General features: G+C 40.0%; 3 protein-coding genes across 4 annotated transcripts; 1 reads left to right on the top strand and 2 right to left on the bottom strand.

Annotated features, from left to right (window-relative positions):
• Positions 1–7,001: 7,001 nt before the first annotated feature.
• Positions 7,002–10,436, bottom strand: LOC119916616 (gap junction delta-3 protein-like). The gene is made up of 2 exons (XM_038736675.1): positions 10,291–10,436; positions 7,002–9,968 (listed from the first exon to the last, which is right to left on the bottom strand). Exon 2 carries the CDS (start codon positions 9,797–9,799, stop codon positions 8,936–8,938), a length of 864 nt encoding a protein of 287 aa, XP_038592603.1. The 5' UTR covers positions 9,800–9,968; positions 10,291–10,436; the 3' UTR covers positions 7,002–8,935.
• A 701-nt stretch (positions 10,437–11,137) lies between these two features.
• top2a (DNA topoisomerase II alpha) lies at positions 11,138–23,963 on the bottom strand. Of its 2 annotated transcripts, none has more exons than XM_038735932.1 (35): positions 23,807–23,963; positions 22,315–22,461; positions 21,981–22,071; positions 21,802–21,865; positions 21,486–21,631; positions 21,062–21,159; positions 20,761–20,973; positions 20,421–20,594; positions 19,969–20,070; positions 19,685–19,822; positions 19,459–19,597; positions 19,182–19,339; positions 18,847–18,972; positions 18,528–18,638; positions 17,996–18,101; positions 17,744–17,853; positions 17,498–17,590; positions 17,283–17,397; positions 17,056–17,177; positions 16,573–16,721; positions 16,218–16,449; positions 15,982–16,116; positions 15,642–15,842; positions 15,318–15,513; positions 15,095–15,186; positions 14,851–15,000; positions 14,667–14,750; positions 14,231–14,437; positions 13,949–14,063; positions 13,068–13,232; positions 12,486–12,666; positions 12,343–12,398; positions 12,130–12,249; positions 11,598–11,830; positions 11,138–11,478 (listed from the first exon to the last, which is right to left on the bottom strand). In XM_038735932.1, exons 1-35 carry the CDS (start codon positions 23,822–23,824, stop codon positions 11,323–11,325), a joined length of 4,743 nt encoding a protein of 1,580 aa, XP_038591860.1. In that variant the 5' UTR covers positions 23,825–23,963; the 3' UTR covers positions 11,138–11,322. The 2 variants fall into 2 exon arrangements, with proteins under 2 accessions (XP_038591860.1, XP_038591861.1); XM_038735933.1 differs by having other exon boundaries at positions 13,068–13,229.
• A 10,293-nt stretch (positions 23,964–34,256) lies between these two features.
• On the top strand, positions 34,257–39,285 carry lrrc3ca (leucine rich repeat containing 3Ca). The gene is made up of 2 exons (XM_038734924.1): positions 34,257–34,786; positions 37,915–39,285. Exon 2 carries the CDS (start codon positions 37,998–38,000, stop codon positions 38,790–38,792), a length of 795 nt encoding a protein of 264 aa, XP_038590852.1. The 5' UTR covers positions 34,257–34,786; positions 37,915–37,997; the 3' UTR covers positions 38,793–39,285.
• Positions 39,286–52,425: the final 13,140 nt, after the last annotated feature.

Raw genomic sequence — 52,425 nt, 5'->3', positions numbered from 1 at the left:
TGGCAAGGGGAAGAGAGAGAGGGTACAGATGGATGGGTGAGGAGGAGGAGGAGATAGAGTGGTGAGGTGTGATGTGCGGTGACCCATGCTCTTCGGTGACGACATAAACTTGGCGGCACGCTTCAGCAGCTTTGGCGAGGAGAGAGATATAAGCTGTCGTTGGCCACCAGCTCTGTGGCTGGCTGTGTGGCAGGCCAGAGGTCAGCAAGTACACACAGAAATGCATAAGGCATCATCAGCGCTACAGAGGGTCATAAAGGTCACAGTTACATAACTGGCTCTGAATATCTAATACAGTAGTACATTTACAGACAATATATTCATAAAAGGTTTGTTGTGTGTTATCGCTAAAAGTGCACATTGACAGAGACATTCACACTAATTGCATTCTGGTGTTTGTGGTGTAATTTCTTTGCATTGGGTTCTGAAAGGAAAAGTTCAACATTTGGGAAATACGCTTATTCGCTATGCTAACCTTAGCTTAGCTTAGCATAAAGATCAGAAAGGGTGAAACAGCTAGCATTGTTCTGTTCAAAGGTAGCAAAATCTGCCTACCAGCAGCACTAAAGCTCACTAAACAAATGAGATATGATTTGTTTATTTGTGCTGGAACTTGGACTTTTGTCAGCCAAGCTAGCAGTTTCACCCTGTTTCCAGTCTTTTTGCAGAGGTAAGCAAACCAGAAGCTGGCTGTAGCCTCATACTGTATAGACATTATGTGACATGACATTATGAGTGCTATTGCTCTTTTCACCCAACTCAGAGTGGAAAAAATAATTAGCATATTTCCTATAACATTAAACTATTCTTTTAATCTGAACATTCTCCAGACAGTGCTAGAATATCGACAGGAAAGTGCCCCCAGGCGCGAGACCATAAGGATGCTCCAAAGTCCCCAAGGCTACTGTCTGGGAATTGATTTGTGGTCATTTAATCAATTGTTTTCTTCGGCAATATGCATCACTAAAACACAATATAAATTATACTGCTTTAAATGCAATAACTGATTTTATCGCTATTTGGGGCAGCAGAAACAAGTTGTGAAAAAAACCCATTGACATTTCATCACCTTTTAAGTTGATATTTCTATATTACCTTTTTTATTTACACATTTTTTTTATAAAGCTCAGTAAAGCCAAGGGGAGCTGCAGATTCAATTTTGTTATTCAATAAGATTCAGATTCAGATTAATTTTTTATTGTCCTCAGTGGAGGAAATTTGTTTTCACAGTCTGTACAAAGAGCATGTCCACACATCTACACACATAACACAGGAGTGACATCTTTAACTTGTCTGTGAGTTTAAGGCTCTTATAGCGCAGGGTACAAAATTTTTCCCAAAGCGTGCCTTTTTGTAGAGCAGCTGTCTGGATGTTTGGCCAGAGGGAGAAGGGTGAAGCACGAGTTGAGATGGTAGCTGGGATTTTATACTATGGCACTTGCTCTACGAGCAATGGCAGTATTAATGAGGACTGGCAGGTTGGGAGTGGGAAGAAATTCAATAACTAAAATAAAAATATTTATTGTAGTATATACTTTAAGGTGGTCCCTAAATCTTTACCTGAGCCATTTCTTTGTGGTAGTGTGGCATTATGTTTAACAACTCCAACAACTCCTTCCAAGAAAACTTTCTCTTCTGAACTCCCTCCCATCTCTTTCACTTCCTTTGCTTTGTTTGACAAACAGCCTTTGCTCACCTTGCTGCCTGCTCAACCACAAGACTTGACTTTGCCTGCTGTGGAGCTGCTGACGGGGTTCCAGGATGCCTTTTTCCATAGAGCCATTTGTTGCTAAAGTACCTGGGGTGACCTAGGCATTTTTTAGCTGCACTCCTCCCACCACACACCGTGATGTTCAGATGATGACCTCCATGGCCATGATGTTGACTGGCGAGGAGATGGTGTGTCCTGCCATGATGCCTACTTCCAGACGTTACCATGGAGGTACTATATCAATCCCTGTTGTTTTCTTTTAACTAAAATAAATGGGTACTTACCATGTGTACTATCGCAGGAAATTGTGTCTATTTTTCCCAACCATTAGTCACATATTAAACAGTTATTTCCAGGAAATTTCCTTGCAAAATTTTGAGAAATTACATTATATTAAAACGTGCCCTTTCACATTTTTAATTTTTGTTTTCAAAGTCTTTAAGCCCCTTTTTGGATGGAGTAGATCCTTAGCTCTAAGAAAAAATGTGCCATGCCATCTCAGGCTATCTTATTTTTTTTATTTTTTTCACATAATCAACTTGCATATAAGTGTGTTTCGTTAACCCTGTTACCGACATATAAGTTTCTGTTTGAAAAGGTTTTACATCCATATCTAGAACAAATATGACATGCTATGAAAGATGAGACACCATTTGGTACAATAAGAGTGATTGTGAAGTGGGAATATTAACTAGTTTACTTATATCCATAGATGAATACATTCATTTACAATTAATACTGTCACAACATATTCTGTTTTAAGAAAAAGTTATGAAAACTACATAATAATTTCCCAATTTCTTTGAGTGTATTACTGGTCTCTTCTACTTAACTTATACCATGTGTTGAATTCACAATTTTATTTTCATTTTTTAAAATTATATTAGAATATTATACAAGTAACAGGGTTGACAACAGTTACCATATTGGTTATACTGCTTGTTTAAGTTACAGTCATGGGTGTAATGGAGTATTAATGGGATAGTCATAAACTTTTAATTCAACATAACTAATTAGAGTATTTCGGAGACAGATTTGTTGAGAGGTTTTAGCCTTTACTGATGTAACTGTGAATCAATTGTTTAATTAAGTACTTTGCAAATAAATGTGAAAAATGAAATTGTTTGGCCTGTGGGTACATCAAAATATACTTTTCTTAGCCAAGAAGGGTTGAATCGAGGGCAACTAGACTTGGTTGAAGAAGCTTGAAGATTTTTCACCTCTCATCCAAGGGGCATCTTCAGTTCTAAATGACTGGTGGGGAGTTCCAGGCATTTTACCTCTAAGGGGTCGTAATCAAAATCATTGATACTAATTAGTGGTTGGTGATCCTGGCTATTATAACAATGGTCGTTGGGGTCCATGGTGTCAACTGAGGCGTGTAAACAATAGTCTTTCGAATTGTCACAAAGCCAAATATGACCGGTTGTTCAATCTTCTAGGAACATATGAAAAGACAGCATTATATATGGGGGATAAGTGGTGTCATATATCCTCCTCTGTTGAGAGATGGTTTATCTATTCTGGTGTAAATATCCTCCTTTACTCCTCTTTCAAACCATTTGTCTTAAGAACAACAACATACGAGTATACAGGACACCCACACACACAGACCAGTACTTAATACTACCACTAACCACTGGAGCATAAGCAAGGAGTTGTCAAAGCTCTGCACCACCGAGATGATAATGTACCAACAAGTGCCCAGGCCCCAGAGAAGGAGCACAGAAAACCTGAAGGATGCGCTTAATTGTGGATACTCTAACTGGACCCTTGTGAAAACAGCTACAAAATCCAGGAAGAACTCTAAAACTGTGGTTGGTGAAGAAAAGAAGGAAAAATGCAACATTGTCATTCCATACATGTCAGGAGTATCAGAGAAATCCACATCCCTGTGTTTTTCAAACCAAGCAACACACTAAGATAGAAACTGGTCCACATGAAAGACCCCACCCCCAAACACAAGAAAAGCAACATAGCGTATGCTGTCCAATGCAGTTTGGAATGCACAGATTTGTATATTGGGAAAACCAAACAAGTTTTATTCAAACACATGACTCAACACAGGAAGGGTAACTCCTCAGTTTAAGACTCAGCAGTTTACCCAAACCTGGAGAATAAGGAACACTCTTTTGAAGACAAAAGATAGAGAGGACAGATAGTTTGAAAGAGTTTGATAGAGTAGTGAAGGAGGCTTTCTACTTCAAAGTAGAGAAACCATCTCTCAAGAAAGGAGGATGTCTACCAAACTTATCCCCTACATATGATGTTGTCCTTCATCTCTTTGCCAGGAGATTGTTTGAGTGAAAGTTGTTTACATTTGGCCTCAACTGACAGACTGACTTCTTCAACCAAGTCCAGTTGCCCTCGATTAATGCATCTTGGGTAAGAAAAGTATATTTTCAAGTACAGTGTGATGAAAATTTCATGTTAGACTCACTGATATGATAAATTCCAGGACAAAACACAAAAGCATATACCTTTGTCAACCCTGTTACCCTGAAATAGTAACATGTACATGTATATTTAAAATTTCCAACAAATTACTTTTTAACATATGTTTTTGTGGTAACAGGGTTGACACAAAGAGACATTATTTAACTCAAAAAAGATCCATTAAAGGAGTTGAAAATTACTTGTCTTTTATCATAAACTTCATAAAATGGCAGATGATGTCACTTCCTCGAAATTATGCAGCTTTTGGAACAGTCCATTAGCTTTGAAGGGGTGTTTTCATTAAAAGTAACAGGGTTGACAACAACATGGGGACCTGACTAAATTGTTGTTTTTTGCAATATTTCACACATATTAAGAATAAAACCCATTCATGAGTAATGAAACAACATTTGAGGCTTTATACAGGTTAAAGTTTTTGTATGATAGTTTGACTTTTTTGGTCTCAATAGCTAGAAGTAGTAGAAAAATAATTTTGAGGGACAGGCCATTTTCAAAATTTCTGCAAGATGCTTTGCACAGAAATGTGATTAAAATCTTTTAAAAACAAAAGAAACAGAAATTAATTTCCTCTTATAATATGAGACATATTATGGAAACTAAATTATAAAATATTTTATTTGTTTTATGGTTTATTAAGATTTACAGAGCTTTTTTTCAGAGGGACACAAAATGGCACATTTTATAATGTATAATGACCCACCTATAAAAATGAGGTTGTTTTTCATCTCAGAATGTCAGTCAGGTTACAGGGACTGGAATCAACATTATTGTGTCAAAACAACATTAAGTTGTCAAAACACAGGCCAGTAAACAAGAAGCTTGATTTGCTAAGAACTGGGCACTGTGCCATAAATAAACCAAATGAAAGAGTAATGCAACAGAGTAAGCTGTCAATACCGTGTTTGGAGCAAAGAAAGCTAACTCTAGGAGTGATGTTACTTGAATCTCCCCTTGAAAAAGAAAGCTTCTTTTCAAGTGTTGTCGCCTCCATGACTTTGCAGTTTTTGAGAGGCTCAGAGACACTCCATGTGAAGTTGTCAGTCAGCCAGGTGTGTACTCAGGGACACAGGTAGAGCACAGGGAGCCCCTTAAGTGTCTCATTCAAGGTGGAGGGAGAAAGGAAGCTAGGGTGGAGGTGGGGGGCAGAGAAAGATGTTATCACTTCCATCTCCTCCTCCGTGTTGGTGTGAAGGGAGTCGCTGAAAACAGATGACCTACATTTTCTGTGAGGCAGACTCCAACAGCGAGGCCTCCCCGGATTCAGAAAAGACAGAGTGAAGTATGGAAAGGCACAGAAAGAAAGAAAAAAAGAGAGTCTGAGGAAGAGGTATAGAAAGATAGAAACAGGCAGACTTCCAGTTTGACAAGGCAGACATGAAAAGGTAGAGATGCAGGCAGACAAAAGGAAACGGGGAAAGTTTTGACGGTAATCCTCTTCGACTCTTCCTTCCTTCCCTCTCGAGTGGTTATATAAAACACATCTAAAATTCTGTTCCATGCACATCAAAGAGCCTGCACCGCTTTGCAATCTGCATATATGATGCGTCCAGGGAACAGCAGGAGCGGTGTGTGTATGTGTGTTTCTGGGAGGAATGTTTGAGTCAAAAATAAGCTTCTTTGTAGAATGTTTAGATTACTTTGTGGTTAGATGAGCCACTTGGATCTGTGACTGCAGTCTTCAAACCACATTTTCTTCATTTGAGCGTGCTCTCACAGCAAACACAGCAATGATCATTAGAAACAAATAACTAGTTAATTCAATTGACATGGAGTTATAAGCTATTTCAAGGTGGAATTGCTGAGTGAGACATTGTAATGTTTCAGTCTGAACTGAGGTAATGTACATGAATTAACATAGGAAAAAAATAATCCGACCCTGACTTGGAAGTGTGGATGTTGTCACTGAAGTAATTTGGCAGCAAATTAAGTCATCTAAGTGAAGAGGAGAGCTTAAACAGTCATGGTTTTCTGTTCCATTGCTGCCACCTAGTGTTGACAAAATGCACGTACAACAAGGAGGCTTCTAGTATCAAATGCATTAACTAAAGTAACAATAAGCGTAAACTTATTTTTGAGATGAAGAGAACTTTAATATTTATGTTCAGAAGGTGAAGAGGCAGCTTTGATTAGAATCCCTCACGCAACCCGAGTACTTTACGACACAATTTAGAGCAGAGTGGCACCACAGTGTAATCCCTGCAGAGACACTTGATGATGAACGAATACCAACAATAGCATGTTCAACATCTGTTGATGTTTACAGTAGCCATTGCATAACACCAGAGGTGGGGAGAGTAGCCAAAAATGGTATTCAATTAAAAGTACTGTTATTTTGCAAAAACAAGTACTCAAGTTGAAGTAAAAAAGTAAAAAAAACTTAAATATACAATCATATCTAATATTTATAATAATAAACAACAACACTGGACCTTGTGAAGCAGCAGAAGGAAACAAAAGTTTAAAAAAAAGTAAGTACAAAAGTATCTATATCCATATATAAAGGTCACTCAGCAAGGAAGAAACCACTGCTCCAAAACTGCAATAAAAAAAGCCAGGCTGCAGTTTGCACATGGGAACAACCTTGCTTTTTCTAGAATTGTCCTCTGATCTGATGAAACAAAAATCTAGCTGTTTGGCCATAATGACCATCGTTATGTTTGGAGGAAAAAGGTTGAAGCTTGCAAGACAAAGGACCCCATCCTAACAGTGAAGCAAGGGGCTGGAAGCATAATGTTGTGGGTGTGCTTTGCTGCAAGAGGGATTGGTACGCTTTACAAAATAGATTGCATCATGAGGAAGGACCTCAACCAAGAAGTTAAAGCTTCGGTGCAAATCAGAATCAGAAATACTTTATTGATCCCCGAGGGGAAATTCTTTGTTACAAATTGCTCACTTGCATGCCAAGGTATAAGGAATACAAATAATAATAAAAAGTAGGTAAGTAGAAAATATAACAAAATATAAAAATCTAAATGTAAAGGAGTGTGCATATGTACAGTATTTTACAGTATGATAAATTGTAGTATTGATATAAATACTGAGTACTGGTAGGGTTGATGTGGAATAGATATAATCCTTGAAAACTACGGTATTGAAATTGGTCTTTCAAATAGACAGTGACCCCACGGATACTTCCAAAGTTTTGTCCAAATCAGAAAATCATCAAAAACAAAACAAAAGCAGGTTTTGGAGTGGCCATCACAAAGCCCTGAACTCAATCCATCTGAAAATTTGTGGGCAGAACTGAAAAAGCGTGTGAGCAAGTAAGGCCCACAAAGTTGACTGAGCTACACCAGTTCTGTCAGGAAGAGTGAGGAAAAGTCCATCAACTTATTGTGAGAAGCTGGTAGAAGGCTGCCACATACACAAAAGCTGAAATAAATAATTCTCTCTACTGTTTTTCTGACATTTCACATTCTTAAAATAAAGTAGTGATCCTCACTGACTTGAGAAAGGGAATGCTTATTGGAAATAAATGTTAAGAAATGTGAAAAACTGATTTTAAATGTATTTGGCTAAGGTGTGTGTAAACATCTGACTTCAAGAGTCAAGCTCAGCAGCTTGCACAAGAAGGAATTTGAAAAATGCCACGTAGCTCGTTTCATTAGAAACATACTGTATGACCGGCAGGCCTATTTACAATGTGCACTTTAAAAAATAAGCATGACAAGCAGAACAATCTTTTACTGAAATGCCAACAAGAAAAGCCTAGCTTAGTAAAAAGTAAAAAATCAAGATGAAACATCATTGATCTCACAAAAGGTTCAGAAATAAGCTCAGCTTTTCATCCATTCATTCATGGTCATGTGACAGTGGAAGAAAAACCCCAGCAACCAGTCCTGCTTCCAGCTGCTCTTAGTGTACACCTTTTAATTATAGTCCCTTTAATAAAGCATCCTTTCTAATGGGTTTGTAAATTATAACTTTTAATGACATTATTAATGGTATAGAATTAATTTACTTATGCTTTATAGATCGGTTATGAGCCATTGACAGGAACAACTTTTGGTTTGCAAAATTATGAAAACCCCCTTTCGCCAGTGTCTATCACTTCTTTTGGGTAAAAATGCAATTATAAATACAATAAATTAATGATTAATTAAGTTTTTAGTAAATGGAGGTTTGGTTTGGCCCATATTCTCTGCAGCCCTTTACCAGAAGGTTAATAATGTGGTATTGGGTGCTGGTAAGCAGATTCCTTCAGCTTCGGACACGGTCAGGCCAGCTGTTTCCACCTGTTTCAAGTCTTTGTGCTAAGCTAAGTGATAGCTGGTAATAGCATTCTAGAGACATGATATGAGAGTAATCTTGAGCTTTCAGGAAGAAAGCAAATCTGGAACTGGAACAACACAGAGTGCACTAAATGTTGTTTTAAGGTGTTTTTTTCCATGATGGAGGGTGTGGCACACAGGGGTGTACAATCAGTTCTCTTTGAAACAAAGATGCAATCAGTGTATCAAGTCTGCTCCAAAAGCCCCCTCCCCAAACTGTTTGTACTGTAATGATTCATCAGACCAAACAAGTCAACAGTGCATCCGCCCCATCAAAGCCATCAGCCTTGTCTTGTCTTTACTCATTTCCTGATCTTCTGATTGTCTCCCAAGCATTTCCTTAAGACTATCCCTTCATTAAAACTCCTTCACTCATTAATATGTCACGACATGAGTAATTTCCTTAAAACCATGACACAGCATACAGGAATTACTAAGATTGTTATAACATTTAGATGAAAATGAGTGATTACAGCATGTTTGAATCAAGGTGCTCTCACACCACGTGTGTCCTGCTGCCCAAAGACCTGCCGCCCTTGTGCTTGTGGCCGACGCTGGAGACCTTCCTGTTTGCGCTGCTCCTCAGCGATCCTCCCTTCAGCCTCACACTGCTGGATGTGTTCTCTGACACCGTCCTTCCTCTGGGTTTCTCCTCTGCCACAACTCTCTCATGCTTGAAGTTGTGGAGGTTCTCGCAGACGCAGGAGTGTTCTGGTGTGAAGGGTTTCCTTGAACAAAACCACTTAAAGGAGCTGTAGAGAAGCTCCGCACAGCTGGAAATCGCTGCTATCACCCCTACAATGAAGTAGAAGCAGAGGAAGACTGTTTTCTCTGCAGGGCGGGAGGTGAAGCAGTCCACTGTGTAGGGGCAAGGAAAGCGGCTGCAGGGGAACTGGGCCTCCACCTTGAAGCCGTAGAGCAGCCACTGGCCCACTAGAAAGCCAACTTCTGCCGCTAGGCGAAAAGCCACATTTATAAGGTAAAGCCTTCTGAAACGTATGTCTTCTCTGTAGTCCTGGCTGCATATCTGGCTGAATTTGGAGCCGCTGTTGCTCTTGTTATGGTGATGCATTGCATACATGAGAAAAAGCAGTGAAGGTGTGGCGATGAGGACAATGTGAAAAACCCAGAATCTGTACTGGGAGATAGGGAAGGCCTGGTCGTAGCAGACCTGTTTGCAGCCCGGCTGGAGGGTGTTGCAGGCAAACTCCTCTTGCTCATCCTCAAACAGGTCACTGGCTACAGTTCCCAGGATCAGTATCCTGAAGACAAGCATGAGTAAGAGCCAGAAACGACCAAGCATTGGCGAGTGGGCTTGGAGGTTATCAAAGAGTCCCCCGAGAAAGCTCCATTCACCCATGATTGCAGCAGCGACTTGGTTATGGCTCCTTGAAAGTGTGGAGAGTTATCCTCCTGTCTGTCTCAGAGCAAATGCCCTCTCTGGTTAAGAAAAGAAACTAAAACGTATCTCCAACTCATGACTCATTGTGACATGCCTAAAGTGGTGATAGGGTTCATGTTCAAGTGACCTGAAACAACAAGTAAAACATGATTGTACAATCTGCTATAACAGCAATTCCAGGAACACTGGCCTATATTAAACCCCAACGTATTTCTCTTTCTGTTTTACTTAACAATTGATCTTAAAGAGATCGTAAGAAATTTTCCATACAATTGAACTTCATTTTAAAAAGGCACAACAGTTATGAATACAGCCCCGACCAGCTGCAAGCTGCTACTGGTGAAAGTACACTGGCTGGTTGAGCAGCTTGCCGGTATGAAACTGTACTGTGACAGCATTTCAGACAAGCTAGTGACAAGATGCCAAGAGATTCAGCCTAAAGTATTTACCTAGTACTGCTTTCTTCTTTGTCTTCGCCCACACACATATGTCCTGAGATAAACCAAAGGAAGGTTTAAACAGATAAAAAAAAAAAAAAACTGGGTCCAATCAAAATGTCGTGCTCATGTCCATACAGACTTCTATTCTTCTCACTCTCTCTGCAAATGGCTCATGCCCTAGGTTTGCCGGTGCTTATAATTGAGAGGGCGGCAACAGTTTAGGAAATTCCTGCCCAGACAGAAGCACTGTTTACCCAAGAAAGGCAAAGTCTTGATGAGCGTTTCAAAGAACTTCCTAAATGGCAGGAAGGATCCATTTTAAGCTGTACAACTAGTTTTCCTGATTACATGGACAACATGATAACAACTTGCATAAAGCACCCTGATTAATTGTACATGCAATGTACAAAGCTAATCTGTCTAAACCCTCTAGATGTAGTATCACGAAGTAACTTACCCATCCAAGTTTTCCCAGTGACCTATTCCCCATTTCACCACAGTATATCTAGCACCTGTGTGGCTGATGCTCCTCTGTCCTTTAACAGGTCATGTGAATAGTCCTACTGAGAAGCTGACTTTTACGACGAAAAGACCACAGATTTCACAGGAAGTAAGCACAAAAGCAATGCTATGATGCAACTCACAATTCCAAACACACTGCACAATCACTACAATCAAGTTAACTTTATTTTTCAAAATATAAAATGAACAGCCATTGAAATATTTACAAGACAAGACAAAACATACAAGTGGACAGGTATAATCAAGATCCAGGCAATGATGCATCTAAAAGATTTTTTTTCCTCCAACAGGGTGAGAATTTTTTTTTTTTTTTTTTAACAATGAATACAATTTCTTTTTAAATTTATTTTAGGACTAGTTTTAAGGTCCATCTAAACCACAAGTGTAAATGTAACCTTGCTTCAAGTGATAAAAGTGAAGCCAGATTAATCACAAGGCACAAACTTTTTCTATAACTTACTAAAAAAACCTGCCTTTAAAATCTAAGAAAAATTACCACGGAGACTTTGAGACAATGATTTAAAAGTCTTCATCTGACTCGGAGTCCAGGTTGTAGGTTACAGGTTTCCGGGCACGTGAGGGTTTGTCCCGCGGGGCCACTGCTACAGGAGCTGCTGCTTCTTCTTGGTCTGAAACCTGGAAGCTGTCATCATCATCGAGCCACTTCTTGGTTTTCTACAATAAATATTCAGATATTTAAAACAAAGGTAATAGTGACTTACAAAAAAATTACGCATCATGCTCCATTAACCCCTAAAATATTTCTGAAATGAGAGTTCAGTGTAAAAACTGACCTTGCTACCGGCAGTTGTTTTGGCCTTGAGGCGTGACATGAGGTCATCTGAGCCGCTGTCTGATTCGTCGCTGACAGCCTGTTTCCTCTTGAGAATGGGCTTCGACTTTGCAACTGGAGCTTTAGCTTCACTTTCAGAGTCACTAGAATCAAATGAAGGCACCTTCTTGGCAGCCTTGTTGGAGGAAGGTTTGGGTTTAGTAAGAGCATCCAGGATGGATGGCTGCTTTACGTCTGTGAGAAACGAGGACGAAAAAGAGATCACGGTAACTATGCAGATTAGGGAATCATTTCTTTTCACCATTGTGCACTTGTGTCTAATCTACGTGTGCTTACAAGAATTGTGTTCAACTATTGTTACAATGTAGCTTTTGTAATTGTTACTACTGATTTGTACAATTTAATGATATAAATTTTTAAAAAAGCAATATAACAACTTTCAAACTTTAACCATGCATCTGCTCTTCAGTTTCTCTAAAATATAAACCACACTGAGCTGTCCCCAGTTAGGCTCAACAGGCCTGTCTTGATACCTGCAGCCTTTTTCTTGGACGCAGCTGGTTTCCTTGCAGCAACAGCTTTCTTGGGTGCCGCCTCTTTGGTTTTACGTTGAACAGGAGCCTTGGATGCAGGCACCTGATCATCCGACTGAGCTGCAAAGAACCACAGAGAGCAAATAACTAAACCGATGCTTGGCCCAACATTTCTCAAGCTCATCACAAAAATTCTCCCATGAAAATACTTACAGCTTGACTTGGATTCAGCTTGTTGTGTCGCCGATTTGCTCTTTGCCGCTTTCTTCCTGCAGAGGGATGATGGAATTTGAGTGTGAAAAGGCCTTGATTTTAAAGATGCTTTAAAATGAAGTTATCTGTTGTCTCATACTCACTTGGGTTCTGGAGCTTTGGGAGGCGGGACTGGAGAGTCCAAATCACTGTCGGCCATGGTGCTGGGCTCTGGGGCAAAGCTGGTGTCATCATCGCTGATAACAGCTTTCCGTTTTGGAGCATCCTTCTTTCCCCAATCATCAAATTCATTTTCACTGTCGGACATGCTATACTTCACCGCAGCTTAACAAACAGGCAAAAGAAGGGTGTGATTTAGCAATGCTGTTACGTATTGTAGGGTGGCGGCTGTTGCTTTTTTTTATTAGAAAGAAGAGTTTGTTTTGCTAGAATCCTCCCATAACAGATGACTAAGCAAACAGCTGATACAAAGATCGGGTATGGGTGAATTAAGATAAGAGCTAATTAGCCTCAGGAAATGCGCTGTATCAAGAGTCTTAATTCAAAATCCCAAACATTTCTGGGGAGATTAAATTTTGTGACAGTCTGGGTGAGGGAAGAGCTTAGAACAGCAATCTGCATTTGTATGTATGAGCAGTCTTTTCAGAGGACAATACAAGGGAAACATTACTATTGACACACTGCTCTAATTATCAGTGATGATCACGATCCTCTAGTAGATTCACCTTTAGTTTTGCGTTCAGCCCGCTCCCTGGGGGCAACCACTTCCTCTGCCTCCACCTCACCGTCTGACACGTCATCAGATTCATTGTCTGACCAGGGATTCTTCTTCGGTTTCTTGGCAACAGGCTTGAACTGAAGAGTGCTCTGCTTGCCGGTCTTTGATGCTGCTGCAGAGAAGTGTGTGCGTCAGTTATCATTGTGCTTAATTACAGTAGGTCTAGATACAGTATTTAAAAAACTATATAATTTACTGTAACCCATTGCTTATAAAAGGTAAAGGTTTTTGGTAATTTTTGTTCTTTTTAATACTGGTGCAGTCCGTTACTAGTGTCCAATCAACCAGCAGAAGTCACGCTAGGTATGTATACATTATATAAATTTTTGAGCTCAAGTAGTATGGCACTTCACCAGAGTCCATTTGTAATTATGATGGAGGTGTGATGCAATTGCTGCGGTAAAATTCAGAAACAGTGTGTAGCCATCATGATATTATGTAGCAACATATCTTATCTCTGAAGTACAAAATCTTTTACTGAACAGGTGGTATAGTTTGAAATATATAAACAAAATCTATACTTTGGCTTTTAAAGGTTATATTACTAAAGAGCCGTTGGTTATTGGTTGCTCCATTGAAAAGGACACTACATTTGTTGATGTAGACAGAATGGTAGTATTCTTAAGGTAAGTATGCTTAAAATGATTTAGAATGAAATTAGAATGATGGCTAGATTGTACTGCACTTTTTGCTCATTTGAATGAAACGTATGAGACATGAATTAAATTATACATCATAGAAATAATAACACTAATCAAAACAATACTCCAAAAATCAACTCAAAAGAGGTCAATGTATCACTATCATTATTAAAGCAGCCATTCTCACCCTTTGCCTGAGTTTTAGTTTTCTTGCTCAGTCGTGCAGCCAAGCCAGCCTCCTCATTTGGCTCTGCATTCTCAGCATCTTCTCCAAATTCCATCTTCATCACTACATCCTCACTCTAAAATGAGAAGTCAGGTCAAGCAAAATGTACCAAGAATTGTGAGAAAGATGCAGATATAAGACCTGACAGCTGACAACTGAGTAAACAGTTAACAAAATAATAATGTAGTTCAGGGCACACTATTACTTGTCAATTGTCATTTATTTAAATTTGAAAAGACATACCTTGATTTTCTTGCCCCTCTTGCCTTCTCCTTTCTTAAGATCAGCCTTCCTGTTAGCTTCAGCTTTCATGGTGCTGGTAACGCGTGGGACAACACGGCGACCCTGCGGTGTGGGCAGAGTCTCCTGCTTCACCTTCACCACTTTTCCTTTCCCAGTCCCCTTTTTAACAGGCATGTTGGCGTTCTCCTTCTCCTTTGCCTCAATATTCTGAGCACAAGGAGGAACAAGATTAGAAGATTATTCAGCAGGGGAACATTGGACAGTGGTAGCTCTGAATGTCAGAGTTTCCACGGTCTTGGATCAAGTCACAATATGCAAGCGTCCTCATATGGGATTGGCAATAGGACTGTCAACTAGGCAAGTTATATTGCCAATCCCTTTCTAAAAATATGGTGCACATACTGTAAAGTGTAGAAAAAGTATAAAAAGCCAATACCTCCAGTTCCTCTGAGAAAGCAGCAAGATCTTCCCTCCACAGGTCTGCAGGAGCCTTCTTCTTCAGGGTGTTCAGCTCTGTCATCTATAGAACAGCAGTTGGGTCAGAAATGTTTACACGAGATAGAAAGTTTCGAATTATGTGTCAGCCTTCTGCAAGATTGCAGCATAGCTAAACATCGTACCTTAGCATCCCTCTGTTTGCACAGCTCATCTTTCTTCTCTTTGGTCAAGTACCACATGGGCATGCTCAGCAGGTAGTTGTAGTCTGGCCCGCTGGTGTCCTCATTCTCTGTTCCTTCCTCCTCCCCTTCATCCTCTATCTCCTCCTCATTCTAAGAACATGAACACAAATATATGTTATTTGCTCAGTTGGAGGCTGATTATCGCATTCCTCATAAATGTAACTGAAAGCCACTGGATCCCTACCTTCTCTTGAGCCTCTTTCCAAGCCTTGACTGGGTCAGAGTCGTAGCCCATCTGCTGCAGCATGCGAATCAGTTCCTTCTTCGGCTTGTTCTCTTCAAGTAGATGGGACAGTATTAGTACATTTAATCAAGGGAATTTAAAACACATTCTAGGTTGGCACAACAATGGCAAAAATGATCATCTAAATTGTGACTGCAAATTGCAGCAATTACAAGCTACTAACCAATGACCAAGGTGCCCTGGATTTTCTCCAGGATGAAGCGAGCCTGGTTGGTGAGTTTAGCACTCTCTGCCCCCAGCATGCCAACCAACCAGTCTTTTCTCAGCAAATAGTACTTCATCCTCAACTCAAAGAAGTCCTTAAGAATATCCTGCACGGACTCATACTTTTTCAGGCTGCCTACGTGGTCAAACAGAACCTTAAAGGGGGAAGAAAAAGAAAAAAACATTAGGTTGTGGGTTTGAACAGTTTTAACTTTTCAGAAATGCATGAGCTTTTATTGTAAGGTACAAGAAAAATTCCTCTGCTGTCGCAGGTATCCATTACCATAGAATTGCAGGTGAGGGGGCTCTGAAGTTTGAAGACTTTGTGGAGGCCAGCAGCCTCAGCCTCATTCAGCTTCTCTGGTGTCATCTTGACCACAAAGCGCACAGTGGTGTCAGTGTGGTATTCCTTGTAGTCTGTGATCAGAGGAGGGACCTTCTCTGTGCCATTCAACATTGGCTCCAGCACGTTCTCCTTGTAGGTCTAGACCACAGAGAGTGATGTGAAATGATATATCAAATTAATTATAAAAAGGTATCCAAGTCTGTTAAAAACATCAACCGTAATGATTGAAAATCCTGAATAAATCCCTAAGAGGAAAGACAAAGCTTTAGTGACTAACCTGTGTCCAGGTTTTGACAGGCAATTCAGATATCTCAATGGTGGTGGAATCAATGATGGCCACCTCTCCACTGTTTATGTACTGGTTGTCCATCACATGCTCAATTGTGCCTTTAAAGCCTTTGTAGTTTGGAAACTATGGGAGAGAGAGAAAAAAACAAACAAAAAACACTCATCTGATTTGGACACTAGAAAACACAACAACAGGAAGCAGCAACAGTCATTTGCTGTCCTCACCATAGGCAGAGGTTCTTCACCATTGAGCATCCGGTGGATGTTGCTGATGATCTCTCGTATGTTGTAGTTGGGGATCTTGCTGGCCCATCCTGTGCCGATACCTTCAGCCCCGTTCACCAGCACAGTGGGGATGATGGGCATGTACCACTCCGGCTCTACGCGCTGGTTGTCGTCATAGTTGTACTTGAGCAGGTTGTCATCCACAGATGGGAAAACAAGGCGGGCCAGAGGGCTGGAAGGTCAGAATGTTGGGAGAAAGTTTTGATCATGAAATCTATTCCCCTACAAAGTTGTCAAATGTGTGCAGCAGGCCTAAAGCTTCAGATTATTTGAAGTTTGTAAGGAGGCTGCTGACCTGAGCATAGTGAAGATGTATCGAGGGCTGGCAGAGTCCTTGCCACCATGCAGCCTGGTTCCAAACTGACCCAGAGGCTGCAACAGGTTCATGTTGTTGCTTCCCACAAAGTTCTGAGCCAAACCGACAATGGTCATCATCAGAGAGACCTGAAAAATAAAAAGCATTGAGGAGATCAAATCAAAAGTATTGAAAACTGCTAAATATAGCTGGTGTTGCTTACCAGCACTATTTCATTAATTAATTAGATAGAAGTGTTATGAATCGGGCCATGTCTTGCAGAAGACTAGGCTTAATAAGAACCAAGAACTCTTCCCCCCCCATTTATAAATGCTACAATTGGGAGCAATCTAACATGAAACAAAGAGGCAACTATAGAAACTGAAAAGATAAACAGAGAAAGCTTCTTAGCAAGTTTACAAAAAATAAACAAAATAGTCAGCATTGTAATTAAATTTTGGAGAAAGTGAAATGTCATGTCACCTCTCCATGGTGGTAAGCTGACATCTCAGCCACAGAGCCAGCCAACTGGGCCACCTTCACCTCCCGCTTGTCATTCCTCTTGAAGCAACAGAACAGCACCTTCCTCTGGCCTGGTTTCAGACCTGATATACACGCAAATACAGACGCACATTAGAGTACTCTCACTCCTTACAAACCAGTGTTTAAGTTACGAATGTGCTCTTGGTGATCATAATCATTTCACACACCGTCCACCAGGCAGGGGATTGACCTCTCGTTGTCAGAGTTGGAGAAAAGTACCAGCTCCTTGTTGACAAAGTCGTTGTAGGAGAGGGACTTGGTGGCCTGACCATACAGGTAGTCCTGATGAAGAGACAGTAAAAGATGCAGTGAAACCTAACAGAAACCAGGAAAAAAAGGGAAAAAAAGAATGCACATAGTTCACTAATTGTTGGGATGTTACCTCAGGCAGGTTGTGCTCCCTACGCTGGCGCCTGTTGATCATGAAGTTGGTTAGCCACACTTTCCGCTCTTCCACTTTCTTCTTGCTAAAGGCCTGGGCAAAACAAAGAAAGATGCAAGAATCAGATATAAATATTCCTAAATACTGGTTATATCCCACCCAGAAAGTCTGAGAAAACTTAATATATCCTGTAATGGATTTACACCATGGCAAAGCAATTAGCCAAACAGACGGGTAAAATCTTACAAGGGTGATAGCTTCATCATCTTCAGGTCCAGCGTACTTGAATGGGATACGGTGTCTCTGCATATCAGAGAAGTACTCCTTGGCTTCCTGTGATGTGCTGGTTCCCAAACCTGGATGGACGAAGGCCAGAAAAAGAAGAGAGCCTATTAGGTCCGGCATTATAATGACACAAGACTACAACCATGACACTGGCCAGGTATGAAGGGTTGCTTACTTTTCATCTTTACTACCACACAGGGGTTTATCACAAACCTTTGTAGTATTTTATTTTCCAAGATTTGTGGTTGGACTGGCTTTCCTTCCATGCATTGAATTCAGGGATACTGTAGAAAGACAGCTGAGTTTTCTTGTGAGACACCTGTAGAGAGAGAAATACAAGTCCACAATCACTTCATGTCTTCTCACCTTATCATTTAAACGGTTAACATGTATGAAAAAAAAGAAGGCAGAATATAAACAGAGGAAGCATGAACTGTGATTTTTATATAAATGCTAGAATTGTTCAGAAATTGTTCACAACATTCTGTGTGATCTGGGGTTTTGACACCAGATGGCAGTGTTGTTGCAAATTCAGACAGACTACTTAGACAGTTTGGACCTCCATCAGTGCTAGAAATCATCGTTGTTTCACTTCTTTTGTTATATCCCCAAATCATTTAGCTATATTCCATAATTTTCCAGGTAACTACATGAACTGAAAAGTACAAGCCCCACCAACAGTGGGACTTGTCTGCCCAAATATCCTGTGGTTTCAAGTGTGAGACTTTTGTGTAAGACTACGTACCTTGATGATGGGGGTGATAAACTCTTCCAGGAAGTTGTGGCGCAGCAACGACGGCCAGTTATGGTGGATAAAGTTGATCAGCAGGCCCTTAATGTGAGATCCATCTTGATCCTGTCGCAATCACAGGAATACAGTAGAATACAGTAGAATTCAGTCATATTAATATAAAGAAAGCTGGTCTTTCACATGTGGCATTACACCCACAATGAAGTGGGTGACAACCTTGAAAAGCAGAGTTTAAAATGATGAATACAAACTGGATACATAAAAGCAAAGTATAACCGATGAGAATAAGGACCAAATGAAACTGCTGGCACACCTGATCTGTCATGATCATGATCTTGCCATAGCGCAGACTCTTGAGGGATTCTGGATCGCTGTAATTCTTCTTGTACTGAAGACCGAGGATCTTAATGATGTTGTTGATTTCAGCGTTCTCCATAATCTGATGAGGAAGACCAAACCATTTTACTGTCAGCTGCTAAACAACACTACAGAGAGATGTTGCTAACTATGGTTCTCTGATTGAACCCATTGTTCTGTTTAGAAACTGTTTATGCATACAAAACAATACAAATCTCCTGGCACCTGCCAGAGACACATATGCATACGCTGCCATCTAATGACTATGAGCAAACTGCTGTTGGGCCTAACCTGTTTAAGTGACGCCTCCCGGACATTGAGCATTTTTCCTCTGAGAGGGAAGACACCATAGCGGTCCCTTCCGACCACTCCCAGCCCAGACACAGCAAGTGTCTTGGCTGAGTCTCCCTCAGTAAGGATCAGTGTGCAGCCAATGGAGTTCTTCCCACCTGCCGGAGAATGGTTAATAATGGTTAATGGTTACTGCTGTATGAGATGGTCGCCACTCATTTGTTTCCTCACGAGGCCCAGCTGCATTAAAAAACAGAGAAAGTGTGGTATACAACACCTGCATCATTGGCATCGTCCAGTTTAGGCACCCCTTTGATTTTGGTGTGTTTAACAGCTGAGCATTTCTTGTTGAGCTGGGTCTGAGCCTTGAACTTCACCCAGTTCATGATACTTTCCACAATCCCACAGGATGTGGCCTATGGAGAACAGAAAATGAAGAATTAGTGAAACCTGAATGATTATACTTCTGAGGGTAGGAGTTCGGAATGTTTTTTCATTAGCACCTGTTTAATGAACTTGTCACTGAGAGGACAAGTGGACCCAAAGGTCTTCTGCTGCAGGGTCATGTTCTCTTTGGTCTGCGAGTCAAAGGTGGGGTTCTCAATCAGGCAATTGACAAACAGCCACATGTGGTTCTTCACCTGGATAGAGAGGGAGTGGAGCATTCACAGATATGTGTTTTGCTAACAGAGAACATTTGGAATATTTTCCACTCAGCTGCTCCAGCAACTATGACAAAATATAATCACACAATTTTAGATCTGAGGTTACAAAATGATGACTGTACCTGGAAAGGCTTGATGGCCACCCCAGCTTTATTCTTCTTCTTCACCACTTCAATGAGCTTGCCAACCACCTGGTCAGCCACATAGTCAATGTGCCTCCCTCCCTGAGGTCCAGAGGACAAACACAAGATCCCATTTATAGAATAAATGTCATAAGTCTTAATCATAGTGACACAAAGTGACTGGGAGAGCTGCCAAACTTGTACTTAGCTGCCAAAAGAACATGCTATACTAGTTCAGTCAGCCTTTAAATGCTTCAAAGCTGAAGATGAAAATTTAAACAGGTCTGACAAAATTAGATTAAAATTGGCGTCTTCATTCCAACAGACTACTTAAAAAAAATGTAATAATTAGTTTGGCATGGAGGTCACAACCCACGCTCGCTCACTCACTCTGTTACACACAGTATATACACTAAATGCACTACAATAGATCTAATTCACTAGGACATTACCTTGGTCGTAGCAATACTGTTGACAAAGCTGACTTGCTGAAAACCTCTCTCGCTCATGGTGAGGCAAACCTCCCAGCGGTCGTTGACAATCTCATGGATCACGGTGAGGGTATTGCCAGTCTCGTCCACTTTGTCCTTCACATACATGTCCACGTAGCTACGGAAACCTGTAATCTGGAATAAAAGAGAGGTAGTATTAGTCTTAATCACAGTATTTACTCTATAGGCTAATGCAATAATCAGTAAAAAAAAAAAACTTAATAGGTAAGCAGTTAAAAATGGTAGAAACATAGTGTCTGATAAGTGAGAGACCGAAAAGTTAAACAGCAAGGTAACTCACTGGCAGCTTCTTTCCATTGAAGAACACACGGACACCCTTGGAGGCTCCAGCAATGTCGTAGGCCCTCCTGGTCATCAGAGCCACTGTGTCTTTGTCCAGGATGCTCATCTTGAACTTGGGCAGATCTGGCCTGAAGGTGATGCAAGTGTATTCCTCTCCGTCAAAGGGTTTGATGTTAGCATCCCCTGTCCTGCCCATGTTGTCGTACCAAGTCTGTGGAAAACATTAGACATACTGTAAAATAATATTTTCACCGTACAAGTTACAGTTACAAGAAAATGTGGTTCAGCCTCCCTCCTACCTGCTTGAATGTCTTCTTTGACTCTTTACAGGAAGTCTCCACACTGAACTTTTTGCTGAAGATGTTGCAAAGTTTAGCACCATATCCATTGCGTCCACCTAAGAACAAGTAATGATATGAAGATGTACTAGAAAAGTGACAGTCTACTGATAAAACACCAAACATGGCTGTAGCTTTTTATACAAAACCCTAGAAGTGACTTTAAATTGCTAATGGAAGTAGGCAACATTATGATGGGAGTGCATCACATGCCTAGATCTCAGCTAATTTCAATGGTGAGAAAAATGTTAGCAGAACCAATAGCAAAGATGGCCAGAAATAGAGAAAAACAGCTCAAACAGCATTTCCTTTAAATACAGCAATCAATATATTGTTATGCACTGTAATGAAAACAAACAAGTCTTCAGAATTCACTCAATCTCACCAGTGACTTTCTTCTCGTCATCATCATAGTTACTGGAGGTGAGGAGCTGTCCGAAGATGAGAGCAGGCACATAGACCTTCTCCACCTTGTGCTCCACCACAGGAATACCCTTCCCATTATTCCATACACTGATGGTGTTGTTTTCACTGAAAGGAAAAACATACACACACATTTCTTCATGTGCTTCTGTGATACCAAGGAGCGCAGCTGAGCTGCATGTGACTGTAGGCTATTTGACAACTTACAAGCAAAGGGACGCTGGATAACAAGACATTTTGAGAGCTTCATAGGTCATGCAGTATTATATATTACTCACACATCAATGTTGACCTTGATGCAGGACATGCTCTTGTCCCTCTGCTTATTATCAGCTGCATTTACTTTAGAGAGAATTAAAAAAATAAATAGCTTCAGTATATTAGGCCCGCTATGGGATGGCCAATATTTTGTCTATTTACATTATACACCATCTATAATTATGAGCTAGCTACTCACCAAGGATCTCATCAAAAATCTTGTAAAGCCCAGGCACAAACGTCACATCACGGCAGTTCAGTCCAACATCCTCATCATACACCCACATTTGCTAAGGAAAGATGTCAACTAGTGAAAACAAAGATCACATGTACATTTGTATAATATGAACCATTCATGCTTTGTTCTCCAATAAACATACTGCAACTGTGCAGTGAGAGCAAAATTCTTCAGCAAATATCTAAAATGGTCCATCTTCACATTAGCTCCTTTGAGATTTACCCAAGAACTTAAATCAATGTAAGTTCATTAGCGAAGCCATCAATTTCAAATTCACTGCTGTGTGACTTCTTACTTGGGTGACAGGCTCTACAGAGCCTATGTAGGAGTCCGGTCGAAGCAAAATGTGCTCCAACTGCGTCTTCTTCTGATAGATCCTCTCTACTGACAGCCGCTTCGGATCTTTCTTTGTCTTTTCCACCGGCTTGTTTTCAAAGTAGGTCTGTTGAGAATGAGGGTTCTCTTGTGTGAGATTTTTCATGCACTGCAGTCATGACTGCTGCAAGGGTTCGACCTGTGTTACAGGTCATCTTCATACAACAACCAACAAAAATAATTTCAATTTATTTATTTAAAAAAGAGACAGTGCACATTAATGACCGCCAATGATGTAATTATGCCAGATTTAGCCAGAAGGCTATTTTTCATCTGTAGTCCCTGGTCAGTCCAAGTCAATATAAAACAGACAACATAATAAAAACAATAAAGTAGTACAACATTACACCACAATATCCAAAACAGTCATTATATTACAGTATACAGGTCATGAACTGGTTACCAAAGTGAATCATACTGTAATCTGCACAAGATGCTATACTTATGTTATTAAACTGCTGTTTATGTAGTAAAGTGCTATTCAAGGCTTTAAGTGCCATTCCATGCAATTAAGTCCAATTAATTGGCATTAATTAATATCTGCAGTGCCACTTGCTCAAACAGCCTGACATTGTTGGAATTACTTGAATCTTGAGTTTTAATGTAGCCAAAACAAAACCTCAAGACAACTTGGTGAAGATAACTTACTGTCTACTTAAAACATTTTTAATCAGTCAGTACAGAGTCTACTGAACACACTCACTGGAAGTTGCTGGGATATGATTTTTATTGTGTTGCTGAATGGCAGAGGTTTACGGGTTGCAGCAACTTTTTATTTATAAAAAGACAAACGCAGTCCTTTACCTCTTCAATGTGAGGTCACATTTCCACCAGTTTTTAAAATGAAACAATAATTTATGCTAGTCTAGTTGTTACACGCTTTAGATTTTTAAATTTAAATAAATAACATAAGTCATATTTTGAGTGAAGTTCCCAGGGTATCCCAGATTAAACTAACGTTACAGCATGAGCTTAGCTTGATTCAAAATGAATGCAACATTAACGTTAGTAACTGTGGTCTGTTGTGAGATGGGTAACGCCATTTCTTAAGTGGCAACAGTGAAGTATCGTGTTAGCCAGATGGTTACGGTTCGGGACAATAACAATAAATTTATTGGTCTAACTTTTCACATTTGCTGTTGTGCCATGTGTATGGACGGCGAGTTATTATGTTGCTGATAGGGTCACGTCGAACATTGTTGTTTTATTGACTAGTGGATTTTACATAATGCATGTCGGCGTTTTAACATCACGCACCATTACTTAAAGATTGTTAACGATAATTAGGCGAATGTTAATACCCTAAACTATACTGGCTAACGTTAGCTAACTTTAACCGTTGCTAAGTTTCACTGTAGCTAATACTAGCACTAACGTTTACGGCAAATAGCAAATAACGTTAGCTAAGTTACCTTCAGTGGTTCAGCCATTCTTCTTATTTGTACTGCAAAGCCCTGGTGCTTGCAATAACTTATAAACTTCGTGTGTAACTAATGCTAGCTAACCAACTCCCACCTAATAATAACTGCTGCCTAGCTGCACTAAATTGTATCGTCGCTGAGTGAATGAAGACCCCAGTTTGAAAATTCAAAACTTGGAGGAAACCTCTCGCGCCAGCTAAATTGACCAATCAAGCGAAGGGCCCTCTGACGTTCTCACCAATGAGAAACGTAAAACAGTCTTTTGTCAAGTAAAGAACCAATCACCGATGGGTAAAGAGGCATGAGCCCGCCCATGTTGTGTCTGATTGGCACTCACCTTCCCAAGACAGAAAATAAAATAGATGCTTGAAAATAGATTTACAGTAGAAGCAATACGTGTATTAATCATTGACACACAATCATCTAAAACCGGGAAAAGACATGAAAAGTGGACCGAATAATTTTGTCATTGGTCTTCATAAAAACTGAACAATTAACATAACATCTTTTTAACTTTTGATTAATTCATTCACAAATTAGTGATTATTTGTCATCATGGTTCAAAGCCCAGTTCCTATGGGCTTACCACACACCATAGATGTTTTGTAATTTGTACAATTAACCTACAAAGGAGGAGGGCAATACAAGGAATTATCTTACAAAAAGTAATCAAATTAACATTCAAGATTCACAATAACAGCCACTATTATTACCTGCATAGGTCTATATACACACAGCTAATACATAGGCCTAGTGAATAGTTTATTTATAGAGAGGTCACTGAGTATATGAACAGTGATATGTTTTTTTGCAGTATGCTGCACTGCAGCACACTGCAAAGAAAGAGAAATTAAAGTGCTGAGCTGTGGGTGTGGAGGTGATTATTGGGTAAACAGTGTGGGAATTGTCGCCCATATTACCCTTGGGGGATATTTGTAAAAAGGGCTACAATTTCCACACAGCTTACTGTTACCATTGATGTAAACACCATTAAACCTGCAAGTCAGCACTTTAACCTCATATGCTTTGTTTCATTTGCTCACTGTACATAGACAGTGTATGGTGACATGGCTTAAAAACAAATTCAGGTCATCATCAAATGATTGACTAGATTGTCCCTCATGAAATAATTTAAAAGACATTAAGACAAAATTGATCCTTTTTTTATTCTTTACATCCAGAAAATTTGACCATGAACTATGGGTTTTTATCGCAAAGAGAGAGATGAATTTGAATAGTGCCCAAAGAGATCCTTGACCTTTTATCAAGAGTAGCATACAGCAATGCTCAGACAGCAAGCTGATGTTTTATACAAGCATATGAGTTGGTCTTGGACCGAATATCAACTATGTCTTTCTGTCCTCAGATCTGTCCATACAATTTTCTTCTGTTGCATAATTGTTTATGTCTAAGATAACATAAGATAAGAACACTTTATTGTCCATTAAACTTAATTAAAATGGAAATTTGTCTTTGGCATTCTGCTGGCCTGGTTCACCACCTGGGTTAGTTTATTCCTTTATCTAACTGAGAGGTTCCCATACTACGAGACAATGTTAAAGGTGAGAACACTCTCAGTGAGAAACCTGTAGACCATGGTCATTGTGTGTTTGCTTGCATTGAAGCTCGTCAGTTTCCCGAGGAGAGAGAAACACTGCCTTGCTTTTAAAAATAAAATAGTCTGAAAGGTGAGTTTATTGTCAGTGATTGTTCCCAGATATTTAAAGTCTACTTCCTGTCCCTCATGATAACTGGCTTGAAGACTGGCTCTGTGCTGCCTGTTCCCATCCTACCTCCCAGACACAGCTACTTGGTCTTACTGACATTAAGGAAAGAAGGAAGCTGCCGTCAAACAAGGTGGTCTGGGCTGGTGACATCCTGCAGGCAGGCAACCAGGGCCATGTCATCAGCATAATTTATAAGTGAGAAGCCTTTGCTGTTAGATTTGACCTTATTTGTGTATATGGAGAACAGAAATGGAGATAAAACACACCCCTGTGAAACACCAGTATTAAGGACAAGGCAGTCAGAGAAGGTGTTTTTAATACAGGCTCTTTGGGGCCATTCTCAGAAACTCTGATCCACAGGACAAGGCTGCTACTGACGATCATGTGACACCATAGACTGTGTGACACAGGCCTCTCAGGAGAAGACGGGGCTGGACTGTATTACAAGCACAGGAGAAAGCCATAAAAAAAGGCTTAAAAAATGGCCTTGTATAGATGACCATATACTTTATCCAAAAGAGGGAGAGCGGCGTATTTCACACCTTGGCTAGCTCAGTAGGCAAACTGCATGGGGTCCAAATCAACTGGGTTACCAAAGCATAGGCCTGTCTTTATTGGTGGCACACCCACAAGCTAATCTTATAGATTATGTATCAAAGGAAGGTTAAAATCAAGTGCTACTGGACTTGATTGAAGATACTGAAGATGTTTCACCTCTCATCCAAGGGGCTTCTTCAGTTCTGACTGGCCAGACATTTAACTTCTGAGGGGCTGTTATCAAGGTGATGGATGCCGCTTGGTTCATTAGTGCTCCTGGCTCTTGTAACGACAGTCATTTGAGTCACATGAGGTCAAATGTGAGAGTGTGATCACTATTCATGGAAGAGATGAAAGGACGGGATTGTAAGTGCAGGATAAATGGTGTCTCAGCTCTCGTCCTCTATTTAGTGATGGTCTCTCTAATCTGGTGTAAAGTTTCACTCCTCTTTTGAACCATCTGTCCTCCATGTCTAAAATATGTACATTGTTGTCATTGATGGAGCATCGCTTGTCCTTCAAATGTAGGTAAACTGCTGAGTCTTGGTTGTTTATTGGTTTGTGCAATTCTTACTACATTGGACAGCATACATTAGTTTGCTTTCCTTGTGTTTGCGTGTGTGGCCTTTAGGGGGGACCATTATCCCCTGTGCATGTTTTGGGGTTTATAAAACACAGGAACTATTATATAGCACTTTCGCCATTTTGTATAATCTGTATAATCCTGCAGAATTTACATCAGAGAAACGGTGATATCCATAGCTACATAATGCCATTCAAGATTGATAGAGCTAAGAGAAGCTGCAGTATTGAGCATCTGTGCACATTCCATCTTATTTACATCAGGTCTTGAAGCTGCACCTGCAAAGTCACCAAATAATTGAACGCCTTTCTGAAAAGTCAAGTGTTCATCAACACCCAAGGTCCTTTTTGTCTCTGAGGAGAAAAAATGGAAGAACAGGCCATTCCAAACTGGAAGGAAAAAGGAAACAAAACACACCCATTTTGTCAGTATTACCTAATCATGTGTACCTTACAAACCATTACATTAAGAAAGTATATTTTCTGTGTGTGCACTCTTTCCTGAAGAGGTCAATATTAATTTGTTTCATTTATCAATATTCTCTCCACCTGCACCTCCCTCTTTCTCCCTCATTCCCTACAGCCTCTCTGTCACTCATGCATAAACACTGTACATGATAGCTGCCTAAAAGCTTTTTAATGGTTAATGGGTTTATCTCCCCAGAAGTGTGCAGTTGTAGTTTCATGATAGCAGCCCTCAGCTGATGTGTTTTTGCTTTATTGTGTCTTACAGCCATGTTCAGCTGATGTAAAGAAATTCAGAAGTGCTGGATTTAGGAACTACAGCAAAAAGACAATTTATTCAGTACCAAACACACATGGGCCTTTACATTTCTGGTCCAGTGGCTATCAGTCAATGAAAATGCAGTAACCTGATTTATCTAACAGTTCTGCCATTCTTATCTGTCTTCCTCTGCTATGCTGCCCACTCATCTGACCTTGGCATGATAATAATAGGGCTGAGGAGCTTGAGCTGTAGTCCGGTGGATGTAATGGAGTACACAAAAACACCCACAACTGCATGCATGAATGAAGGTGCAAACGCACATTACAGTTTGATTTTGCACTTGGTATCTTCAGCCTGAAAGATTGATTGATCTCTTTTAAGAAATGTAAAAGAATGTGCCAGCTGCAGTAATCCTCTTTTCACACGTACAACACAGGGGATTGGATATGCTACCTTCAAAATGGAATATTTTTGATTCCTCTGTACCTGACAAGAGAGGCTCAAAATTCTATTCTTTTCCTAATGTTGTATAAAAGAAATATGAACTGAAATAGTGTTGAGAGTAGAATTCACTGTTACTTTCAAAAAATATCCCACCACATCATCAAAACTGAAATCTGAAGTAAAATCTAAAGGACTATCTAAACTCAGAATTCAAACTATTTTCAGATTACTCTGTCATATTTAATATATTGACATTTTGGGAAATGTGCATATTTGCTTTATTACAGACAGATAGATAAGAAAATCACTACCACTCCTATGTCTATATGTTAAATATAAAGATACAGCTAGGAGACAGTTTAGCTTTTAACTAACTTTTAGCATAAGATAAAGACAGAAGGCAGGGAAAACAGCCAGCTTGGCTCTGTCCAAAGGATACAAAATCATCTTTTGAGCACCTCTAAAGCTCACTAATTATGTTATATCTCACTTGACAAATCCATATAAAAACCCAAGTCTGAAAACAACAATTTGTGGTTTTACAAAGGTTTTGCTTGGCTACCAATGATGACAAGACCCCAAGAAAAAGAAATAGTCCTGCACATATACTGTAAGAGCATAAATCACACCGCATCTTACCACATCTTTAGTTTACATGGTAGGTTTTGCTCATTTTCTTGCTCAATGCCTATGGGAACATGGTTATATTATTTGATCCCATAGACACTCAACATTTGAGCCAAAAAAGCCTAACTTTGCTGTTTGACATAACTTCTGACTACATCAAATAGTTTTGCAAAAAAGGTCTGTCCTGAGGCATTTATTAGTTTCTGTCTCTGATGGGGGTAAAACAGTTCCCAAAAACTACTGTATCTCTCACACATGTAGGTTATTCTATGTGATCTACTTTTGATAACTAATGCAATAAGTAATATATTGTTTTACTTCCATTCACTGAGTCTCCCCTGAAACTGTTTGGAGCCCCCCTAGGGAGGCCCGCCTCACACTTTGAAAACCCCTGGCATAAATTAGATTTTTTACACTCCAGGTTTGCTGTTTCAGTCTGCTTTCAGTCTCTAAACTAAGCTAAGCTAACTGTCTCCTGCCTGTAGCTTCATATTGGATATTTTCTTTGAGCTCTTGGCAATAAAGCATATGTCCCAAAATGGCTAAATATTCATTTTAAAGGTAAACTGGCACATACAAGAACATCTGACAAATTGAGTAGTTCAGCACATGTAGTTATGTTGATGTAGAAGACTATTAATCAGCTTCTGATAAGTTTTTATCTAAGGATTAATTTTTTAAATGTATCCATCTTCACATAATACATAGTACATCATTTTCAGGTAATTTAAGAGAAGGTAAAGTCCTACTTGTTGTGTTTGCATCTAAGCCAATTACTATTCTGACCCTGTAACAAATTCACACATACTGTAGACCTTCTCTTAGATCTAGTACTAGTGGGCAGTTTGAAACAGGGAAAACTGAGTACTTTGCATCCAAAAATAGCCACCCATCTGAAGTTGTTGAGAGACGTTAGTAAAGCGCTCTCATACCACCTGCTTTCCTGATTATTTATTGATGCCCTATGTTTTCTGAGGCCTGATACAGCATGACTGTTGGGAAACTTGATGTGTCATAGATATGTTGATAGCTATCTAAAGGGGCTGTTCAGTGCAGCTTGATGTCCTGTGTCATACAAGGATAACCCTGCTTTACTTATATTAGGGTGACAGGTAAACAACTGCTACTTCCAACTGAGCCCTTGACAGGTGTGCTAGAGCTTGTTCTACAAGATAACTTGAGTTGTGAAAAAGACAGTTGACAGTCTACAGTGATAAGGATGATCTTCTACATGCATCTTTTTCTTTATTTTGGCTTTCCATTCACTAAAGACCACCAGAGAGTAGTCATATATGAGTTGACCATCAGAGCTCTCTGAAAATACTCTCAAAAGTGGATGCATTTGGGATATATTTGAAGACACTGATATTTGATTGTTGCTTTTGACACATACATGAACTTTAACTTAATATTTGGGACTACCTTGGCCTGATAGTCACACTGAATTGCCACTACTTGATCTTAAAGAAATAGTTCGACATTTTTGAAAAAGAAGATATTCACTTTTTGGTCGAGAGCTACATGAGAAGATCGATACCACTCTCATATCTGTCCACTAGATATGAAGCTACAGGCAGGAGTCAGTTTGCTTAGCTTAGCATACATACTGAAAGCAAGTGGAAAAAACTAGTCTGGCTCTGTCCAAAGGTACCAGAACCTCAAAAACCCATTAATTAACACACTATATCTTGTTTGTTTAATTTATACAAAAACCAAAATGTAAAAACTACAATTTGTGGCTTTAGGAGGGGTTCTGTGCTGGACTATTTCTGGGCTGGGGGCAGTGACTTCCTGAACTCTTGTTGTCATTTCTTTCCATTCAGTTTTCTCATGATTAACCAAACACAATATAACATGTTAATTAATGAGCTTTACAGGTGCTGGTATGCACAGAACTAGGCTATCTGTATCACCTGCTTCCAGTCTTTATGCTAAGTTAAGCTAACCATCTCCTAGCTGTAACTTCATATTTAGCATACAGACGTGACTGTTATATCAACAATACATAACAGTGGGATGGGAGGCTAGTACAACACTGTTGCGTCTGGCAAGTGGTTTTGCAGTATCCGGAGCAAATCAACCAGATTCTGTAATAGCATCTTCCCATTTGTCATCAGACTTTTGAACTCAATAACGCACCACTCACATATATACACAGACGTATGTACACTGGACTTTCTCCTGGTCTGTGCTCTATATGAATGTGCTATACTCAAATATTTATGCTGCACACTGTCTTTTTGACAGTATATTAGGAGCCAGTGCAATCGTTCTCATTGTGCAATGTATTGTGTATAGTTTTTGAATGACAAATAAAGTTTCTAAGTCTAAGGCCCTACTCAAAAGTTATTCCCCACTGTCTGTCATTATGCCTCTTAAATGAGCGCCTGGACGTGTTCACACGTGCGTTTTGTTGTATACTCTGTTCTTCGCAAAAGAGGGATGGGCAGTTCTTTCATTGCTGGTGGTTGTTTCACAGCCATTGTGTTTTCAAAGGTCTGAAGCCGCGTGCTGAAGATATTGAGCATGACTGAGTGAGAGAATAGGGACTGCGCAGCTTGTGCACGAGCAGACATTGAGCAGTCATCAATGTGCTAGAGACCCGGGGCAACTGGGGTTTGAACGACCTTCTTGCTGTTAGGCCACAGTGCTATCCACCGGACCTCCATTCCGCCCCACCAGAGGAACAAAATTATAATTTTATTTGACTTTTTACAGATGACCTGTTTCATGCTGATCACACTGTCAGGGTATAGTGGCAGTTTCAGCAAATAAGCCAGAAAGTTATTTTTTTAAATTGAGGTTACAAACTGAACCTTTAAGAGTAGGTGCATAGTTCAAATAACACATCTGCACCAGTCCACTGGTTAAATGTTTCAACTTGCGCCTTTAACCCAACATGTCTATAAAGTCACTGTATAGAAGTTGTGTTCTCTCCTGGAGTTTGCTCCATCATGAGTGAATTCACCTCAGTGTTTCTGGGTAATTATTTCCTAGCAAAGACTCATCTCAACAGCTCAAGCTATTCTAATTTTGTGCAGATGCTCTGAAGAAAAATATACTGTAAATGAGAAGAGCAGGTGCTTTTGAATTGTCATGTAGGTGACAAGTAAAAAGCACCGGTAATAGCCTATTATTTAAGATGTGAATCATTCTTATTTAAACCTTACATACAGGCGTCATAACTGTTTTTGGGGAAGTGAATAACATCTACTGTAAAAGCCTAACATTTACAGCGTACAACTTTTTGGGTCATGTTTTGACCATCACATTTCCAGCAGTGTCCTTGGGGGTCCATAAAATGACCTTTAAGGTGAACACCCCTCCCTGGCTGTCATTGTGAGTATGTCTGAAAAACACAATGAAGCACTGAGAATTATTAATTACTTTAAAAGGGCAGTGGAAAACCTATCCTGTGTTGGCAGGCGACTGCAAGCAACTATAACAACATAACATTTAAGATGCCACACATCACAATGAGTGACGCCACTTATCAGTTGTAAAAAATGCTACCATTAGGTGTTCACAAACAGTTTTTCTTCAGCAAAACTGTATTCAACAAAGGAAGCAGATTGGATTAACTGGCTTCATCAGCTGGCAGAGTGAAATACACTTAATAGTATTTACTAAAATAGGAGTCGATGTATGCAATCCCCAGGTTGGGAACCACCAGCCTAAAATATATTTAAAATGTATTCTACCTTTTTTCTTTGGAAACAACTTCAAAGAATTATGAGCTACAAATAACATCAACCAGTTAAGCATAATACCATTCATGATCTGCTTTTGCTTAAGCTCAAGACTCATATAGTTGGTGGTTGGAAGTAAGACTCAGCCTGCCATAGCTCTCGGGAACTCAACAAGGATCAATGAATTCCTACAACACTTTCATATTGCTAGTCTATTGTTTCCTTAATGTCAATGATATCAGACTTCAAAGAAAAGGCTCTTCAAGGGAGGGTGAGGTGAATGAGGTGACCTCACTGTTACTGGCAGTAGCAGGGAAATCCTTTTAATACACCTTTCTCACAGTTCTTGATTAAAAGGTTCAAGATAGGTAAGAAAATAAATAAATAAAGCAGAGTAATGCTGTATCCACAAAGACAAGGCAGGACTTTGATCTTGTTCTGGGACAGAGGAGTAAGCTGGGAGCCAGAGACAGTGTGCGTTTGTGTGTGTGCATGTATGTGTGTTTGTGTGAGCAGGCAAGACAAAGTGGGATAGCGACTGAAAGGGAGAGATCTCATTAATATTCAGTCATTTTGTTCCCCCACAACTCAGAGCACACAGAAAAGGCTAATGGCAAAACATTCCCACACTGTTAAGGTGACATTGCAGAAACTTTGGTTGTAGTATTTTCTCAACCAAATTCCCACTCAGCACTTTGGCTTCATGGATTAATTCTAGCTTGCAGGTATGCCACTTGCACAGGTATCAGAGTAACAGAGAGGAGGCCTGAGCCTGCTTTTGAGATTTGACAGGTTTGAGAGAAATAGAGGGGGAAAGAAAAGATACATTGATCCACTTGTAGGGGAGAAAGTGCAGTGTATCAGGACTAATGCTTGGTTGATAATGCATACAGCACCCGTCTAGCTGCCAACCACAGCGGAGCATTTGAAGTAATCTGATAAAGCTGGGAAACTGACTGCCAGTGTACTCTCCTCTGTCGATGAGGAAAGTAATCTTATTTTCTGTTGTTTCACTGTCATATGCTCTTCCACATATCTGATCTTTTTCTAATTGACACAAGCAGCCTCATAACGTCAGAGCTGTAAAGGGAGTCAATATAGAGCAGCAACAATGAACACCATGTTAAATGTGTTTCTTATGGGGACTGAGATGCACAAATGGGTCAATCAATCAGTCAACCAACCCTACTGTGACATACCAGGGTAAAACCTGCATGATTACATTAAATGATTCTGTTTTGCTTTTGAGTTTCACCGATGCAGGTTAGTGTAACGCTGTTATCACACACTTTACTGTAGAAATAGTATAGATATGAGCAGACAAACAGCTTTACAACAGAGTCCAATGAGGCAAAGGGAAGCAAGCCTCAGCAGACTTGTAAACTGTTCAACCTGTAACTCAGTCAGCAAAGCAATTATTTGGATAATAAAATGTAGCCACCCAATAACCCAATATGACTGCCTTTTGCATTGTGGAGCTAAAGTCTACTGTGGGTAAATCTGGAATCTGGAAAGAACTGGTTTGAGACTTGGATCCATTTGGCTCCACTGCAATCAGTTTCCAGCAGTGTGCCCATGAAGTCCTTTAAGTAGTGGTGGTAAATATCCAGCGTAATATTTAGCCAAATGAGACAGGGATAATGACAGGGACATGGAAAAAGTTATGTTAGAGAACTCTCTGACTGGTTTCATCATAGTACCTCAGTAATATTTCCCACTCAATAAAACACAATAAACAGTCTATGATACCACTGGAAGAATTAAAGAAAGACCCAAGCAGCAGTTGATCATCCACACTCTGTTTTTCCAGAGCACCAGGAAGGGAGTTTGGGTGGAGTGTCCCACTTTATTGATTTTAATTCCATTAATACCTTATGACTGGCTGCTTGGCAGACTCTCCCAGGCCTCTGCCCATGCAAGTCTGTTTTCATAGTGGATTTGATTGGGCTTCCTTATCGGCTGGCAGCAGGCAGGAAAAGGGCCCGGAGACGGCCAAAGATCCACCGCCCTGGCAGCCAGGCTGCATGTTTGATACAACAAGCTCCAGATAAAAATGATTAGGCAGCCAACATGTGTATGAGATCACTTCAGTGTGTGTGAGAGAGAAGGGGGGGGGACTCTCTTACTTTACTGGCACCTGATGCATGCATATCAAATCCACTTCTCTTACAGCAATTATCAGATGCAAATGAATGGATGAATACTGTATCCAGCCATTAAGGGTTTCAGCCTGTGCGTAAATGCATCGCGCGCGGTGTGTCTGCCATTTTAAACTTACATTAATTTATATATTTTTTGGTCATATCCAGGATTAGAGTCAATGAGATACCGCCGTCAGTGACAGTCTGTCCCTCGCTCTGCGTCCCTGTCAGTTCCAGCAATGTTGCCTAGTTTTCTGGTTGCGTGGAAACTAAAAGGCTGCACTGAGCGAGTCCTGAACTGTAGGAGCATTTTCCAGTGGCGCTTCGTGGTTGCCAGTGCGGCTCTCAGCAAGTTTAACGAGCTGCAAGAGGACCTGATGGAAGCGGACCAAAACTGACCGCACTGCCTTTTCGGGAGCGCTCTGATGTGCTGGAGCTTTTTGTTGGGCACTTGCTGAGAAATACACCATGAAAGGGAGAGGAAAAGTGGCAAAGACGTGAGTGTGTGTATGTGTTACTGATCAGAACGCATTGGGTTTCTTTTTTTATATATTGCATGCATGTAGCTATAGCCTACACATTTTTAATCCATCATACAGTTTGATGTTTTTTCAGTTTTAATGCGGGTTTCGTGATAGCTGCTGGCAACAAGCACTGAATTGTGATGACTTAAACGGGATGAAAGACAAACTTAACAAGGGTATCAGTTCCCAGGAGGCACTGCCTTTATCTCTTGTCCTTTGAGTTCATTTTCCACCAGATGCTTGCTGCTTATGAGTGGAATTTAAATTTGAGCAGGAACTGATACTTCACTCACTGTTGGGCTTTAATTTTGCATTTTAAATTCCCCCAGTTTGTGTCGTGATTAATATGAATTAAGTTCACTCTTGTCAAGTTTGTGTTGAGAAGATGAATATTGAAGTTAATTTTGAAGAGATATTTAAAATGACTAAAATGGCTATGAGATCAAACCCTGACTAATCTCTAAACTACTGCCATTTCACTATCAAAAGTTGTTATCCTTCTGTAACAATGTGTGCTTATGTACGTTGCTCCCCAGGATTAACTCAACTAGATTATTCTGTTGGGGGGAAATGGGGTCTTCAGGTCCAATGGAAACCTGCCAAGCACATCGTTGTGCTCTAAGGAACAAAAAGAGCATCTTTAGTAATCAAGCCTGGCATTGAATAAGGGATCGGGAGTGGATATAGCTAAAAGCACTGAAATATGATTACAGTTGCATTAAAAGCCTGCGCTTCAAGTTAAAGACGTCAAGGATGCTTTATTTTCCTGTTACCCTTTCTGTCATCCACACCTCCCCATTGATATATAATAACTAGAAACAAGCAGCTTGTTTGCCGTTCATGCAGTGCTAGCAGCTGTGAAGCGATGCCACGAAGAGGTCAGATGCACTCTTGAAAAACACCATGTCACAAAACATATTACCAAATAAATTAGGGTTGCATTTTAATGCTTGCTTGGGTTTAAGTCCAAATTGCTGCTCATCATATAATTGGTTGCAGAGACTTATAGATAGTACAGCACTGACAGAAGTGAATTTATGGAGTGAGAGCCTGACCTTTGGCTGCAAGAGCGCTGTATTTGTTGTGGAAATTAAAAGAAGGAGTTATTTATCACACCGGTAGGCAATGACTTTAGGAACATTGACAAGGCATCAAGGCATCACCTGATTTAAGGGCCAACGGATTTATTGCATTTAGACTAAATGGCTGTAAGATGGGTTATATCTGTTGTAAGGGTACAGAACTTTAGTAAAATGCCTGTTTTTTGCCAATGATGTTACTGAGAAGGATATTTGGGATGGAAACCATTTTTGAAAATCGTTTTGCATTGATGCCCAATCCTGCAGCTCATTAGCTTTACACCCTCTGTTGTTTATCTCATCCACAGATGACAGATCTCTCCTTCCTCTTCCCTTTGTGCTTTCACTGCCTGCTGTCCTTATCAACTTCCCTTTGACTTACTAACATTTGCCCCTTTCCCCGATATCTCATTAGTGTCACACACACTGTTCTCTGTGTTGTTATTGTAATGTTACCCCTCTGCTTAAATCCTCTTGATATCATTCTTTCTCTCACAACCCTGTGCTGGTGTGTCCAATTTCCCTGCTTGCCCACATGCTTTCTCCTCCTCAGTCACTAGCCTGCTTCTTCTGCTTCACCATTATCTCTCAACAAAATACCACGCTTGCATGCCATGCGACAGGAAAAGTATAGCTTTTACAGGGGCATAATGTTACCCATTAAGTTTAGGCAAGACAATTTATTTCCTTGGGTGTTCAGCTGCATCTGTCATGCTATTTTACTTTCTCATACACCCTGCTGACACTAAGTGCGGAGGGATTTCCTTTGGCAGTTGCTTTGCCTCTATGAAGATATCTGGATTAACATCTCACATCTGAGGGAGGCAAACTCCAGCATTCAGAGCTTCTTAATAGCAGAGGCTTCATGTGCGCTTTGCTCTGGTGCATAAGCCTCCATCTCCCCCAATGGCTCATTACTGGGGTTGTCTGGCAGGCATCTCTTAAACAGGCGTAACACAATGAGTGTTATTAGCTGTGTCTTGTAGACAAATCATCTGTCCTCCTCACACACACATACACACTGCCTTTGCCACTACACTCTGTCCTCTACCCCCTAAAGTCATGTGATACTTTGAGGTACTTGGAGATCGATTTCATTTTTTAATCTTGGTAAGTGGATCTTGCCCAGTCTCCAGCCATTTTGAAGAAATTAAGAAGTCCGGTTGAACTCTATGGTTGCTTTTTGTCTTGAGGAAGACAGGCCATCACATTGTCTGTTTTGTTGGCCTTGGTGCTGTTTATAGCATTAGCATTTACCCCAACAAAAGGATTGGGTGGCCAACACTGATGCTACACTGACTTAAGGAGTTTTTCCTTAAGAGGATTAGTAACAGGATAGGAGGTAGCCCTGATCAGCTATTAATGAAGTGTGTTAGGCTGGGTAGATCAGCTATTTTCAAAGGCTTACATACAAAATATAAAGTGTCATTTGCAGGAAACACAAATAAGCTTTTACCTCAGTGTTACTTGGACTTCTGACTAAATTACCTTATGGACTAGTGACTGCATGGCTTGACAGACATCAAGCAAGGACAGATTTAATGGTCACGTTGTCGGAAATTGTTGCATATCAAGTTGGTTTGATGTGATGTGTTGTTCAGAACATTTTGTTCCTCGTGGTGTAACATCACTAAGTTAATGGCAGTCTCTGTGTACTGAAATAGCCCTGCATCGCAGGGATGTCAATTATAAAAGAGGAACAGTGACACCAAAGGATTTTCGGGGCTTGTTTATTGTGTTAGTGTGAAGGGAATGTTTGATCCTTAGACTTCCCAGGAAATACAACAGAAGTGAAGTTCTGGCCAACAGCATGCTGAGATGACCAAGCAGCATTACCACTGCCTTTTTGCTGCAATTAGACAAGCTACTGTAACTCTCCATTTTGCCATTAAACGCACTACAGACATTGTTAATCACTATTGTTTTGCTTGAGAAATGTTTTCCACAGTACAATCTGCACTTCTCTTTTTCAAAGGATAGTCTTCCTACTACTGCTAACTTTTTGTTGTTTTTGTGTAATAGGCTCAACAGCTACTGGGGAGGTTGATGCGGACTTCACCTCCTGCGCCCAGGTGGTCGTTCCTGGAGCATGCCCGTACCCCACGATGTCCCTACTTGCAGACTGGCTACTGCGCCACTCAGTGGTCATGTGTTTGCTGCTGCACAGCCTGGTACTAATGACCTTCTGCTTCCACCATGCTGCCACCAGTTGCTCCAAGAGCTGCTACTGCTCTGAGAGCGATAGCGGCGGCAAGACGGTGCGCTGCAGCAATCTGCAGCTCACTGAGATCCCCCAGGATATCCCTAATGACACACAGCGCGTCTACCTGGACTTCAACCTTTTCACTACAGTCCCAACGAATGCTTTTGTTGGTTTGCCCCACCTGGTTGAACTGGATCTATCACATAATGATTTAAGCCAGTTAGAACCAGGTGCATTCAGAGGACTGGGATCCTCACTACAGTTCCTAGATCTTTCTTCTAACAAGTTAGTAAATTTTAATCCTGACGCTTTCGAGGGCCTGCGGGCTCGCGCCAACCTAACAAACAATCCATGGCATTGTGACTGCAACTTGCAGATGGCTATGCCCCGTGTGGACCTGGAGCCTGCGTCGCTAACAGGCATTGTGTGCCAGACTTCAAATCCTGAGGAAATAGGAGTTCAAGGACTTGCCTTCCTGTTGGCACCAGACATAGACCTATGCGTGGTGATGAAGAGAACTACAGATGTGGCCATGCTGGTCGTCATGTTCGGCTGGTTCACTATGGTCATCTCCTACCTGGTTTACTATGTCAGGGCTAATCAGGAGGACGCTCGCAGACACCTGGAGTATCTCAAGTCATTGCCAAGCAGGCAGGACAAGTCAGAGGAGACTTCCACCATTAGCACTGTAGTATAGGGGTGATGGAACTACACATGGGATCTGAAGTAGTAACCCACATCAAACAGGATGGAGCTACATCCTTCAGCTACAAGGTCATCATCAGTCTCAGATGGTTTTTCCCAGCTGTTGTCACAGAGTCATGGTGGGCAACAAGACATGTGCCTGCACAAGAAAACCAGGCCGACGCAGCCTAACCCACATGAATAATTCATATTCCAGCGGCCCATTAAGAGTTATTGTTGGCTGAGTTGATGGTCTAGTCTGCACTCCAAGGATGTAAAAGTAGTGGCATCTTTTTGGCGAACTCCAAATATGGGATACAAATGGGATTTATCCAGTGGTGCATACACTTTTATGCACCTCGCTCACATGCAGACGATTCAGAAGGCAACGTCAAATAGCAGTATGAACAATGGGAAATGGCAACATAGAATGAAGGACTCCATTTTTTTCCATTAAAACCATTATGGTATTCACCAGTATATTCTAAGTAAAATAATGTTTTCCATTTAACTTGTTGTTTTGGGGGGTTTTCTTACTTAACTGTCTCGCAAAACATGAAAAAATACAGCATCTAGAATCTGAATAGGTGTTTAGCAAATGCATATTCAGCTCACTACGCTGATGAATCAGATTGCTGTGTGATGAAGTACTCATCATTTATTCTGTGATGTTTTTGATAGAAGCTACTGTACCAGAGCTCCATACTGATGAGAACAGCAAACCTCCAAGCTGCTTCTGGATGTTAACAGCATTTGACGGGAAACCCCTGCTAGCTCAAACCAATAATCAGTGGGATCCCTATATGTATAGATATACAGCACACAGTACTCTACACTGCTCATAAAGAGGCACATACTTATATTTTAATTTGCCAATTTCCTGATATGTTTGTCCATGTCAGCTCATTGAAAGTTAAAGTCTATTTATCAAATTCCAGGGATGTGGGATGTTCTAGGTTTATGAAGAGGGAACAAACCAAAACTGATTGTCTCCCAGGTGTGATGGAAGATTTGAGTTCTGTTAGCTACCTTATAGAAGCAAATTTTACATAGTCAGGGCATTTAGTGCCTTCATGGTAACAGAAACACAGCTCTGGAATTACTCCTCAGCATAATATGTGAATGTGGACATGCTAATCTTAAGGCAAGACAAGGCAAGGGAAGTTTATTTGTATAGCACATTTCAACAACAAGGTAATTCAAAGTGCTTTACATAAAACATAAAAGCAGGGAAATATAAAAAAAAAACAGTTTAAAAGCAACATAGGGAAATTGAAAAAATACACATTAAAAAATAATAAAAGTTACAGTGCAGTGTAAAAATATTTAATTAAAAGCAATGGTAAAAAGGAAGTCTTCAGTCTTAATTTTAATAATAATAATAATAATCCTTATTTGTAGAGCACTTTTCAAAAACAAGTTACAAAGTGCTTTAACAAGTGTAAAGAATAATACAAAAAAAAGATAAGAGCATGAAAATTTAATATAAAATTAGTAAAATACAATAAAATAAAAGGGATAAAATAAAGTCAAATAAGATCGGGAAAGGCTCTCCTATAAAAGTATGTTTTAAGAAGGGACTTAAAAGAGTTCACTGACTCAGCCGACCCGATTTCCTCGGGCAGGCTGTTCCAGAGCCTCGGGGCCCTGACAGCAAACGCTCTGTCCCCTTTAGTTTTCAGTCGAGACTCTGGAACAGACAACAGACCTCTGCCCGAGGATCTCAAGGTACGTGCTGGTGCGTATGGGACTAAAAGGTCAGAAATATAACAAGGCGAGAGGCCATGAAGAGCTTTAAAAGTGATCAATAGAATTTTAAAGTCAATTCTAAAACATACTGGGAGCCAGTGTAATGAAGCTAAAATAGGAGTAATGTGGTCATATTTCTTTGTTCTGGTTAAAAGCCTGGCAGCTGAGTTCTGGACAGTCTGGAGTCGATCAATAGATTTTTGGGTTAAACAGGTGAAAGGGCTGTTGCAATAATCCAGGCGTGATGAGATGAAGGCGTGTAAAATGGTCTCGGTGTCCTTAAAAGTTAACATAGATCGAATTTTAGCTATATTTCTAAGTTGATAAAAACATGATTGAACAAGCTTTGTGGTGTGCTGCTCGAAATTTAAATTACTATCAAACCAAACACCAAGGTTCTTTGCCACAGGCTTAATGTGATTTACTAGGGAACCAGCAGATGGCAGTATTTGATTTGCCATCTGCTGGGACCCGATGACCAGGATTTCTGTTTTGTCTGAGTTCAGCTGGAGGAAATTATTTGACATCCATTTTTTAACTTCACAAAGGCAGTTGTTAAGTGAACTCAGCATTCCAGGGTCTGTGGATCTGACGGGCAAGTATATTTGTGTGTCATCAGCATAAATATGAAAAGAAATGCCATGTTTATGGATAATATGTCCAAGGGGAAGCAGATACAAGGAAAACAAAATGGGTCCTCAGACCGACCCCTGAGGCACACCATATTTAACTGGACAGAATGAAGAGACATAGTTGTTTACAGACACGCAAAACTTCCTATTTGACAGGTAGGATGAAAACCATTCTAGAGCAGTACCAGAGATCCCCACCCAGTGCCTCAGTCTGTCTAACATGATGTTGTGATCAATGGTGTCAAAAGCAGCGCTAAGGTCCAGGAGTACAAGGACTGAGCACATGCCTTCATCAGCAGACATTAAAAGGTCATTGGTGACTTTAAGCAGGGCAGTCTCAGTGCTGTGGTACTTCCTAAAACCAGACTGAAACTTTTCAAAATTTTGTTATTTTCCAGCACAGTGAGCAGCTGTTTGGACACAATTCTTTCTAGAATCTTTGCAATAAAAGGCAGTTTTGAAATTGGTCTAAAATTTTGTGGGAGGGAGGGATCTAAACCAGGTTTCTTTAAAAGTGGGTTCACGCAAGCCGTTTTAAAATAATCAGGGACACAACCAGTAGATAGGGAGCTGTTGAAAACAGAGATCAAATGGGGCCCAACAGAATCTATTACTTTTAGTAAAAATTTTGTAGGTATTATATCAAGTGGGCTGGAGGACACTCTCATTTGTGATATTGTTTTTAAAAGCTCAGACAAGTCGATGGGATAAAACTGGTTAAAACTCTGTTGTTGCTGGTGAGGAACCTCTGAGTAAGAGGCCGCGGGGGTAATAGAGGCTCTGATTGACACCACCTTATTGGTAAAATAAGATAAAAACAATTCACAGTCATCATTACTTCCAGCTGAGGCACAAGGAGGGGTTGGGTTTACCAGCTGATCCACAGTCTTAAACAGAAACCTGGGATTGTGTTTATGTGTAGTAATGAGTTCAGAAAAATAGTGTGTTCTCGCATCCTTAACCATTTTATTGTAGTTAATTAATAAATCCGTCAGACTGAGGTAATGGACTTGGAGATTGGATTTTTTCCATCTGCGCTCTGCTTTCCTGCATTCCCTTTTTAGGCTGCGAATGCTGTCATTTATCCAGGGTTGTTTACTAGCTTTAGACGTAGGCCTAACCTTTAGAGGAGCAGTAATATTTAGTGACGACAAGCAGATATGATTGAAGTGATCAACCAGATTGTTGGTGTTGGAATCAGACAGGTGTTAGCTTTGGCTCTGAAAGAATGCGCAAAACTTTGAAACACTTTGTTCATTAAAGATGCGACAACACACGGAGCTTGGTGAGGCGGCATGAGTAACAGGCGAATCGCAGCTAAAAACAATACATCTGTGGTCAGATATGGTCATGTCCACTAATTCCACAGAGGAAATGTTGACACCCAGGGTAAAAACCAAGTCCAGTGTATGACCACGGTTATGTGTTTGACCTTTGACATGTTGTTTGAAGTTAAAAGAAGTGGCCATATTTAAAAAGTCAGTTGCATTAACATTGTTGGGGTCATCAACATGAATATTAAAATCGCCACAAAGAACAATTCTGTCATAATTTAAAACCTGAGTAGATAAAAATTCAGGAAGTTCTGATAAAAATCCTCCAGGCGGTTTTGGGGGGCGATAAATTATAACAAATATGATAGGTTGCAGCCCTCCAACTTTAAGAGTGAGAACTTCAAAGGAGCTAAATTCATCACAGCGTACTTGATGACATTTAAAATTTTTCCTATACACGCTCACTAGCCCACCACCACGACCACTGACCCTCGGTTGACTAAAACAATCATATTGAGGCGGACACAGTTCAGCTAGCTGGCTATAGTCATTCATTTGCAACCAGGATTCAGTTAAAAACATAAAATCTAGATTTGCAGACAAGATAAAATCATTTAAGATAAAAGTCTTACTTGAAAGTGATCTCACATTGAAGAGAGCCATTTTAAATTAGTTAAAAGAACTGTTTCAGCAGACCTGCAGTTATCTGGGAGTTTGTTCCAGATATACGGAGCATAATAACTGAACGCTGCTTCTCCTTGTTTAGATTTGACTCTGGGGACAGAAAGCAGACCTGCCCCAGACGACCTGAGAAGTCTGGATGGTTCGTAACAAAGCAGAAGATAAGAAATGTATTTTGGCCCTAAACCATTTAGTGCTTTATAAACTAACAGCAGGATTTGAAGCCAATGTAAAGACCTCAGAACTGGAGTGATGTGATCCATCTTTTTGGTCTTTTTGGACTCGAGCAGCAGCGTTCTGAATCAGCTGCAGCTGTCTGATGGATTTCTTACAGTAGTCGAGTCGACTGAAGATAAATGCATGGATAAGTTTTTCCAGGTCTTGCTGAGACATAAGTCCTTTGATCCGTAATATATTCTTCAGGTGATAGTATGCTGACTTTGTAATTGTCTTAATGTGGCTCCTCAAATTCAGATCTGAGTCCATGACTATACCAAGATTTCTGTCTTGATTTGTGGTTCTTAACATTACAGATTAAAGTCGAGCACTGACATTCAATCGTTCCTCCCTGGCTCCAAAAACAATAACTTCAGTTTTATCTTTGTTCAACTTAAGAAAATTACGGCTGTATCTTAAGTCACAAGCCAGTAACCCTGTATGCAATATCGTCGAATTGTTAGAAAAGGTTGATATGAGAAGCAGATAATTAGAGGTTACTGCAGTTCAGCTGTCATGAAATAGAAAGCGAGAGGGAGAGAGACGTATAATTGAAACGGGGACAAGCTTTTCATATTGTGGTAGGAAAAGCCCTTCAGCAAACACCTCACCTCTTCACCCAGTGTAATTAAGGGAACACAGAGGAGTCCTTCATGATCATACCTGGTTATCTAGATGGACCTTCTTCCTCTGTGCTCTTTTTCATTCTCTCTCATGCCCTTAATGAGCACACAGGGTGCCTCTGGGAGCTATATTGTCTGATGCAGTCACTCTCATGGGTTTTCCAAATAACATTTATGGGACCATGACCTGCTGGTCCATTTGAAATAGATTCCAGGAATGTGAATCTCCTATTTCACCAGAAGAGGAAGATGCATTTGTGTCTCCTCTGGTGAAATTGTTAATACAAGCGACCACAAAAAGGGAAATGTGTGTGAGTGGAGACATCCTTTGGTCCACATCAGACTGTGCTCTATGATACGATCTTGTCTTTTCCAGAGCAAGGAAGCGCAGTACAATTCTGAATAATGAAATTTGATGTTTAAGGTGTGGGAAATGGTTTGTCAACAAGGATTTCCCTGTGTCAGACACACAAATGCCTCTAGAGCAGAACAAGACCAATAAATGATTTATGATGGCTATAAAAACACATGAGCAGAAAGTCTGGGAATGCACCCATCATCTTGTATGACCCAGTTCTTGAGGAGAAATTGACGGAGACTGCCACAGGAGATTAGCTGCCCCCTTCTCTGCTGCCTGGCTTACCCTTGCTTGGGTAAAGCACTTTCCAAATGCCCTTGGGCTGCTCAGTGAGCGTCCGGAGCGCTCACAATAGCAGCCAAAGTCAGTTCCACCTCATCCTCAAACTGACTCTTTCTCAAAGGCAGCACTCAATGGAAATACGCTTATTCGCTTTCATGCAGAGTTAAATGAAATGATTAACACCACTCTCAGGAACAATATATGTAGCTACAGCCAGCAGCTGGTTAGTTTATCTTAGCATAAGGATTGGAATAAAGAAAAACCACTAGCCTGGCTCTGTCCAAAGTTAAGAGAACCCAACTACCAGCACCTCTAAAGCTCACTAACACGCCATATATCGTTTGTTCAATCCATCCCTAGATTAAGTAATTACTAGACATTAATTAGTAATTAATTAGTGAGCTTTAGCTATGCTGGTAGGTAGATTTTGCTACCTTTTAATAGAGCCAGGCTGTCTGCTTCTCCCTATTTCCAGTCATTAAGCTAAACTAAGCTAATCAGTAGCTTGCTGTAGCTTCTTATTTTGCATACAAACATGAGTGCTATCAGTCTTCATAAAATTTCCCAAAATATTGAACTATTTCTTTAAGAAAACAAGAAGGAAAGTGTAAGAACAGAAGTGTTCAGCTTTAACTAAACCACATTGATTTATTTCCTCTTTCTTCTTTCTAAAAGTACAAATTCAGAAGTGGTTGTCTGTACTAGACATGTTTTCTTCCTTTCTTCTTCTTTTTCTTATCCCAACTTGCTTAACAGTGTCCATGCCCCATAGTTTCTATTAAGTGGCTGAGTTTGTTTTACAGAAAACAATGATATTGATCTTGACAGAGTTAATCTGAAGGAAACCTAGGTACAGCCTCCCATGACGAGCAGGAGGTTCAACAGTACTGAAAAATAGATGGTAAGCTTCTCTCTGACATTTCCTGCCACACACATAGCTCCCTCCTTCACTCTTCCCTCTGATAACAGTCTCTCACGGTGGCTTTGAAATCAGCCACTGTTACGGGAGGCTCACCACTACAGGAGATAAACATAAAACTAGTAACAGACGCGGGACTCTGTATTTCTTCCAGCTAATGTATGTGAGTGCGCATATTCTTTTGTTCACTTGTATGTACGACAGGTGTGTGTGCATGGCAAGAGTGAGGGTACTTGTAATGTAACACCTCTGTTCCCCAGCACACATAAATTTCGCTGAGGTTAATTTAAATTGCAGGCCAGCTCAGCTTGCCCCACCTGCTACCTTAGACACGTTACACTGGTGTGAGCATTACAACTGCTGGGTAATGGGACACAAAGTGGGGGATAAGGTGACGCATCCAATCCCACAGAGCGCGGCCCTGTTTGGGATTGGGTTGCAGGTGAAAATGTTTCCAGCCTCCGAGATCACATTGTGTCTCCCAGTGAGGGTCTGTGTGGGCTCCTGATTTCCTCTTTTAGCCAAAAAAACGGTAAGTGGCACCAAAGATGCATAGAGAGAGAGAGTGACAACGACACCCTTTGGGTGAGCATCAGTATTCTGAGGTGGTGATCTAGAGACGAAAGACAGATGACTAGACCTGCATGAAGAGAAAACACTGTTTTGAGGTCCCAGCTTCATTTTGTGTTACACAGCACCCCCTGTCTTGGAAAGTGTGTAAGTGTGAGGAAAATAAATGCCTTTATCTCAGTGTTTTCACATTAAGATTAGCATTTATTAGTCAGATTTGCTTTTGTATGTGAAAAAATGTACATCAGCAAAAAAAAAAAAACGCAGTACAACCTAGAAGCAAACAAAACCAAAACCACAGTCATAGCTGCAACATCATAGCAACAGTCGTGTTTTATAATACAGACATTTGTTCACTGAAGGGCTGGATTAAGCCACAATTGGGCCCTGGGGACAAAATTAGCTGTGGGCCTCTGTTGCCTGAAATCCCACAATTCAACCAGAGCACTACCTGCCTCAGGTTTGCTGTAAGTCTATAAAAAGGGCCTCAAACTTAGGTAAAAATGCAGGAATGATCTAAGGGCCCTTTCCACATAACTTTTTTATTTCATTTCAGTTGTTCAACAAAAATGCAAATAATCAAGTTATACCAACAAAGTAAATTACAATTAGGTTGCTGGTGCTTTTACTCAATTACTTGGGGACTTTTTTGCCACGTGAGCACCCGGGGCCTTCGGACCCCTGATGGTCTTGTGGTCCAGGGAAGTTGCTTGCTTTAACGGGTTGGTAATGGTAATACAGCCTTGATTGAGCCTACTAATTCACATAACAGTATTTAAAGAATGAGCAGAAATGTGGGATCTCATTATTAATCCCCATATATTGCACTTACTATACATTATGTATCATACCTCCGGTAGAATATAATGTCAAAATGTAATGTTGAAATGTCATACACCAATATACAAGTGGTTACAGCTATTAGACAGTGAATGGATATCACAATTGTACTACAGATTGATATACTATACATCTAAAGCACAGGAGGTGAAATAGTGTGAGTAGTGATTTTAGTAGTGACATTATACACAACATGGCATTTGTATGAATAACTATTGCAAAGTACGTGGATATGTATGTTTAAAAATCTACATTCAGAGATGTAACCTCGTACTAAGACATAAATTTAATGTCAAAATATTCTCAGTCTAGATATCCTCTCAGGGATTGAATATATTTTGTGAAACCAGGGACACAAAGTATACATGGATGATTTCTCATTTAACGTTTCAGCCTGTGTTAATCTCCTTCATATAATAACGCATGTAAGATTTACTGACATGTCAAATTTGGCTGATGCAGATGTCTTGTATCTGAGTCAGAGTCTTTAAAGGAAATACAAGTCATGTCATGTTTGCTGTGAAGTCTTCCTGAGCAATGTCCATTCCTGTCCAAACCTCATTACTCTGAAGAAAACCAGATTTCAATTTGCACAGTTTCAACACATATCCTTCCGACTGTGCCCACATTCCATGTAAAACACATTTTGCAATCCTTTTATCCTTTCACTAGAGACAGCTCAGCTTAACTCTCAGTGCATATGAAATCACATGACACAATCAGTGATGAAAACCTGGTTTCAAAAGAGACCTAACCTTCACAGGCTTGATGTTCTGTATGAACACTAGTAACACTAGTAATGTTAAACTGAGTTAATGCACACTAAATAAAAGTGGTCCCAGGACACAGGATTAACCCTAAATACATTTAATGATCATCTTTGCGCTCTCTAAACCCAGATCCTTTATTGGCCTGGGAAATCTAACATGAAAAAGACACTGTATGTTACAAAAATGAGAGATTTAAGAGGTGAATGTAAATGTATGTAATGTAATAAACCCCCTTTCTGTTTTCAATTGTGGATGTTCTCCTTGCCTGCCATCTTCAAACTCATTTTGAACTCTTCAATTCCTTCAGATTGACCTGTGGGTCCATCTTTTACATGCCCGTTTATGAGCCAAGCATTGTTCATCCCATGTAGAATGTTATTTTAAATTACTATTAATACATCAAGGCTTTCATGGACTACACACACAGCATAATAAATCTATTGGAAATCCTGTACTAGATATCTTTCCATTTGTTGGAATGATAACGTAAGCAAGATACAAAGGTGACTGTGTTATGGATGAAATAGAGCATCAGAGTGCATGCATTCAAGGGTTACAAAGGCAGGCCATGCTTGTGCAGCCTTTCCCTGCCAAGCCAAAGGCAATCTAGCACATTGTTCTACCCCTACAACCAAACTGCGTTTCCAACTGGGTCATTTACGGGGCCATAGAGCTGGGCCTCAGCAGTGAATAATGCCCTCCTTTCAAGGGCAGGATTGATTGGAGATCAGATCAGTGTAGATTTCAGGGATCCAATTTGACAGCTTCACTTCACAGCCTATCAACCATGGCTAGATGTAGCATATCTACACTGACTGATCAAGGGGCCCCGTGTCAGAGCATGAAGCAAACCAATCTGCTACAATGGAGGCACAAGATTGACCTATGAGGTGATTACATAACTCTCACCAAAATGGTTTGAGTCTGGATTTAACGGATAACTTATGAGATGTAAAATGATTATGAAATGTAAAAGATGTAAGCCTACCTCTAAACCTCCAATTTACATGTTTTATCTTTGTTAAATCTGTCCAAAAACCGAAGTGTAAAAACACAAATTGTGGTTTTATGTTTCTTGGCCAGGGGCAATGACTTCCTGGAGTCTCAGCTGTTTGCCTGAAAACCTCACAGCTACAAATAAAAAATTTTTGTACAGATTGTGTGCTTTACAGGTGTTTACCTTTGGGAAGAGTGAGGCTAGTTGTTTCCCCCTGCTTTGCGCTAAGGTAAGCTATTCCTCTCCTTGTGGTAGCTTAATATTCATCATACAGACATGAGAGTAGCATTGATTCTCATCTAACTCTCAGCAAGTAAATAAATAAGAGTATTTCTCATAATATTGAAGTATCGCTTTAAGGCTTTAAGATTTGCGTTATACCACTGTTTTTAAAATCTTCCAAGCAACTGATGTTCACCTTAGTGACTGAGATTTGTTAATGAAAATACATTTACAGAGTAAGCACACAGCGGAGGTGTATTTTGTGGGGGAGGGGGGGGGGGGTGCTATCTACTAATCAATAGAAAATTGAAATTTACAACAAACAATTCCACCAGATGGCACTCTCATACAGCCTGAGGACTGTATAGAAGTACTCCTGAAGTACTCTGTTACAGGTAAAAGTTCTGCATTGAAAAAGTTACATCAAGTAAAGTATGCAATGTACTTAAAGTGTTAAAAGTAAAAGCACTCAATGCAGAAATACCTCCCCTGTGACAGTTATACTAGTATATATTATATCAGATTATTATTACTTATTATCACTTCATGTAAAAGCAGGATTTTTCTGTTGGAGTTGGTCAAGCTGGAGCTCATTTGAAACTATTTTTTATTGGACTGCAACTAATAATGATTTTCATTATGGATAGATCAGCTGATTATTTTCTCCATTAATCGATTAATTGTTTGTAAAAATCCTGAAAATAGTGAGGAATTGCCATCACAATTACCCAGAGCCCAAAGTGACACCTTTATAACACTTTGTTTTGTCCAACCAACATTCCAGCACATCTTCAAATTTGTGAAGCTGTAATCATCAAATGTTATTGCATGAAAAATGACTTAAACAATCAAGATAGTTGATGACAGTTAATTTTATGTCAACTGACAAACTGCTTTGGCTGTACTTGTATAAACAGTTGGGTAGTTAATTTTTAACATGACATATTTTATAAACCCTTTAAAAAGCTTTATTTGTAAAGTAACTACTAAAGCAATTATATAAATGTAGTGAATTAAAAACTACAATATTTTCCTCTGAGATGTTGTGGAGAAGTAGAAAGTAAAGTACATGGACCTCATATTTGTACTTAATTACAGTACTCGAGTAAATGTACTTAGTTACTGTCCACCACTTCCTGTAAATCTTGTGAGCTCACTATTATTCAAAATGTCATAATATTTTTTTAAGTTTGTTAGTGGGCTGTTGTTTCTTTAAAGCCAGGGCAATACAGTTGTGTACTTCAGTCGTTTGCACTCTATCTAATCAATTATAACAAACATTTCTGTCTTACATGTGTAGTTTTAAGATATCAAGTTTTCCAGTTGACTAAAGGCAAGGCATAAGCTACAAGTCATTCTCCACGGACGAATCATGATGATCCAAAACCACTCAGACCACAGATGTCATCCAAAGATAAAACAAAGGATTTAAGAGGACATTGTGATTTAAGCGTTCAAGCACTTTCAATTTCCATTTCCCCCAAACTGCTGTCAGAGGAAATGCCTGTTTCCTCTAGGTCTCTTCATATATGACTTTGATAGTTTTATGCAACTGGCTGGTCTTACAAGCTGTGTTACATCAATACAAAAATCAGCAATAAAGGAATTCCAGTTCCCAAAATGAAAGTAATGAATTGTGTTACTTTGGAGGCTTACACTGAAAAAAAAGTTTTCACCCTTTTCTTTCTTTTTTTTTTGTTGTCCTTCTGGTATTTATTTTCATTTAACCTGCTTCCCTCTTCTTTTTCATTAATTCTAATAGTTTGTTTTACTATTTTGTTTTATTTCATGCTATGTTAAGTAATTTGTTTGTTGTTCATTCATTCATGGATCATTATTTGAAACATTCATACAAAAATAAAGTGAACTATTATTTTGAGACCCAAATTGTTAAATGAATTAATAGAAAATCCAATATTGTGTTAAATTCAATTTGTCATCATCATCATCATCACTACTTCTAGACTTGGATTTAAGTAGCTAAAATAGTGCCAGGCTTTGTATGCGTAAATATTCATGGAAATGACTAAACTTACAAATAATGGGAAATCCCGAGGACTGCTATAAGTAATGGATAGCGTTCACTTTAGGTCAATACTTAAAAGCATTTGCTCACCAGAGGCCATGAACATGCTGATTGGTGAGTAGTAGTGAAGTAATGCTTGTAAACTTCTGCTTCCTGTTCTCTGCTGATCATCTCCAGACACAGCAAAGTCTGAAGGAGAGCCACACTATTCAGGATCAACCATTGGACTATCTATTTGCACTGACTAGCTGGTATTATTTCAAAGTTAATTTTAAAGCAACTGGACCTGGTTTAAGGAGTAAATGTCTTAAGTTTACATCTGCTGCTGTCATTACATCTGCTCGAACTGTCATGTTTAGCTGTTGTGGTTACTTTTAGCTTGGGTTTCACATTACAGTGACTATTCTCAACTCATGCAGCTATTTTGCCTGGGAAGGGAGGGGGGGGCATGCCCAGTGCTGCAGTACAGAGGAGCTGCTGAAGAGAGAGCCAGGCTTTGTTCTGCCTGTTGCGTTGCACACACACTTTGTGCTGGGTGTTTACAAAGGGTATTGTTTTGATGCCTCGACGGTGATGATTTAGATTTTTCTCCGCTTGTAGTTTTCGCCATTCCCTTCTACATGGCCACCTTCGCCCGCAGCGCACCTCTCCCGGAGAACAACACACTTAAAGATCCGGCGTCTCAGGAGATCGTACAGAGGAGCCGCAGCTTAATACAAAAGATCCTGCTCTCCATTCCCGACACGCACAAATCCTGCATTCACACAGAGGTGAGAGACAGTAGATGCGCCATGGTTGCGCAGTGTTTCCTTTTAACTATGTTTCACGCAGAGCTTCCCTGCTGGTGATCTGCATCTGTCTGAGCCAATAAAAGGGCTTCTGCATGATTCAGCCTGCTGGAGAGCTATGTGTTCTAAACATGTGTGAATTTAGAAGTAAAGCATCATGCAGAAATCACTGTGCATGTTATATTTGAGAAGTTGTAAATTAAATCAATAAATGTGATGAATTATTAGTAGTAAGTAGTTACAGTACTATTTGTATACATTACAGGACCAGTGTTCACTATCTGAGTTTAATGAAACCAGTGAGCTACCAAAAGTAACCAGGATCAAGCTCTCAAAGTCTGAGGATTAATTTCCAGCATTAGGTCTGCAAAGACTTTACATGGTTTTATGTTTGCACAGTGGTGGAAAGTAACTAAGTTTGTCTAGCATTGATTTTTTAATCATTTGCACCAAGTACTGTACTTAAGTACAACTTTGAGGAAGGGTTCTTGTACTTCATTCAACATGAACTAGTTACTTTACAGGTTAGACAGTACATGCAAAGCCTGACATAATGATCTTAAGCACCATCCAGATTAAACTAACAAAAAGTAAATAAAATAACCATCTTTAGGGTCAACAACTGGTCCAAGTGAATGAATCAGTAATAATAACCCAATAATATAACATAACACGGACAGTGGCCATGCTGCATAATGA

The sequence above is a fragment of the Micropterus salmoides genome, unplaced genomic scaffold (assembly GCF_014851395.1).
Source record: "Micropterus salmoides isolate LMB-PRFRI ecotype aquatic unplaced genomic scaffold, ASM1485139v1 Ms_hic_scaffold_21, whole genome shotgun sequence".
In the NCBI taxonomy this organism is placed as follows: Eukaryota; Metazoa; Chordata; class Actinopteri; order Centrarchiformes; family Centrarchidae; genus Micropterus; species Micropterus salmoides.
Note: the sequence above shows the minus strand (reverse complement) of the source record. Positions and strands in the feature narration are given on the sequence as shown.

What these genes read in the sequence shown, in the direction of transcription:
- LOC119916616 (XM_038736675.1), bottom strand. Translation starts at nt 9,799, where the DNA reads ATGGGTGAATGGAGCTTTCTCGGGGGACTCTTTGATAACCTCCAAGCC.
- top2a (XM_038735932.1), bottom strand. An exon ending in GGGAGCACAACCTGCCTGAG is followed by an intron (nt 17,398 to 17,497) that starts GTAACATCCCAA and finishes TCTCTTCATCAG; the next exon opens with GACTACCTGTATGGTCAGGC. An exon ending in AACTAAAACTCAGGCAAAGG is followed by an intron (nt 13,233 to 13,948) that starts GTGAGAATGGCT and finishes ACTTCTCTGCAG; the next exon opens with CAGCATCAAAGACCGGCAAG.
- lrrc3ca (XM_038734924.1), top strand. Translation starts at nt 37,998, where the DNA reads ATGTCCCTACTTGCAGACTGGCTACTGCGCCACTCAGTGGTCATGTGT.